At 41.2% G+C, this 57,103-nt stretch overlaps 1 protein-coding gene across 2 annotated transcripts; it reads left to right on the top strand.

The window, feature by feature from the left end:
* Window positions 1-30,194: 30,194 nt before the first annotated feature.
* ITM2B (integral membrane protein 2B) lies at window positions 30,195-56,767 on the top strand. 2 transcript variants are annotated; one of them, XM_058824731.1, is made up of 6 exons: window positions 30,195-30,428; window positions 47,100-47,228; window positions 49,357-49,560; window positions 51,517-51,627; window positions 54,743-54,893; window positions 56,053-56,767. In XM_058824731.1, the coding sequence occupies exons 1-6, from the start codon at window positions 30,330-30,332 to the stop codon at window positions 56,139-56,141; spliced, it is 783 nt and encodes a 260-aa protein (XP_058680714.1). In that variant the 5' UTR covers window positions 30,195-30,329; the 3' UTR covers window positions 56,142-56,767. The 2 variants fall into 2 exon arrangements, with proteins under 2 accessions (XP_058680714.1, XP_058680713.1); XM_058824730.1 differs by having other exon boundaries at window positions 49,354-49,560.
* The last annotated feature ends 336 nt before the right edge of the window (window positions 56,768-57,103 follow it).

Here is a 57,103-nt window from a genome sequence, read left to right as displayed (position 1 = left end):
TGATATCTCCAGTGAGGGAGACTCCACAACCTCTCTAGGCAATCTGTTCTAGCACATGGTCACCTACACAGTAAAGAAGTTCTTCCTCATGTTCAGGTGGAACTTCCTGTGCATCAGTTCCTGCCCGTTGCCTCTTGTCCTATTGCTTGACACCAGTGAGAAGCACCAGGCTCCGTCCTGGCATGTCTCCTTAAAACATTTATACATCTGGTGTTTTACTGACAATCAAAGAAGGTTAAGTGCCTGCTAGGGAAAGCACAACAAAAACCTGAGCTTTAAATCAGACCAAGGCCAGGATTTTACCTGGGCTGCCTGTCCCATACATGACCAGAGACAACACTGCCTGTGCACACCTGCGTGTCCATGAAGGCAGCTCGGTGTCCATCATGAACCTCTGCACACAATGGTCGGGGCAGGTAATAGGCACAAATCCTGCCCAAACCCCTAAAAGAAGTTGAAATAATTAAAAAGTACTGCTGTGTTGTGGGGTTTTCTAATTATAGCTGCTCTATATGGGCTGGTCAAATGGGCTGCTCGATCTGGGTGGAGTCGCAGTGAAGCCAGTGGAATTTTTTTTATATTAATGAAATTTTCAGTAATGTGGAAAGACCCTGAGAGGGCAGGGTGGAGGGAAGGTGAAGGAGCACAGAGTGAGAGCTAATCTGGGGCCAGGGTTTATTATCCGGGCAAGCACTGCCACAGAACAATAGGGAGCCCCAGCAGACACCGTGTCCTTCTGCTGTCAGCAGGCAGCTGCCTGTAAACAGCAATTTTCTTCTCCCTTGATTAGAGAAAGGCCTGAAAGGCCTACATGAACAATACTACCCTACATGAACAATAACATCTCTGACTGCTCTGGTATTTACTCTGATTATCTGTTACCTTCTGCAATAAGTGTGTTCCTGAGAAATTTACATTTATTTAAAGAAGAAAAAAAAGGCAAGAAACTCATTAGTCAGTAATTCTTTGGATTGTGATTTAAATAAGCAATTCAACATTACAAGATTTGTGATAAAGCAATGAGATTTGGCAACTCTGAGAAAAAAACTTTGCCAACAGGAGTTATTTAAAATTCCTTCGCAATGCCCAACAACCCTCAACATTCTGATTGTAAATCGTTTGGGAATTCTGTTTAAACTGCATAGCAGATAAAATCTCATCAAATAGTTCTGCCTTTTAAATAAGTTTTGCTTGCTTTTTTTTCCCCCTCCTCTATTTCCTTGCTTTTGTTCAGGGAAAGATGTAATCAGTGATGGTGTCTGCTTGTGCATCCAGTTCACTGATTTGTTAATGTCTGTATGGGTGCATAAATAGAAATAGCGACATCAAAAACAAAGCAGTCCTTCCGCTAAATCATTTTCTTCCTCATACTCATTTTGACATCTGAATTATTTAGACTTGAAGCACTTGTGCTATATTTCAGGGCAATAATGCTGCTTTCACTTGAGTTAAAAGCTTGCAGCATTAACAGGACTCCCAAAGTTGACAGGTGTGAATATCTGTTATAGGTGATTTCTGTAGCCTGATCTTTCATTCTCCTTGTGCCTGGGAGCTTGTTCCCTCCCTTTCTCTTCACAGCAGCACTACTCCCATCCAACTAGGCCAATGCCACCCATCTTTCCCTGGAGTAGCTACCTTTCTCTCCCTACTTCTCAAATTTCTGTCCCTCTTCCAGGCAACATGGACAACTGTCTGCTTTCTGCTGCCCAGTGCTTTCCTTCTCCTTGCCCTGGCCATGCAGCCGTGGCTGGGGAGTGCAGTGGAATAGGCAGGGACTTTGTTGTGCTCGTGACTCTGTGTGGGAGCACAGGGTGAGACCAGTGGTATCAGGGAATGCCTGCCTGTGCCAAGACACAGAAAGTCATTCAGAATATGCCAGAGGGGTCATCTCCTTCAGGACAAAGGGAAAGGCTGGGTGAAATGGGCTTGTGCCCCAAACTTGTCCCTTGGGGCTGATTAAGACTGAGTGAATAATTTGCTGAATAGACTTCTGAAATATTTGCCTTTAAAAACAACAGAGCCTCTGTTCCCCCAGTGTTGGTTCCTCTGTTACCTCAGTTCTTCAGTGCTTTTCTCCCACTTTCCCCTGGGTAAACTTCTTTCATAGTTGTGTTGGTTTTGTGCCAGACCTGCTTCTTTAAAGATCACACCCTGCCTGAATAACTCAGTATTGTTCCCAAATTTTTCCAGTAGTCTGAGAAAATTTTAGTTTGTGTGGCCATACATGGATCTTTGCACAGTGAGTATATTAGACATTTCAGAGCTCTTTCATTTCAGATTGTCTATTCAATGGCATACTGAATATATTGTTAGCAACCTGCTTGCACAAGCAAAAATAGCTTATTTTATCTTGTTTGGTTGAGTCTTTTCTCTTCCAGAATGGGCCTTGAAGTGATGATCTGCAGAGCAAACTGATTCCTCTAGACAGGTCTAGGAGCAGCTGATCTGATCTAATAATTCACCAAGGGCAAGAAGCTGAGATGTTGCTAACTTCTCATGTCCCAAGTGCAGATTTTCACCCACCCTTAGCTCCTCCTTGGTGTTTGCCATATGGTCCATGAGCCACTTCAACTCAATAACCAGACTGAAGAATATTTAATTTGGGAGAGGGTGTTAATTTCCTTCTGTTTTAGAGAGTGAACTCTAACCTTATCATATGGAGCCATGCCTTCAGAGCGTGGCTGTAGTTACAACTAATTTCATGGGACTATGGGCTACTGCTGAAAAGTGATGTTTTCCCCTTCTCTTATTCATAATTCAGTGCAATTCAGACCTAGGATTCCTCTAGTGCAAAGCCTTTTCTTCCAACACAATACTGTGATTTCTTAACTCCAGAAATTCCTTCCTTTTTTTTTTTTTTCATGAACTAGAGGATCACTTTAGAAGATGGAAGCTGAGCTGTAGAGAATCTCACCTAAGAAGCCCAAACCAGGTCTGTGCTTCAGTTAAAATCTGTTTTTTACTGGGCTACAGTGTTTTTCAGCTATCTTCTAATTTATACTTTCCAGACACTAGACATCAAGTGTTCAGTTGGCAACAGCTGGGTTTACCACACCTTAAAATAATAGGGAAAAATACTGACTACAGAAGATACATAACTCCTGATGGCTCTCAGGACCATGTGTAATAAAGCAAAAAATTGCAATCACTACAAATAAAAGGGCAGGAGGATAAGCAAGGAGAGCAAGAAGGAAAAAGGACAGAACAAATACTCATTCCCACTTCCCCTAAATAATGTAAAAATAAAATCTTTTCTGTCAAATATGAACTAAAATAGAAATCAAACATCTCAAGCACTGTTTGGAAGGATTTCACAGCTGTACTTTGGTCTGGGAAGATGAGAATAATCGTTCCTCATTTGTCAAGATGTCTTTACACCATTAATATTTTGAAATGTGTCTGATAAATCATCCATTTCTTATTTCTATTTAAAAAGAAATCTATGTTTTTCTGCTCACTTATGTTGGATAGCAATTTTAGACCAATAAGACAGGAAATTACAAAGGTGGCTTTGCTTAACTGGTGTAATTTTAGAATAGGTCATAGATGAGATAAAAATAGATAATACTATGAGCCAAAACTTATTTTTTTGGGGGGGAGGAGTGTGAAACACTAGTACATATGGCCAAAACCAGAGTTTGGTATGCCATTCCAGACTGTTTCATCACAGAATTAGCTCTGCTTTGAGCTATATTAAACTTGAGTTACACTGATTTCTTCTGGTGTAAATTTGGGCACAGAGCCCCTCAAGACAGGAAGTCACCCAGGCAGAAAGCAGTCCTTGCTTTCAGTCTGCTGGAGGGCTGTGGGGACCAGTGCTGCCTATGAAGTAGGAGGTGTTGAGTGGGAAAGAGAACCAAAATTGGCCCTGGATAGTGACGGGAGGGAAAATAAAGAAAGAAAGAAAGGAAAAAGAATGTCCTTTGAAAAGCAAAAGCTTGTTTGACAGCTTGGCCACTAGGGATATTTACAATCCTGCCAAGTCTTCCCAGGAATAAAGGAAAATTTTGAGGCAATTAAATATGAGATTTTTTCCTCACCAAGCTAAAAGTTAATGCTGACTACTTCATGAAATAAAACATCCAATTAGAGATAATGAGACTCCTGGGGTAACCCCCAACACATAGTAATTTTGAGCCTTCATTAAGTTAAACTTGTTTATTTGGAAAAAAAAAATCTCATTTTCCTGGTGGCTCTTGCTGTAAACTGTTTACCAAAAACTACTGGGACACCCACGCAAGCTTCTGTAGAAGCCAGGCTGAAATTTAGAGTTATTTACTTCCCCTCACAAAAAATCCAAGGGCAATGATGACAGCTGCAGTCCCTGCTCTCCCACATGCTGAATTCCAGCTAGGCTGATAGGAGTTGTAATTTACTTAGAATGAATCTCTTCCCACATCTCCCTCATCCTTTTATTGTGCCCCATTGCCTGCTAAAGATAAAGCTGTCATCTCTTCACATTTAGACTAGGTCACCTGTCTTTTAACTGGGTGAGTTCATCTTCTAATCTCCAAGATGCTACTCAGATTTTCACCTGCTTAAGGCAACTTCCACACAGTTTTCAAATACCTGCAGCTGACATCAGCATCAGCTTCTGTCCTGAGATTCATAAAGAGCAGAACACCCACCAGAAATAGACGTACCTGGCTTAAATTAGTTGTGAGGACTGAGTTCTAGGGTAAAGATAAAATGGAAGATTTATTTAGAAACTTACATGAGCAAAAAATAAAAAAGTGGTTTCTCTCCAATCAGTTGGAGATGGACAGAGGTAAAACTCCTCATGAAAGAAAAGTCTTGGGATAACTGAGGAAAGTTTTTACTGGCAGCTGAGAAAACAGTATGATGCACTATTCCAAAAGCAATTACAGAATTACTTATGCTCAGCAGCCAAATAAGATCCCACGGGACATTCTGAAATCTAACAAACTACTAACAGTGCTGGTTCCATGTGAATTGAGGGGAGAATTCATAGCTATTAAGCCTGGGAAAGAATACAATCAGTAGTGGTCTGTCCTTTGTGAAACAGGCCTTGCATGGATCTCTACTTCAGGGCTCTGCCATTTATTTGGATATTAACATATCATATTAACATTAGCAGAAGGAAATTCTGCTGCCATTTAAGTGCTGGCAGAGTTACTGTGTCTGTAGATGAGTTGTTTAAGGGTAGGTGGTAAGCCAAGTGAAGAGTTGTTTCTGAAGTTTTGTTCATCCACCAGCACAGATACTTAAAGCCCATTGAAAAGACATTCCTCATGAGTAACTCATGTGGATGCTTTCAGGTGGAGCTCTTTAGAGAGCTGCCTTATCTGCTTCCAAAAGGGATGAAGCCACTCAACAGCCTTGTCATTGAAGAACCAGAGACAATGTCTCAGAGGCCAGGTTGGGTGGGGCCCCTGAGCCACCTGATCCAGTTGAGCATATCCCTGCCCATAGCAGGGGGTTGGAACTGGATGGTCTCTAAGGTCCTCACCAACCCAAACTATTCTGATTTCTAAGGTGATTTCTATGTTAAATTCACACCAAAGTCCCCTCTAGTGGGAAAACCTTAACTACAGTTCATATCATGTCTCCTTTTTATATCATGTCTCCTTCTAACTCAAACTGCAACATAGTACTGACATGAGATCATCAAAAGTGACGCAGTCTTACCATGCCACCTTATGCTAGATAGGTGGCAGTCAGTGAAAGTAATCTGACAAGAGTTCATGATTTAGATAAAAGTATCCCTGATATCCAGGGTATTTTGAAATTATTCTGGGATTTTTACCTGTTTAATATAAACTTCTTGTCCTAGAACTTGTTTCTTGGGCCTTGTAAAGGCACAGAACCTTGCCCAGCTCCACGCTGCCTGTCAAAATTTCATATGTTATGCAAATGACAATTGGCATTGCTTCGTTGAAAGCCGCTCTGTAGGCATGAACTTGAGCACATAAGGCATATATGCTAAAAGCACATTGGAATGCAGAATATGAAAAGCAACCAGTACAATCTGTCGCATCTTTACAGACCTCACAAAGTGTCCTGACAGGAGAATAATTTACATGTTTTCATTTCTCTCAACCTCACCAAATTCGTTTCATACTGCCTGCCTCGCCCTGCCCCATCCCAGGAAGAGCTGTGTAGTCACTACAGGAGAAGGGAATGTGTCCAGGTTGGGATTGCACGTATTTCTTGTCCCCAGGTGCTTCGTAAATGACACTTAGGTTATCTGGTAATAAAGGTGGCAATGAAAAGAATGCCACAGGAGTGAGTTATAATCATTTGCAGGTAGTGTGGCAAGGAGTTCACCTCAGGGAACCCTCTTACTCAGTCACTCGCTTCTTCCCCCACAGTATCCCTTGTGCTTCTAATTCTCACTTGTCTCTGATTTTGTTCTGGTTACTCAGGGCCTGAGTCATACACCCTGAAATAACAGTCACCCTCATTTCCAAATTCGAGGCTCAAAGACACATGAACAATTATGGTACTTCAAGAAATCAAGGCCCAATTTTGCTAAGGGTTGACCTTGTGAAGTGCTGGGGGTTCTTTCCCTCAGTTCAATAGCATGGCTCTCCCTATGTTTAACTTTGGGCTTTGGGCTTGTTGCTTGCAATTAAAAACATATTTAAGTTGTTTGGTACATTATGGCCTGAGTATACAGAACCTGGCAGATTCTTCTGTCTTGCAGGACAGAGTACCCGAGAACGCATTTGTGCTAGGAATGCTCAAATACATTTCTTCTAGATGCTGATAACTCTGCCAAGTGCTTCTGCCTTCCAAGCTGTGACATTTTGTCCTTTAAAACACAGTGTAGTTCTACTGTTCTTTGAGTATTTTCACAAGAATGGAAGTGCATTCAGCATGGATGCAGGCAGGATGTTTATAGAATTGTAGGCAGTTGTATGCGCTATTTGGGTTGCTTCTGGTATGACCATTCCCCTAGCACTGTAGGGTGTCCTTCTGCAGTCACCCAACAGCTCCAACTCCCCCCCTGGCCAGTGTAGGTGACAAGTTATTGTGGAGAGGGCGCTGTGCTGTGCTTTTCCTCACAGGACTAGCTGTACCTTTCTGTTACATGCCAGCAAAATCAAGCAATCTCACAGGGTAAACACCAGAACGCAGGAGTGCCTCTGCAGCAGTCCCATGTCCGAACATATATCTGGTATGTCAGGGTGAGCCTTGGGTGCGCACCAGTCTGTCCTTCTGCCTCACCCACTTCTTCGCACCTTTGATTCCTGGGAAATATACTCAGGCCAGAAGACAACCATGACACATTCCTCCAGACCCCCAAGCAAAGAACATAATGTTAGTGTTCCAGACATGCATTCTGCATGTAGTCACATGTCTTGTGTTGGTTTAGTTATGTTAGGTCTTCTTTCTCTGTTAACTCACAGTACCTGTCTTTATATATTGTATAAATATCTATAATACAAGTTTTAAAATGTATTTTTTCAGGAAACGTATTTCATAAACAGGCTTGCTTTTGTGTCTGTGAAAAGGCTATCCTATCTCTATGAGATTTCTACTTCTCTCAGGCTATCAGATGCCTCCAAAATTGTCCCTTTCCTATGAGAGACCCACACAAAGCTCCTGGCTTGTGAATTCACATGTACTATTGGTTCTGTCGTCTTCCTAGACAAAAAGTTGCCTCTCTCTCACCAAAACAGACAATCCAGGTACTAAAGTGCAGTCTCAAAACAAAAGACCATACCAGACTCTGCAGAGATAAAATCCTAAATCCATAATCCTCCATCCAAAATCCTCCCTTCTCACCAAGTTCCTCTTCCTCACCTGAACACAGGTGCTGAGAAAAAAAAAAGACATGACAAATTAAATTGTGCTTACAGAACTTTATTATACATTAAATAATGCTACAGAACTTTGTGAACAAGAGAAGGACTCAATGCAGATTTTTAAGATTGTTCATGCAAGGAAATGATATTGAAATTCTGTTCCAACACAAGCAGCTAGAAAAGGTTTCAGAGTTTGATAAATTCTGCCATTAAAACTTAGAAATCTTAAACTTTAAATTTCTCACAGAGACTGTAGTTTTGTCCTTTTTAAACTATGATTTTAGTGTCTCTTTGTTGCAGTCCTTATTACAGTGTTTGCTGTTAATCTCATGTGCCTGATTACCTCAAGGCTTGTTTCTGTGAATAAAAAATGCTATGGTTTGTTTCAACATCTGAACACCAGCAGTAGGTTAGCTGGAGAAGCCATGCAATGTCCCTAGTTTCAGACTGACCTCTGGCAATCCTATCTCCTGCTGGAACAACCTCACGAGTTCCCTTCCAGACACTTGATTTTCCAGAAGTTACAGTATGTTGGAAGGGAATCTAACTCTCAGTCACACCCCATTTCCTCTATCTTTTGAATAGATGACAAGCTTCCATTAAGAGAAGGAGAATTGAAACAAGTCCTTTCCAATTTGAAATTTCACACATGTAGGAAAAATATGCTAACTAAAGTTTTCTGAAAATAAAATGGAAAGTGATGCGGAAGCTGAAGTAACTGCACGTGCTATATTCAAAGCCAGACTGTGAATGGATTTCTTGAAATACCAAATTTTAACTGTAGAAAAGCTGTCAGAATGCATCACATATGAACATAGAAAGACATTACAGTCTGTAGACAGATGAATATCTGTGATGAGAAAAACAACCCAACTGGCATGCAGAGAAATGCTTGAAGCTTCCTTTGTTATGACTACAGAAAAAATACACATCCATTTTCCTAGAATAACATAGCATTCATTCTCTCTCCTGCTTGGAGCTGTTGGGCGTTTGCAGCATGTTATTAACAACTGTACAAATGCCCTGTGCTTTAAAAAATCAAATAATTTAGTAAGTAAGGAGAATTAATACCTTGCCTATAGCCCTGCCGCTGGAATTGTGTGTTTTGCTTTAAGGAGTCAATAGATTAAAAAACTGTAATCTATGCTGAAAGCAAGGACTGGTACCAAAGACCTCCATTTCTCAGGGGAGCACCTCTATAATTAAGATACAAAGTTTGGCTTCCTATTATTGCTTGTGCTTTTCCTGGCTTTGCGATTCTTCATTGTTTTGGGGTTTTTTTCCTAGAAGTCTCTGCTGAGGTGGGGATGGTCATGCACCTTAGCCTCCTGGCTCTGGCTTAAGAGGTCTCCTTTCGGGAAAGGAACTGCAGGGTTGAGGAAAACCCTCCTTTTTCTTTGACTGGGTTATTGGGTCTGACTGAGATAGCGTTCATGTTTTCCTCAGCAGCCCTCACAGTGCTGTGCTTTGCATTGTAGCTGGGCAGGTGTTGATACCTCACCAGTGTTTTGGCCACTGCTGAGCTGCGCTCTCCCTCTAACGTTCCTTCCCCGATCAAGGGGCTGGGAGTGGGAAAGATCCTGGGAGGGGACACAACCAGGCCAGCTGACCCAAATTAACCAAAGGGATATTCCATACCACAGAGCAGCAACTCAGGTAAAAAGGCTAAGGGAGAGAGGAAGAAGTGGGTCCGTTTATTGCTTCAGAATGTTTGCCTTCCAGAAAAACCACTCTATGTGCTGAAGCAAAAACTTTCACTTGTTTCGTTTTCCTTTGCTTGAGTAAATTGCCTTATCTCAACCTATGAGATGTTTTCCATCTTTTTCTCTCATTTGTCTCAGTAGGAAGGGGAGTGATAGAGCAGTTTCACAGGTGCCTGCCACCCAGCCAAGACCTAAACACTACATCATTATATTTCCTTTCCTATCTATTCCTTTACCTTCATATCTTGATGTCTTATTTGATTTCCTTTCCTTTCCTTTTTTTCATGAAAGGAAATGAAATCTTAAGGTTTCAGTGAAAATCATGTAATGAAGTTTCCACTCATTTCAATGCACTTCCTTTCTTTCAATACCTTTTAATTAGTTTTGCTTCCTTTTTTTCCATTCTTGAAATCAGAGAAGAAAGTGAAACAAACAAAAAAGAAAGGTTATATGATGAAATTAAAATCAAGTGTAAAAAAGAAGAAACTGAGTGAATACAACGGATGGGTTGGGAATGAAATGAGGGGTAGTGAAAAGGACAGAACCTTGCCAAAATCATACACATTGAACTCTTGAAATCAGAGAACAAATTGAAATTAAGAGACTGGAGAAGAAATTGACGAAATGAAATGCTAAAAAAAAATTCTGAAAGTGAAAACTTCTAAAGCAAAGGAGATGACATTAACTGTGATGAAATGGTCCCAAACTTGCTGAATTGATCCTCATTGAAGTCATGAGACGTTATTTCCCTTCATGAATGAATGAAGAATTTCATGTCATGAAGGGAAATGAAATCTTGAAATCAGAGAATGAAGTGAAACGGAAATACAGGGAAGGAAATACAATGACATGAAATGAAATTGGAAAACATGAAAATTCTGAATGGAAATGAAATCTTGAGGTTTCTTTGACAATCACTTATTGAAGTTTCAGATTAATTCATCTTCCTTTCTCTTCAGTTTCATTTTGTTGTTTTGACTTTACTTCAGAATTTTCAATGTTTGACATTTCATTTAATGTCATTTGTATTGGTTTTGCATGGCAGAGTTTTTGGTATTGAGGGGCCACATTGGTGGCTTTTGTGAGAAGTTGCTAGAAGCTCTAACCATGTCCTGAAGATCCAATCCCTGCTGTCTCCAAAGATGGACTGGTGTTCAAATCTGGGCCAATTAGAAATGGGGATAACATCTCTGTGATAACATATTTAAGAAGAAATCTAAACAAAGGTCGTTGCACAGTTTTGGTTGTGACTAGAGAAGAGTGGAATAAGAACACGTGAGAGGACAACTCTGCAGGCACCAGCATCAGTGAGGGAGCGGCAGGACGTGCTCCAGGAGCCAGTGGAGATTCTCCTGCAGCCCCTGGTGCAGCCCATGGTGAGGCAGCTGCACCCCTGTAGCCCCTGGAGGGTCCATGGGGGGATACAGAGATGCACCTACAGCCTGTGGAGGAGCCCACCCCGGAGCAGGTGGCTGCCTGGGAGGAGGCTGTGGTCCAGTGGGAGACCTGGTGGAGAGAGACACCCCAGCTCCATGCTGTAGCAGCCTGTCCTTGGGGGACTGCACCCCCTGGAAGAGAGACCCATGCCACAGCAGGTTGAGGGGGACTGGTGCATGCAGGAAGGACTCACATTGCAGCAGATCACAGGGAGCTGCTGCTGGTGAGATGGAGTCATGTCAGAGAAGTTCACGGAGAAATGGCTCCTGTGGGAGGGACCCCACAATGCAGCAGGGAACAACTCTGCCTGAGAGGTGAGAGAAAAACCACAGGTGATGAACTGACCAAACCCCCATTCCCTATCTCCCTGCACAGTTGGTGGGAAAGAGAGAGGGACTGGGGCAGCTAAGGTGTTTTGTACCTGTCATTATCCTGCTCTGATTTTATTAGTAACAAATTTACCTTATACTTCTAAGTCAAGCCTGTCTATAGCCTGTTTACCTTATATCTCTAAGTCAAGCCCATTTTGCCTTTGATGGGTGACATCTCATGGTCCTTATCTCAACTAATGAACCCTTGGCTAAATTTTCTCCCCTCTATCCAGCTGCAGAGGGCAGTAAGTGAGCAGCATCCAGCCAGTGTCAACCCACAAAAACTGGATATTTAAGCCATTGCCTATTTTTCATTGGAGGCCACTTTTCAGCAGGGCACATTTATTTCCCAGGGCAGAGCTAGTTACCTAAAACTAGAAACAAATGAAATGAAGGAGAGATCAAAAAATGTTCCAATGTTACACACAGAGAATTCTAAATATGAGAAGAAGAATCTCAGCTCTTCACTGCCTTGTCTTTCCCTCTAGCTGGTTTTAAAAGATGCTGCTCTCTCACATTCAGAGGTTTTGTTGGTAGACAAAGGATGCATCACTACCTAACTTCCTCAGTTCCTGGAAGGGGAGAGAGACCTAAATCACTCTCATGGACTAAGGTCTTTGAGATTAAAGATATTTTATCTTTAGTCCTTTGAGATCTTCCCTGTTTGTTCTTAGTGCCTAAGTTTTAAAACTCACCTAAGTTTTAAAACATGCATGTTAAAACACTAACAGACTGTTAAAAATACAGAGTAGCTTTCTTGCTTTGTTTACATCATCAGCTAAATATTTGTACCCCATCCCTTTAATGAGATGGACTTGTACAGTGGTCTGATTCAGAAAACTGATTCCCAAGGGAAAAACTCTCAGGACAGGTTTAGATTTTAGTTAGGTCAGCTCCCTGAACATAGTTTGTCTTCTGGTTCTACTGGCACCAGTGCTATGGAAAACATAAGACCAAAACATGTAGGAAAAGAAGAAATGTGTGAGTAAGGAGGGAGGGGAATCAGGCAGCAGTAGCCCAAATTTAGAGCAGCTTCTGCTGTGCTGGAATCATCCTCCAAAGTACAGTTTGGCCTGTTATCTGCCCAGTGGGTTGCCATCATCCATACCTCCTGTAAAATAAATCTGTTTGAAATGCACACTGAGTCCCAAAATAAATTAGTTATCACCCACTGTAGGGTTTTGGAATTAAAAAAAAAAAAAAAAAAAAAGGACTTGGCAATGAGCAAGGCCCAAAGGTGGGGGTTCATGTGATGCTGAATGCAATGTAACAGGTTGTTGCTGCTGGAAGGGGGCTGCTCCTCTTTTTTTGTCCTTTATTCCCTCCCACACAGGCACATGCCATTAACACTTGCCTTGCGCCAATGCCAGCGTTTGTCCAGCACTCAGTTTTAAGAGTGGGTCAGTTTACCTCACTATTCACATCAGAAAACAAAGCCAGCAAAAAAGTGAGTGATCTCCTGAGCTCAGGAGCTGAGTCAGCTTTCTTGGTCACCTGGCATGTTTGGCCGAGTTCCACACCCAGCAATTCCACGGAAGGTGCAGGAGGCTCTGATGGGAGCAGAAGGGTGAGGGGGAAGATGGGAATAGGATCACAGCCTGTTGGCAGCACCAAGCTGCTAGATTGGTCCAGTTTCCTGCCCATTTGCAGCCCAGATCTTTTTGGGCTCTGCTATCCAAAACATATTATTAAATACATGCAAGTCCTATGTCAGAGCCTTGCCAGACTTTTCCTGCTATGCAGTCTGGGCCAGCTGAGTTTGCAGATCCTTGTGGATTCAAGAACCAGCCATCTCCTTGGCTCTTGCTGGCAGCCTGGGCAAGTCATGGAACAATGCTGCAATGTGCTTCCCCTCCAGGAAATTCTGCTTACTAAGGGAGCAATCTAATTATGTGCTTGAAACTTCTGGAGAAGTATCACCAGCCCTTGGAAGGGAGCAGCAGGAATCCAAATGCTAGGCAACAATAGTAGGAAATGCTGCACTGAAGCCTGCATTCAGTAGGGAAGAGTGTCACTTAAATGATAAAATACCTACTTGAGAACTTCCTCTCTTTGAGCAGCAGTCTGGTGATTCCTTTGTTAAGAGGACTTGACATTTTGTTCACTGTCAGGTCACAGGTTTTAGAGGCAGCTGTCATAAGGGACCAGCCTCTCTGTGCTGGGATTTATAAACCAAGAGATTCACAGATCTGTTTCATAGGTCACAGCTCTGGCCTTTTCCTGTTCCCCAAACCACAGTGATTTCAGTTGGCCAATAGTCAAGCAGAGGGGAGAGGTCTTTCTCCCCTGAGGAGCAGCAGTTTGAGTAATTATAATCTACAAAGTCATACACAGTCTTTTGAGAGAAAAACAACTAACTCTGTCCCTGAACCCCAGACAGCCAGTTAATAGTATTCACTCAGAGCAGCTGAGACCCACTGGGAATTTGTGGAAGCTGTGGTGGAGACATAGGAACCTTTCCTCTCCTCCCACACATGAGCTTTCCAACATCCTTCACAGCGAAGGCGATTCTCTTCAGTGAAAATTCCTGTGTGCAGTACATACACCGAGTTCCTACCAGCAGCATCTGTTGCTGAGCTATTGTGGAGTATGTAACGGAGCCATAGGAAGCTGAGACCCAAGATCATTCCTCACAGAATCATTCGATTTATGCTGCCAAGACTTTGAAAGAGTATGTGTGCGCTTTCTGACAGAATTTGGAAGGTGCAGGTATTTCAGTAACATGGCCAGGGATTTCTAAAGAGGACGTGTCCTGAATTTCTTGGCAGGGGTGAAAGAAGCAGGTCTGAGTCACCGATGGTGCAGGAGAGCTTCCCTATTTTCATTTGTGAGGGTGGTTTTATTTTCTTCTTCCCACACTTATGCCGCAGTGTGCATGGTCTTTTACACCCTGTTTCAGGATCTAGATGTGCAAAGGAAGATGATTTGTTGTGGCTGCATACAGTGCCTGGTGTGGAGCCTACTTTCTGAGAGCACACTTGCCTTAGGCTTGCAGCATGAGTCTTCAGATATGCTTAACATTAAAATGTGGTTATCTTGGTTTCTAGCCCAGCTGAACTTTGACAATTAAGAAAGACATTGTGCAGCAAAATCCGACTGCTGTGTTTATTTCTTTTTAGCCCGTATGGAAATTATGATGATGCAGTCTCGCTCTGAGCATATGTGTGCTCTTGTGTGTTTGTCTGTCCTCTCTCTGCAAATGACTTCTGGCCACTCTGGGCCCAGCTTTATTCAGAAACAGCAGTTTCAAACATAGTGGGTCCATAGATCTATCAGGAAAACAGTTGAAGATAGCAGAGGGAAAGCCTGCTGCCTTATATGGAAGAAAAGTATACCATCAACCCAAGCCATATCTACACAGCAGAGCCATATTATAGATCCCAACCTCATAAAGAGTTTTAATCAGAGGTCACACCATTATCAGATGGTGGAAGATCCACCATAGATGAAAATTAGTTGGAAACCTAGTTTCAATTGCTGCATGGCATATGGAAATACTTGATTACTTAGGTGAGTAAAAAATAAATACTAATTTTGTCTTCCACTCTTTCCTGCTCTGTTGCTTTGCTTCTTTTGCTGCAGGCCTGTAATCTAGAACCAGATCCTGTGTGACGGAAGTGGAGGTTGATAACTATGCATACAAGGTTTATTTTAAGAGAGTGTTCATGAAGCTTATAAATTTGAACAAGGAATATTTTACTTCCCATTGTCTTGTACATCTCACCTTTTATGCTGTATTGGCTAGGTCTGAGCAAGTCACTGCATGTGTGGTATGTCCTTTGCCAAAACTATAAAATATATTATCCACATATTATTTCCTATAGGTGAATCCAAAGGCTCTGTTGGAGAAAAACACAATAAAACTCTGCTAGCTTTGAAATTCTGATAGGATTCTAACTACTTTCAACTATTCATACATCTCCTGTCTTGTGGTGAGGGCCCTGCCTTCCCCAAATCAAATCATTTACAGTACCAATTTTCTGAATCACGACATAGTGAAGAACTAACAGAAGTGTGATATAGATTTCAGTTGCCAAGAGAAATAAATTGAACATTGTAAAGTGTGTTCACAGTGGGTTTTACTGTCTCTGTCTTGACCACAGTGTGTCAAATCCTGAAGTATTCAAGTAACTCTGGGCATATAAATAGCCACCAAATCTTCAGAGGTCTGTGGCTTCACAGAATAAATGCATATGATAATTCCTAATCATATTGTAGTTTTACATCAATAGTACAACATACTAGATCTATGATTTCATCAGTATGAGTTATTCTGATGACTTCAGCACATTTATTCATGTTATTAGCTAAATGCACTGCTCTCCCTGTAGTGGTGAAGGAGATAGTAAATGTCCCTTGGAACTAGAATTTGAGCATCCAGACTATTAAGCTGGAAGAGGGATCCCAGCAAGAGCTGCTGTGAGAAGGCTCTCCTGACACTTGTGCCAGGATGTGCAGCCCTTCCCCAGGCAGCCCCTGGATGCTGTGTGGCAATCAGTCATGGACCATTCCGTTTGCATGCAGCCACTCTGTTTGGGGAGATAAGAGACTTTAACACAATGGCTAGGCACAGTGGCCCTCAGAGGGGTCATAAGCATATTTAATTTGCTAGCATAGGCATAGCCTTAACATCCTTCAATTGATAAAATGGATACAGCTAATGTAAATTAGTGAGTATAGAAAGAAGCTCTTTTTAAGCCTGGTTATTTGCTACCCTCGCTTATCCATTTTGTTCTTTGAAAGATGATTTTAACATCAGCTCTTTCTTCACCTTTGAGGCCCAGCCATCAGCATTTCCCATTTCTACAGCTCACCCTCAAATTAAGGGAGACTCCTTATGCTCCCCTAAGCAGCAGTGGTGTCAGCAAGTACTGCAGAAGCAATGCAGAGCCAGAAAGAGAGTTCTCATCTTTGGCAGATTTAAAAGCCTGTCATCCTTCAGTGCAGGAACAAGCCTCTGTAAGTGAGGATTATCTCAGAATGCATTTTACATTAAAATTCAAACACTGTCATAGGAGGAATATGCTTTTCTTCTTTTCTTTTTTTTCTTTTCTGAAAGGAAAACATTCTAGTGCATATTTTGATTGCTGCTCATTCTGCTTCTGATAAAAATCTGTGGAGGAAGACTCAAAATAACAAAATACTGTTTAAATGGGGCAAAACTTGAGTAATTTAGAAGTGAAAAGATGCTTTCTATTAGTCAAGGATGTATTAACAACCATTTTAAACATGTTAAAACCTGTTGTTTAGTCCTCAATTATTTTTCACTCCCTTTTCTTGTTGCTTTTGTTATGTTGTCAAAGCCTGACTCATTTTGTTATATTGTCTCAGTCCTGACGGAGGACTAGGGTCCTCATTGGGCTCATACATGGAACTTATGGTTAATGAGTTTATCTTTCTTTCAAAATGTTTGCTCAACTATGGTTATTACTCAAATCATGCAAAACTATGACTATATACTTAGGATTATCCTGGACAGATGGTCTTGAATCAGTTCACTGTGTTTTGTTGTTTTAATAAATTACATGTTTTAATTACCTAAAATGTCATACAGAGGTTTCCCTATCAATTTTCCATAGGCTTCCTCAGCCTTTTTAATTGTGACAGCAGCCATTTCACATTCAGACATTCAGAATATATATATTAACAGCACTTTTCATGAATAATTTTTAGCTACATGCAATTCAAGTGCTAATAGACAAATAATTATTCTCCTGGTGCACTTATCTGATTATGGAAAAAAAGCTGACTTGGGCAGCATTCCTTGCTTTGCTGTACAATATTATTACTGTTTTAGAGTGGAAGGCAGTAAGAAACACAGTTTAATTTTTGAAATCTGATATCAGGCAACTTGTGCCTTCCAGGTGTGTCTAAAACTGTGGGACCAGAGGCATCAGTTGCCAAAATGTATCCTGGCCACATTTTAAATACATATGAGGATGAGGTTCGGATGTACAATTTTCTCCCCCTTTCTGCATCCTGGTTTTCACTGGAAAAAAAATTCAGGTGTATGGAAAAAGAAGGCTCTACAGTGTGCTCCAGTTGGTCTCCATCTGAACAGGCACAGGATCACAGCGGCAGCAAGGACAGTGATGGGGAAGGACAGAGGAGGGACACACTCTGAAACCCTGCACATTGCCTCTTACGAGTGACAGTAAAGACATACCCAGAGTGAAAAACTTCCATTGGCACTGGGGTCTAGATAGAGGAATTTGCTGGCAAGTATGGGACTAGGGAATTTTTCTGTTTTTATTCAGGGTTATGGTCTTACTCCAGCATCATTCTTTGCCTCATTGCAGTTTGATTGCTGCTACAGAACCGCCCTGGATACTGTGATACTACATATTTATATTACAGTTGCAAAATAATACTCTGTGTAATTTCAACTTTCATTTTTAGAAAGAACCTTGTGATAGATATTAAATGTGAGAAACCAACAAATTTCCTTCCTATGATCAGTTCATCTGTAACCTCTCCCTACAGCCACATTTTCACTGTACCTGATACTCACCTATAGATTACCTTTTTTTCAGATTGCATTTTCATTATTAATCTTCCTGTCTGAGAAATATTTCAGTTTCTCTGCAGCAGACTGGCATTTTTTTCTGGGATCTTTCAAGGGAAGCTAATTTACATGAGGAAATTGCTTCAAGGTGATCTGTCTGGGACAGTCATAAAGTCTGCATACTCTGCATTTGTTTTGTAGACATATTTTGTACTTTAATTCATCACCTCTGGCTTACAAGTGTGTCACCTCCATGACCAGTCTTTGCCTTTTTCCTTGAAAGTGGGCAATAAATTTGTGATTGCCAATTGTGGCATCCAAGAAAACTGAGAGGGAAAAGCCTGTGCAAACAACAGCTGGAGACTAAAGGGGACTGCCATGGGCCAAGGCTGGCTTACAGCTCTGAAGGAAGAAGTGCTAAGGGACAAAACCAGATCCCTTCTTTGCCTGCAGATACTGCAAAATGACTGCTCAGAATGTCCTTTCCTGAACAAGGTCAGTCTTTTACTAAGTAGAAAACCTGTTTATTATCTGCCATGTCCCAGGCTGGACATGCAAAATACTTCATTTACCTCAGCATCAATTCAAGGGGCACCATGCAAAACTTGAAGTGGATTGAACAAAAGCAGTTGCAGCAAGGAATTTACTGACACATCCTACTGAGACATCCTACTTTGTTGACTGACACTCAGATCCAGACCTACATATGTGCCTGGTCACAAGACAGGCAAAACTGCATTTCTGCAAAAGTCCACTTCTCCCTTCCCATCCAGCCTTCCTTTCAGGCAGAGATTTAAAAAATAGGATTTCATAAAAGTGGGGAGTAGCATGTGCTTGAAATGCTGCCACGTTTCCACTCAGTCTATGGCATGTCTCTCAATACACAGTAGATGTATTCTTTCTTCTCTTTCCTCTTTCCTCTCTCTTCCCTCTATCCAATGACTTTTTTGATCATTTGGACAGATTAGGCCAACAAACAGGCAGTTCAAGTGTTCTATACAGCCATGTCATTTGCACTGAATCTGCTAATGCTGTAGCTCAGTTAAAGATCCCCAAACTTCATTCCCCCACATCTCTCTCACAGGAAGGGTTTCTCCATAAACATCAGTTAGCTTATCATTTTACACTGTCCCTCAAGTACTTCATTACATTCCTCAGAACTATGCTTTTTGGAGAAGAGCTGACAACAGTGACAAGCTGCCATGCAGGTCTGTTGGGATCCCTGAGTTGTTATCCTGTCTTGATTTGTCTGTTTTGGTCTGTTGTCTTTGATTTTAAACTTAACTGCTGGGTCTCAAGAGGTGGAGACCGTGTGTCCTATGTCTGTACAGCACACAGCACTTCGGTGCCCTGGGTCCATTGTTTCAAGTTTCCAAAAATGGATGCACTGATTGATGCTAATTGCTCTTCTCCATTTCTAATGGTTTATCATATTTTGTGTAATCCTACTCTCCCTGCCTGAGTATGAAATTATACTCAGAGCAGCAAAATCAGCAGGGATGGAGAACAAGAAACTATTTCCTTCTCTTCTCATTAATTTTTGGGAATAGAGTGTGTTTCCTCAAGGGCTCCTACTTTGATGCCCTAGGTCTCTGAAACTGCTATACCCACATTGTAACGGACTACTCAAACATACCACTCTCAAGGGTTTCTGCTGCTTCACCCCAAAATGGGCAGCCTCTGTCTGTAGCTCATACTGGCAGTAGCTCATACAGCCAGGTCTGCCTTTCCTGTACCTTTCCCAAACACCAGCTAGACAGCTTGAGATGATACTGAGAGCATAGTCTTGCTCCAGTGCTGGTGCCTCCTGAGGCAGACATGAACCTGTCAGATGAAGTCAGCTACAACCACAGTGTTAAAAAAAGTTCCTGTGCTGCTATTTGATAGCAGCTTTGTGGTGAGAGAAAGCTGTCTGAAGCTGTGCAGTTCTGGATGTATTTTAGTAAGAATGCAAGTATATACCCAAACTGAAAGTGTCAGATTAGAAAAATATGCAAACTGTTATGTAACAATAATGCAAAAGAATCTTGGAAAGATACTAATGCCTCTGTGTTTCCAGAGAGAGAAAAATGGGACATACGTGGGGAATGGGTGGACAGGCCATATGTGCGGGGTCACAGTTTTGTGGAGAAATTGCTCCCTGTAAACTGTCTCTTCAGCACCTGTTCATTCTGTTGTTGCATGAAGGCACTCCCAAAGTGCTGGACAGACTGAACACAACTTGCCATTACTCATTAAAAAATTGCTGCCCAGGCCATGAGGATGTGCTGCTCTAGCAGAGCATATCCTTGGTCACCCTGCTCCAAAGTGACACGTGGCTCCCCGGAGGAGATGGACAGCCAGGAGGCAAGTATGCATTTGTGGTGGCTGTAAAAGTGCCAAGGGTTAACATTCTCACATGCGAGCCTGCCTGGCAACTCTTTCCACCCCAGTGGCTGAAGAGTCCTTTGAGGACAGCAGGTTCCTGTCTCCAGTCTCCTTAAGGCGATGTGGGGGAATTTGTGCAAAGGGACTCCAGAGGAACCGATTCCTGAACACCCAGCTTAACTTGAATCCTCATTTGTCTTGCCTCACTCTGTGAATCTTTTTCCCTTTTAAAGTCACCTTTCTTACTGTATACAAAACACTCCCCTGTATGACACCTTCTGTTTCAGGGTTCCCTCAAGCCTCTGTTTCATACCCAAGGCACCATGTGGTCAATATTTTACTACTCAGTGGCTCAGTGTCCTTCACCTGGTCCCCACGGAAAAGATACTGTAAACACTCCCACCCTGAAACACGCACACCAGTGTACCCCAATTTTTCTGCCATTATCTCAATTCTTTTCACATGCCAAATGCTCTCTGCCCATATAATTTTCCCTTGCCACCAATCCTCCTATTAGTGCAAGGATTTTTGTCTTCCTCTCCTTTGTCCCACTCTTAGGTTAGTTGACCCCAATTTCCTTATACTAAGGACTTTATGCCCTTTCTATCTGTACTATGGACTAGATGCTGTTTTTTTTCTTTATAATTCAGGCTCCCCCCACTCCCTTCCCTCCCTAGTTCCATGGCTGGATTCACACTCATTCCCCCACTACTATGATGAGATTTTATTTCTGGGAGAGAAATTATTCAGAGTGTGGATGTGTCCCAGCTGTGTGGATAGAACAAACAAAGAGGATGGATGGGCACTGTTATCTAGGAAGGTATTAATGGATTTTTGGTTCACTATACGTTTAGAAAAATGCCTGGGACTGTGGTTCTGATAAACATAAGGAAAAGGTCTTCCTTCCTCTTAATTTTTTGCTCCTCCTTCATTATTAAATATTTACTAAAAGCAAGAGAGTTCTGCCCACTTGTGCCAGGGACACACCTTGAAACTTCAGAAATTAGTGGAAACTGTTCAGAAGTTGTTGCTTTAGAGAAGACACACATACCTCACTGACTTAAGTGTAGTGCTTTCAACACAGCCTGTGACTTGGACAAAGCAGAGGAGAAAACACAGTCTAGCAAATATGATAATGTGACTTATTCAAAGATGTTTTCACACTGAAAGACATCTCTTTAGGTCCCCTAAACTAAAACAAGCTGATAGCCCCCATACACACTGAGAAAAGAATGATATACCAAAACATGCCTACACAATTTTTTTATAACATACTTATCACCTTCTTCTTAATTTGGGTTTAAAACTAGCATGAAAATTGCCTTAATCTCCACACTCCCAGTCTCATTAAACTGTCTATTCCTCTTGGTCTTTTTTCTCTGTATATTTATTTTTGGCTCTTCTGTCATTCCTGGTTCATATTTAGTTGTGTTTGTTCTTATTTTTCAAACATGAGACCTGCTTCTATTGTCTTTACTCAGGCAGTTATTTACTGAAAACAAATGGTAATCTTACTGGGGAAAAGGCAATGGAAATGACCCATGGTTTTCATAGTAGGATTGTTGTGGCTTCTCTGACAAGCTGCATGATGGTAGGAATATTCACCAATACAAGTAGTCTCAGCTTTCACCACAAAGAACTGCTTAAATATTATGTTTCTATTACTAATCTATTTAAAGAATGTATTGTTCATAAAATATACTACTTTTAACCTATTTTTAAATGCTTTCTATTCAGAAGGGGCAGTATTATTTAGGAATATGATTCTTGTGCTATGCATCATTGAAGACTGAAGAAAAACAAACTGAATTGCTAGCGAGGTACATATGTTTTTACAGATTTTACATATTTTTGTGTAAAAACTTTGATGATGTCTTCTTGTCAATCATTTGAGTGATGCAATTTCTGCAAAAAACTGTATTCTTCATTGTTTTTTCCAGAAATGGCCAGATGTTTCTTGGTATATACATTTTATTAATTCTGAAAGGGGGTTGTAAACTCCTTTTTTAGCAGAGTGAAGATGGATGATTTACCTCTAAGGCAGTCAAGACTCATAATTGCACATCTTCACTTAATGGGAATATTGCTCTTGACTTCAATAACTACAGAACAAAGTCATAGGCAGGAACACTGATTTTTTTTGGGGTGTCTAAGCCTCCCCAGAGGACATAGTTTAGAATTCTTAGATTGAGACACCAGTTTTCTCTTTGAATCTTGATTTTTCCTTGCAAATTACTATTACCTTTATCTTTCCTGCACAATTTATCTCCCCAGGGCAGAGTCTGAGTCACCCTACATAGGTTGGTAGTCACCTCACCACAGCTTGTTCACCCTGTGCTGGTGCCATCAGTGCTGTGTTATGGCAGATAGAGGAGATTTTCCTGAGAAACTAAGAAATATCTCTTTCATTTCTTTCAGTTCTCATCCTTGTAATCATATCATTACCCCGCTAATCAGTCTCAAAAATATAAAGGAAACTTGATTTGTTAGCTCTACAGTTTTAAATAATCCTGAAAAGTGTTGGACAGAGATTGCATGTTATTTAATTTTTGTCTCTATAATAAGGCAAACATTGAGGCTTTCTGGGGAGTAAACATATTTTCTCAAATCCATTCAGGATTTGAGAAGGTGGTCTCTTATGAAATTTTCCTGAAGGAAATTTTAAAACAGGTTTAAATTATTGACAGATATCTCTCTTCGGCCCAGGGACAACACTTAACAAGCAGTATGCTGCAGCCTATTCCAAATCCTGGTGTCATTATAACCCATGGTTTTAAATTTTCTCTTCTCTTCTCTTCTCTTCTCTTCTCTTCTCTTCTCTTCTCTTCTCTTCTCTTCTCTTCTCTTCTCTTCTCTTCTCGTCCTTTTTTTTTGCTCTTCTTGAAATTGTGAGCAGTACTGAAAAGTCTGGGCTGCATGATGTGAATGAGTCGTAGTCTGGAGATATATGCTTATGGCTCTGCTTTACTAGAATTAAAGTATCATAAAGGAAACCTCCCTCATGCTGAGCATTCCTGGGGAAATCTTTCCTTGGTCATATTAAGCCAAGTGACCTTATGAAACTTACAATTGCTTTAAAAATATATATAAAATGGAGTGGGGTATTGTACAAGTTCAGAAACTCAGTAGAAAGTCTTAAAACTTAAAACATCTTGCACTAAAAAGTCTTAAAACATCTTAAAAACTTATCTCAAATGCAGAAGTAAAGACACCTCTGATTATTGCCATGGGACAAGTGATGGATCCCATCCTCTGTTAACTCTTGCAGTTTCTCATAATTCATGTTGCTGCTCATTCTGTCTTGCCAGAAGAAATAAAAACAAAACCCCCAAAGTGCTGTACACAGAGACCCCAGCATCAGGGCCATTTTTGCACACACACACACACACACACACACACACGCGCACACACACACACACGCCCCCATCAGCTTCATTGCCAGACTGAGGATGTCAGTTGCAATGAGGTTTTGTATCACATCCAAAGTGAAGTGACTGTTGCCTGCCAAGAGCCCTTCCACTGCTCCTTCCACTCCCACCAGCCACCTCTGGCTGCTTCCGTGGAGGCAACTCCAGGGATGGTGCAGCTGAGCAGTGAGAGCTCATCCAGCAATAATAATAATAAATTAGTAATAAAAAATAGTAATAAAAAAGCAGCATCTTGCTCTTGGATCCAGTTTATCTCTGATCACATCAGGGCCTAACTCATAGGAAGCAATGGGGCTGTCACTGTAGCAGACAGATGCTGTTGACCAAAATTTGGCATAACATGAAATTTCTCCTGAGGATACCAGGTGATGTTTTAAGCAGGCATATCTGGGTGCAGCCTATGACTCCTGCTATTTGGGAAGGTTTGTCTGAGATGTGGCAGAGCAGCCAGCAGAGAAATCAACCCTCTGACACAAGTAATGGTTTACTGTTCTCTGAGCAGCACCCAGAGCCAACCACATCAAAACCTGTTTAAACAGGACAGAGTTGTTCATGCTTTGCTGCATGAACAATTTATGCAGCTTTGCAGAAGTTTATCCTAAAAACCACCAGTTGCAAGGTAGAATTAGTATTACATCATCAGGCTGGAAAAGTCAGTTCTTCCCTTCTTTGCAGAATGCTGGCAAACACAGAAGAATTTGAAAATCATCAAGGCCAACAAAAGCTGGGGGGAATAAAAAAACCCAACCCAAACCAAAAAAAGAACAACAAAACCCCAAAACCAATTTTTAAAAGACCTTGGCTAATAGAAATTTTGACAAAATTGCTAAATGAGAATTTTTTTCCAACCCCACACCACTGACATTCCACCCCCCTGCTTACTTTAAATGAATAGCAAGGATGCTATCAGAATGGTTTGTACTACAGGAGTGCCCAAGGCGAGTTAGCTGGTGTCAAAAAGGACTGTGTGCATGCTCACACTTCCACAGGGTCTATGAAAAGACAACCACAGGTCCAGAAAAGCCAGGGGAACATAGTGATACACAGCAAATGTGGAGAAAGGGATGAATGCAAGAGTGCAGAGCAATGATAGGATCAGGTCAAGTCAAGGAGTAGTCAGGTGAGCAGCCTATCACTTCATCTCAGCAGGGCTGTCATTTCACCTGCACATCCGTGCACAGGAGGCTGTATCCTGACTCCTGGGACGGCACAGGAACAGTAGCAGCAGGGTCTCACAGTGTGTGAGTCCATCCAGCACACTTGGGGCTTCAGGTGTAGCTTCATGTTCTCCCCTGTAAAGCCACTGTTTGCCTAAGGGAGAGCAATGCTACATTGCATTAAATGCAAGCCTGTGAGATCCTGGTGATCTGGCTGAGAAGTATAAGACAAGGGCAACTTTACAAATCTGTGGTGACCCAGCTGCCACAGATGTGGCTCTCCTGCTGGGCTGTGAACACATAGTTTTAGCAGTGTTGTGGGCTTTGATGGACAGAACAGCTTCTTCCTTGCATGGGTGAGCCAAGGTCAAAGAAAAGAAAGGTTTGCACCAGTAGTGCAGTGTGGGACCTGCCACAAGAACTAACAGCCAATGTGGACAGGGCCACGTGCCAGCCAGGGAAAGCCTGGAAGGCCAAGTGAGGAAGTTTGCATTTGATGCAGCAGAAAAGGAGACAAAAAGACAGGTACAAAAAAATCCCCGAGGCTTAAATAGAAATTTGAGACTATGACATTGTCTTCTAGGACATACTGTAATGGACCAAGCTGGATTTGTCTTTCATTTCCTAAAGCTGCTGTCCTAGGGTAAATTAGTGATGTGCGCCCAACAGTTCTGGAAGTCTTGGGTGCTAATGGACAAAGCAAAAAGAAGCAATAGGATCAGCTCAATAAAGCCTAAAAGACAAAAGATATTTGTAGCATACATTTAATGTATTAAAAAGGGAGAAATAGCATTGCTGGTAAGAAGGAAGCAACTGCTAGAATACTAGAGGACAAGGGCTTGCACACAATTTTAATTTCTGTGAACAGAAATGAGAGAAGGAAAAGAGCTTAAGGGAAGAGAAAGTGAAGCCTTCAAAGTTATTTCATGACCTTAGTTTCCCTGAGAATGTTTTCTTTCTGTGTCTGATTTAGATTATAATGTCCCTAGGGCAGCAGTGGTCTTTAATTTGAGTCCTCTTCAGTACTGGCCAAATCATGATGCTTAATGAGCAAATAAAGTGTTGATAAATTCATAGAAAGGTTTCTTGTCTGCAGTCTGGCATTTAATAGATGACACCAGTAAAGACTGGCAGGATCAGCTTCAAGGGAAGAGCATGAGAGCCCTTCCACTGCCTTCAAACAAGGGAGGTTCTGGTTCATGTTGCAAACAATTCTTTGAAATTAAGAGCATGCAATTGGGTACTGTACACACAGGGACATTTCTGCATATTGCATATGGCAATTTCACACCAGACAAACTGCAGACACAGTCAGGCAAGCTGCTGCATCTTGGTGGACCCCAGGGCTCCACGTGGGTGCAGAAGCTGGCCATGCAAAGCAGCTTGCTGGATTAAGGCATAATTCATTGCTGTGGTACAGCTTACTCACTCTAAAGGGCTTTATTCACAGCAGGGATGATTGAGGTGCCGGGAGGCACAAGCCAAGTTGAAATAGATTTGTCAGGCTTATTTCATGCTTTGTTGTGGTGGCTGCATTTTAGATAGATTGTGAAAATTATGTTATTTCTAAGGTTCAGATTAGAGTATTGCCTAGAGATTAATAAAAATTGGAGATTTGGTTGTAAATGTCGGGTCCAAAATTCTGTGAAAACACCAACAGTCTGCAATCCCAGTCATCTGCAAAGATTTGGGATGGCAAAGATTTGTGCAGCATTTGGTTTGCCAACTTCAGCAGGCTCTGGCATATTTAGAAGAATATAGAGGCTGAGTAACAGACTTGCTCATGTGGCTTTTGGTATGTTCTCTTTCTTATCCTATTCTGTTTAAAATAGTGCCATCTTTTCCTTTCTGCTTTAGCTTTCGTGAATTTAGATTGTTCTTTTTGTTTTGAGTTGTTAAAGAAAAGGTAGACTTGTAGGTGGTAGCAGATTTACCTTGTGACAAAGCTAAAAAAATGCTGCCATACCCCCATCTAACAAAAACAATCTGGAAAAGAATTCCCATACCAATACATTAAGAAATGAAAAAGAAAAATCAAAACTCTAATTTTGCTGATAAAAATGGCATTCCTATTTTGTAATTGGAATTATACAACTAAAACTAGTAGTCTTACCTATGTTCTAATATATCTAAGATTAAGTACAAGTTCTTGTGAATTAATTCAGGGATTGCACAAAAGGAACACTGTGACAGCAGGATTGTTATGGGCCATTTGGGTAAGTATCTGGTAGATGAGACTTCTCTCAGATGAAGCTGAGGGGGCTGTGCAGAGAAGATGGGGAGGTGGAAGGGAGAAGAAGGCAGACAGGAAGAGCCAGCCACGGTGTGAAAAGCCTTGAAACAGTGCAAATGGATTTGAACTTCTGGCTAAGAAAGAAATCTGAATAAATGTCTGTCACAGGACCAACTTCTGCTTGTTCTCATCCCTCCCCCAAGAAATGAGAATGATATGCATATTTAGACAGAGATAGATAAATGAATATATATAGAGAGAGACATAAAATTGGGAAGAGTGGTTGAGGGAAAAGTAAGACACACCATACCACAATGCTATGCAGTTAACATGAAACAATTAAAAATACCATGACATGATATGGAACTTTCCATTTTCAGTTGCATTTAAAAGCTTTATGAAAGAAACTTTAAATTAAACAACTACATTCTCTTCACCTCAAAACAGTGTTCTTTGTTGGCAGACAATATCAATATTTAACACCACTCCCCCTACCTCCCCAGTTTTACATGCTTGTATCTACAGATGTCTAATACAGGCATTAGGAATTAATAACCCTGGTGTAAGAGATAGCAAGTAGGCTGATTTTGAATTGTAGATGGCTAAGCAGAGGTACTGCTTGAAGCATTGTGACATTTTAGGAGGGACATCAGAAAGAGAAAGCAGCTTCCAGTCCTGATAGATGTAATAGCCATTTTCCACTCAGGGTAAACAAGAAATCAATGAGTTCCCTCCCTTTTAGTGTCAGCTGAAACAATGGAAAGCATGTGCCCAAGGACACAGCCAGATCTAAACGGTGTCATCTGTTCCTGGGAGGGGTCCTCATATCTGATACATGAGTGAGGTAGGGGAAGGAAATAAAGACTTGTATGTGAAAGGAAAGGGGCAGAAACATGAGAGAGAATGAGACAGTCATCTGGATATAAACCTACTTGTCTGAGAAAAAACAAAACTGTAGTTTTGAGAGATGTGATGGGCTGATTTACTGCTTGGATCTATTGCCCTTTCTTCCTCGTTCTTAGTCTCACAGGTCTGCTGTTCATGCTGGTGCTGGTCCTTGTATCTCTCTGAAGTGATGGAACTCACCAACTCAGCAGAAAACTCCTGCAGAAAAACGTAGGTATGTATGGGTCGTGCATCCAGCAAAGGCACTGGGAGGAACTGCTGGTGAAAGGAGGGATGTATGAAGAGTGACATGAGGTAGATGATGAAGGACAAAAGAAAGAAGAGTTGAGGCAAGACTTCCATTTGGAGGAATGGAGCCATCCTACAGCTCAGCTGCCCATGAAACCACAGCCTGAAAGCACATAGAAGTGTAGTACAGTCAGGAAGTAAGCTGGGAGGTTCTCCTCATGCTTTATCCTTACTTTGGTCTCTAATAGAAATAATCCTAATATCCTAAATTCTCACTAATAAAAAGGTCAGAATTGGCAACATATAAAGGTGCTGCTCTAATCCAGCTGCAGTCAGCCGCCATGGTTTGTAAACATGATTCAAGAGGCAGACAGAGTATATTTGATGTGGAAATATAAGAGTGTATGCTGCCTGGGGAAAGAGTTAGATGTACTTTGACACAGATAATAAGATGCCATGCCTTAGCCTTGGCTGTCTTTTGCATACCCATCTCCCTGTGAGGAATATCTGAAGATGTCATTAAGGAGAACAAAGCAAAGCAAAACTCTGAACTACAGCCTTTGCATGCTAAATATTGTCCTGAATACACAGTGCGCCTGCACAGATTCCCTTTGAAATGGGAGCAGAGGTGTCACCTGGTGCTTTTCTCTAGTCTGGGAGTGAGAAAATAAAGTCCCACTTGTAAGAAAAAAATTAAAAATCCATAGTAGTAACTTGGGAGACTGTAGCTTATGATAGCTTTATTAAAGTACTTTATCGTCCTCATGAAGAATGCTCAAATACTTTTAATGAAAGTTCCTACTAAAGTAAAACCTCCAGGGTCATACCAAATATGGTCAGAAATTGCCTAGGGAAATCTCTGTATTTTGTCTTCCTTAGAGTCCATGACGTTTTCTACTTCAGTGAAGGATCTGCAAATATTTCAGTCAACCTCTGTTGAATCTTAAGGTAGTTAGATTGAATTCATGTAATATCTGGGCAATTTACAGACTTGGGTGCAAGCTGTGCCATCAGCTGTTTTATCTTTAGAGCATATAAAATTACTGTGATTTGCTTGGTGAATTTTATATCTTCATTAGAAAAAAAAATCCTTAAATTATCTGTAGATCTTTAAATAGGATGAAGCAGGTTAAGTTAGCTTTTCTGTTAGTTATTCTAGGTGAACAGTTTTAAAGGATGCTGATGATGAGGTACAAAGCGTAAGGACAATTCAGTCCTGGTGCCATCTAATGCTCTAGGGAGAAAGACCAGATATTGACTAAGTCAGCAGCAGAGCACCCACTGAATTGAAGGACAGCATTTTGCTTGCCTGGTGTCTCACTGAGAGTGACAGAAGCACTACACTGCCAAGCTCTAACCAGGAAATCAATTCTACCCAAATGAGTCACCAAAATTAACCTCTTGGAGCATATTCCCAGTGCAAAGTCCAATATATGCATCACTGAGTTTTACTGGAGAGCACCCTACTGGGATGGTGTGCCGAGTTCACTGAGTTCTTACCCCACTGCACCGGAGAGGAAGGGGGAAAGTCACAGCTCCACTTTCCCCGGTGCTCCTCTCATCCTTCCATCCCCAAGGGTTTAAAAACTGGTGGATTTCACCTGAACGCTGCCTATGAAGGATTTTGGGGATTTTCTTCACGAACATAAGGCCCAAACATTTTCTTTTCGCAAAGCACCCCAAATTAAAATGGCAACCAGGGAAATGCTGGCACTGCACGGGGCGAGCCGAACCGCTTGTGCCAGCCGTGCCCCCGGGAAGCGCAGCGCCAGCAGCGCCTCAGCCCGGGCTCCTCCATGCGCAGGAGCCGAGCCCCGGGCGGGGGGACACGGACCCCCGAGGGTCTCTGCCCTGAGGACGGGGCCACACCGCCCGGGACACGGCCAGGCTCCCACCGAGCCGCGGCCCCTCGGCTACCGAGCCCAGAGGGGGGACCGTCCCGCCGGGAACCCCCACCCGGCCGGAGCCCCCCACTCGCCGCGCCGGGGCAGGCAAGGGGCGGAGGGCGAGGCCCTGCTGCCACCACCTCCCCTCTTTCCGCCCGCCCTGTCAGGCACCGCCTCCTCCTCCTCCTCCTCAGCCGCCTGACAAGGGGACGGGGGCGGCAGCCGCGGCGAGGCAGCAGCAGGGGGTGGCAAGGTAGGGGACAGCCCGCGAAGCTCCGCCGTTGCGGGCTGCTTCTCGTCCTCGTTCTGCTGCGTGCGGGCTGCTGAGGACCGACCATGGTGAAGGTGTCGTTCAACTCCGCGTTGGCGCAGAAGGAGGCGGCGAAGAAGGAGGAGGAGAACAGCCAGGTGCTGATCCTGCCGCCGGACGCCAAGGTGAGGGCGGCGGGGGGACCGACCCTCCGGGGCCCGGCGGTGCAGGGCGCTCCGCTCTGCTCCGCTCCGCGCGGAGCCCGGGGAGGGGAGCGCGGCGGGGACGCTGCCGAGCTTTGTACGGCCCTTGCCCGCGGCGATGGCCCCCGGGCGGGCCGGGGGAAGGCTGCGCAGCGGTGCGCCCCGCCGCCCCATCGGCTCACGCTTCTAAAATGGCTGACAGGGCGAGCTCCTTGGCTCCGCTTCTGCCGACTCCGGGGATCTCTGTGCTGGTTCCGTTTTTCTGTTTGTTTGGTTGGGGGTTTTTGTTGGGGTTTTGTTTTGGAGGGTTTTTTTGTTAGCCGCTGCAGCGCGTGCACCGCGGCCACCCCGGCTTTCGGGGCCGGCTGCGCTCCCGCAGCGCCCTGGCTGTGTCGGGCCGGCGGTGGGAGCTGCTGTGTGGGGAGAGGGCGGGTCGTGCCCGCCGTTCCCTCCGCTGCCGTTCCCTCCGGCCGGCTACTGGCGAGCTCCCGGACCCCGGATGCTGCGGGGCAAGGGAGAGCTCGGAGGGTGAAGTTGGGGGTTCGGCCGCGCTTTGCCGCAGCAGCGTGTTCGCAGAGCCTGGTGGTTGTGTGGTGCGGAGAACTTCGCCTCGGAACTTAAATAAAGGAACAAAGAGCTGCCTGCCCCCGCCCCAAAACAGCACCCAAACTCCGGGCGCTGCTGTCGCCTCCCCTCTGCGAACAGCAACGGAGAAAAAACAGCAGCGGCTTTTTAAGTTTTTTGCATAGAATATAAAGGTTTTTGGTTGCAATTTCTATGCTCCCGTAATCAAAACCAGTTTTTAATTCGGAGTAGTGTAATTTGCTCTAAGCTCTTTCAGAAGGGAACGAAAACTTGAAAAATGGCCAACACATAAACAACAGTGTCTTGCTGTTTTCGTTTGCTTTCACAGTCTCTGGTTCATCGGGCCTCTGAGTTACCAGATTGGCTCTTCAAAAGTGATAGTGTTTATTAATTTCCTAAATCTTTGTGGTGAATTTCTGCATAGGAAGACAGTATCTGTTCAATTTGTGAAGTCCTGCCCTGGTGCAGGTTTTGCCGTGATTTTGATGGGGCCAGGTTCCTCACCTGCAGAATCCGCTGTCATTTCACAGCTGAGGAGAACCAGAAAAGTGCTTCTGGTGACATCTCCCTGATACAGCAAGTGGTTAAATGTCACATTTCCGCTGAGCATACTGCGCTTTCAGATAAAACTGACCAGTGTTTAAGTCTCTAGAGCAGTGTGCCACAACAGATGAGACAGTTTTGTTGCTCAGATTGCCTGCAATTATATGAAACCCATTGGGTGCTGGTATTCCCAGAGGAGTGCTATTCTCTAGGAAGTAGTGGCTTCCCTGAGCCCACATGAAGCTGTAGAATGCCTTCCTAACCCCAGATTTGGTGGTCAGTGTGACACCAAGCACATAAGCAAGACACAAGCTCAAGCTACATGTTCCAGAAAATGGGTTTTTCTTATTACCTCGGAATCCAGACCTGCCCTGGATGATGTTTGTTTCCAGATAGCCTACCAAATTGGGCTTGTTTTTCTGCTACTAAACAAACAAAATACATCTGGCTAATTGTACACTGGGGGAACAAATCCTTCCGACCCTGTCCAGATACTGACAGAAGCATGTCATTTGGCTATGATTTCCTTAATGTGGAGCTGCAAATTCTAGCAGCTGAGGATGACATACAGGATCTGCCTTAACTTTGGTTTCCTTGCCTAGAAATGAGACTTGTAAACACTTATTAACCAGGTCAAAAGGCAGTCTGGTCTCACAGTAGCTACTTAAAAGTTCTTGCACTGCTGTCAGGGGATGAACATGCCTGAACAAAGCTTGAAACACTCTCAAAATAGCTTGCTGGGAGGGGATGCTCAGTACAGATGAAAATTCCAAAAACAAACGAGCGCTCTTGAGGGATGAGTCTTTGACATTCTCCTTGACACATTTCTATCTTTTGTCTGCAGATCTGCAGACCTGCACCTAACAGTGTGCAAAATTCTCGAGTAAGCTTTTTTTTGGGCTTTTGTGTTTTAAAGCATCAATAAAAGCAGATCTGGTACAGTAGCGTTGTCTGTAGTTTTTGTAGAACAGGCCGTGCAATCCATGCAGGATTAACAGTAGTGAAACAAGCACTGCCATGTAGCTCTGGAGGTATTGTGATTCTTCAAGTCTGGGAGCTTATTCTCAGATCTTTGGGCGGGGGGGGGGGGCGGGTGGAAAGGAACTGAGGGCCCTTGTAAAACTTGATACGTTTGAGGTAAGTGCAAGATCCACTCTTTGAACTTCGCCTTCTCAAATACAAGTGCATTAGAAACAGATCTTCCCCCACCCATCCACAACTTCAGCTGCCTATGCAGCTCTTTGGAGGAAAGGGGAGAAAATAAACCACATCTGACAAATGCATTATTCACATCACGTCGCTGCTGGAAAACCCTTCGCTTCAAGTGAGGTTTGGAGGCAGTGTGGGAATGTATATTGAAAGAAAGAATTCTGGTAGACTGAAAAAGGTCACATTTCCAAAACAGCATATATGGGAAGTTTGTTTTCCCTTCTCCTACATTGTTTCTCTAGGAAAATAATTAGATCTGGATCACAAGTGTAAACATGAAAAATATTGCAACATTTTATGAAGCTTTCTTTTATGAACAAAGTCCCGGAAGGCATTCTGGACTGAAGTAAAGAGAAAACCCTAAGAAGAGACTCAACAGAATTGCACTATCACAATTTTATTACCAAGAACTTAAAAATACTTGAGCCAGAGATACTAGTAAACTAGTTGAGATTAATGAATAAAGCCAAATGCTTTGAAATGTCAAGAAAATAAAAATTCACAGGATGAGCTTTTGGGCTAATTCTTTGACAGTCTCATTCTGCAGCTTTTCCCAGCACAGTGCCTTGAAGACTGCTGCTCTGCCATTGCAGGATTACTCTCAAATACATAATCTTCCAAGGACTTAGCAAAGAGCATTTGCAGCTAAAATATGCTGATGACACAGCATAGAAATACTCTGATTTTCCCAGAAATTGCCCAATAACTTCTGATGCAGATACTAATTGGAAATTAATCAGGGAAGGTAAGACAGGAAGAGGCAAGAAGAGTAGGGGATGTGTCACGGAAACAATGTCTTCAAAAAAGGATTTTGCAGAAGGCAGTGGTCTTATGCTTTGGAGTATGTTGTTACTTAAAAAGGACTTGAAAAATCTAGAGTGCTAATCCTGTCTCTGCATAAATCACTGCTCAGGATTATGGCATGTAGTGAAAGTGTCTCCATAATTACTGTAGGCAGCCATTACAACTCTGTTTTTGTTGTTGGGGTGGTACTTCTATGCCATAATTCTCAGCCAAAATACAGCATACTCCCAGTGAAGGGTCTTAGGCCACATTTCATTTTCCATTTTGCTCATTGTCTCTATAATAGGGTGTTTTATGACCCAGTTTCCAACAAGCAAACAATGTGCGGTCTTTTAACGTTTCTCCCTACAATAGATCTCTGGAGAGCCAAAGATGGTTCTGAGCACAGCTGAAGTCTTCAGACATTTTATAAAGGCCTTTCAGTAGATTAGGCCTTCCCAAAAATCTTTGTGCCCTCAGTGACTTGGGCTGTTGCTCCCTTCTGCCAGGTTCAGTGGCAACCTTTTCAAACTATTTTTCTCTTTTTGGGGTGCTCAACATGGTGCATATTTACCACATCCAGCTCTGTGCACAGAAGCTGTGGATTCACACATGTATTGTGGCTGACCATTGGGTAACTGCATATGCAGAGAGTTCAGTGTGAAAGTGTAAATGTTAAGAATTTTAAAAGCAGCAGCTTTCTGCATTTTTTCCTTATAAGAATGTTATTACTGTGACCTTTAAAATTAACCTTCTTTTTTTCACTTTAGCTTAATCATTCACTTAACTTTAGCTAAAGCATACTAAAATAGACAGTTTTTAAACACAGAATGAAGGGATCCACCTATGAAGTACTGATGAGCAACAACTAGTGAACGTGATTTTACTGTGCAGAAAAACCATCAGATTTTGTGTAATTGGTGTTAAATATATATATATATGCAAAAGTTACTGTATCCACTAAAAAATAGTCATAATAGCTGTTTTGTTATTATTTTGCTGTTAGGAAAGCAGGTTTTCCCTCTTTATGGAACATCCCTGTAGCTGGGTCGTTTAGGATTGTCTTGTTTGGTTTTCATTTCTTTTTTTTCTTTCAGGAGTTTCCATATTCCCATTATAGGCTTTCTCCAGCCAAATTTCTATAGGCCTTACACCAGATGCCATTGGGGAAAGAGCAGTCTTTGTATTTTCCTCTATTTTCTGTGATGCAACTAGGTCATTAAACCAACCAGCTTCTGCTATCTGTCAGAGCATGTGGAGATTAAGACATGATTATTTAAAAGAGGCCCAGAAGTAAAAAATCCTAATAGAGCAAATTCTCTCCCTCTTCTCCCAGATGTTGCTAAAATTTTAATGAAAATCCACCAAACTATAGATGAAAACCCTTCAGTTTCAGACACAAAGAGTACCCAGGGCTTGTTCTGTTATTTTATTTGACTTAATGGGTACCCAAAAAGATAAATTAGGGTAAATGGAGTTTTATTGAACAAAATTTGTGTTGTTAATGAGGGACTTCTCCTAAGAAAAGAAGCCTTGTGGCTGATACCTTTCCCTGCATTTTTTTTACATTATGAATTTGTGCTACTGGTTAAGTAGAGCAGCTTCCTGAACATAAGGTAACTGTGGTCTTGAGACTTTTGGCTCCTAAAGCTGTTCCTTAAAGGCTTGCCAGCAATTGAGACAGTACTAGAAAACCAAGATCTCTAAAAGTTTGTGGCGCTCTTTTGACAACCTCTTGCTATTTTTAAGTGAGTTTAGGGATTTGGAATTACAAAATCCAAAATGTGGTCTGGAGGAGGTGGTGTCAACCCCCAGCAATGGGCACGAACCTGTGGGACAGAGGAGCTCTGTCAGTTCTCTGTATCTCACTTCCTTTTCTGTCTCTCATAACCTCCCGACCTGAATAACAAGCACAGGGCTTTGGTTGAGAAATAGAACCATTTCCCAGAAGAATTATATTTAATGTTTCAAACAGGATGTATTCTGCCAGACCTTTGTGATAACTGCTTTGTCAGTTGTTTGTATCATTCACGTTTTTGGCTGACCGAGCAAGAGAGCTGATGGCTGCACCATACAGCTCGTGTGAACTCAGTGCAGGGATGACTACAGAGACAATGGGAATGCTTTCTGCCGTTCTAAATAGTTTCTCTTCAGTTTCCCAAACTTTCACTTGGCTGAAACCCCTTGCCCTGAAAATGTATTCGGAGAAGTTGTTTTCCCCTTAATATCATCGTATGGAAGAGTCTGTAATTAGATGATGCTTTATTTAGTGCAGTATCTAGAAAAACTATCCTGCCCTGTAATGTATCTTTACAGTAAATGTCAGAAGTACTTCTATTATGTTCACTCCTGTCTTTCTGTGCTGCAATACTCTTTTTGATAAGCCTCAAGAAACTAGTTTAGATATTAACATTGTGTAGCAGTATGAAGAATACCAATTAAACAGAGGCTGTTGAAATGAAGGTTCTGTTCAATGGGAAAGGTCAAGTTAAATTAGTTAATTTCTGAAGATGTGGATCAAAATGAGAAGCTGAGCTTCCCTGTGAAAATCATTTGAAAGAAAATTTTCTTGAAATCAGCAGTATTTTCAAGGGAAATGGTTTTGACTCATTCCATTATAATGAATATTTAATCCAACATGTGAACATGTATTTCAAGGAAAGTTTAATTTTAAAATGTAATGTGTATCTATGTTTTTCTTCTGTTAAGTATTTTAATGAAGTGTTTGCAGCTGCAAATGTAACCTAACAGATGTGGTTTTATAGACTAATTTCTATTTTCAAATCTATTTTCTTTGTTATTTATCTAGGTTTTTCCCCTGATTTTTTCTTTTTCTTATCAGCATTTTAGTAAATATTGATGCTAATAGTCTTTGGGGTGGGGGGTATGTAAGAATGGTAAGCATACTTGCCTCCAGTAATGTTTTCAGGTAACTGTTCTGCAGTTGTGGTTTTGGAATATTTGTCAGCTTTATATGTATTTTCTAGCCAGTAGCCGGTAGCTACAGGCATCAGATAGCTCTTCATAAAAAGAAAATAGCCCTCTCTGTGACCCTCAGGAAATACCTTCAAACACAAACACTGCCTTTTAGAGTCCTAGTAATTTTAAATATTCTTTATTCTGTACTTCTAAAAACATTATGACATTTTAAAAATGTAACTGCAGCTGTAATAAGTGATTATATGTTTTGTTGCTTATTGCACAGATTCCTTTTTCTTTTCCCTATTTTTTCTCCCCTTTCTCCCCTTGTGCTGTGATTGACAAAGGTTAGCATTATCTGCTTTTAGTCTCCTGATCTGTATGAATAATACAACATTCATTTTCTTACTATTTATGTACTGCTTTTTATCCTCAGTGGAAATTACTTTGAATCTACAGATGAAAAGCATGCTAATTTATAAAATTCGGGTATCTGTCCTAATTTTATAGATGTGGTAAACCAAAGGAATGAGATAATTAATAAGATTGAGCTCTGCAATGAAGTCAGAAATGGTTTTGGTGGCAGACATCATGTGATCTAGGTAGGGTTTGGACCACAAGGGACTTACAGAAAAGGACTAGGTCCTTCCTGTGTGATCCATGTGTCATCTGCAAGCAAGGGTCCTCTGTGCAACAGCTGTACAAAATTCATCATGACAAAATGCCAAAGTCATATTTGCCCAACAGTTAGTATAGAGATCCTGCAAAAAAAATAATTTGGTATCTTGTTTGGCTTTTCCATGTAGTGTCAGTGTGTGTGTCTACACAAATATTTTTCTAAAATTTTTAAAGTTAAAGATATATTATTAAGTATGCAATACATATAATTTCATATATATATAAACACATAAAAATAAAACCCACAGGCATTTTAAGAGTAGAGTTCCTTGAATGCAAGTCCTTGGTTAATTTGTGGTTGTCTTTACTCCAGTGTTCAGCAAACTCCTGCTTTGATGGCAGCTTTCTGCTCTTTTGTGGGTACAATGAGATGGTGGAATGACTGTGGAAAAAGAGGAGGCTGGAGAGATCATAACTGGGAGGGGTCAGTGATCTCTGGGGTGTATCTCACATAGTTGCTGAATCACTAAGGCCTGTTTATTTATTTATTTATTTATTTTAAAGGATAAAGCCTACACAGAAATAGAAAAGCCTTGAACTCACACATTTGAAAATGCAGCAGCCTTTGCAAGGTTGTGAGGCCAGACACGACTCGGAGGCTGCTGCACAGTGCAGTGAGCAGTTTTGGGAAGCTCTTGGTGAGGTGTTTGAACGCTGGCCAGGTCTGGGATCCTGCAGGGGGTGGTGCTGCCAGGTGCTGGGCGCTGGAGTGTGTGCTCCACTTCAGACTTGGAATAGTGTAATTGCACTGAAGCTCTTCAGTTTGTTACAACAGTTTTGTCTAGAAAGAGAGCATAATTAAACGTACCCTTCCAAGGTCAGCTCTCCTGTGCTGATACTCATAACTGCCACAATTAAATGCTATTTTGTATTTGCATATAGAATGGTTTCCACTCAGAGAACTGTGCTTGCTGTTCAGGTACTATGCATTCTAATTCACTAATACATGTATTAGCAGAGTGTATGTGTTTGAGGACAGGGCTGCCATTCACAAAGCCTCAACAGACTACAGTAATGGGCTGAACAAAATCTCATGAGTTTCAGAAATAGCAAATGCCAAGTCCTGTACCTGGAACAGACTCGTCCCAACCATCAGGATATACTGGGCACCACCTGGCTGGGAAGCTGCTCTGCTTGAAAAAGACCCACGGCTCCTGGTGGACATTCAGCTGCATGCTAGTCGCTGGCATCACAGAAGGCTGAGAGCTCTCTGATCCCAAAAAAGACAGCAACAAACTGGTGTGAGTCCAGCAGGGCCACCACAATAGTCAGAGGCTGGAGGTTACGCCCTGTGAGGAGCGGCCAAGGGAGTGGGGCTTGTTCAACCCAGAGATGAAACTGCTGCAAGGAGGACTTAACAGCAGCCTCCCAGTGCCTGGGGAGGTGACTGAAAATACAGTGGTCATAAAGTTAAAAAAGAGAGCTTCTGACTGATAAAAGCAAAATATTTTTCAGTCTTGAGGAGAACTGAATGCTGCTGAGGAAATTACCTGGAGAAGCTTTGAAGTGTCAGTCTTAGCGGTTTTCAAACCTTGACTGGTCAAGAGCCCTGAGCAACCTAGACAGGCTTCAGAGTCTACCCTCCTTTGAAGCAGGACTGCAGACCTCACAAGAGCGTTTTGTGATGCTGGATTCTGCTTTTGAGAGAAACTGAGACACAGCCTTTGTAACTTGCTTGAGATGACATACCATCTGTGGCTGAACTGGGAATAGAGTTATTAAATTCCGAGGCTCAGTGGTGCATATGTGCATGCTAATGAGATCTCTTGGGTGAAAGAGCCAACGCCACTTGGGAAAATAGCCTTGAGAGAAATCTAGGTTAAATTCACATAGCGTTCCATCATACTGATGGCTGAGAATCAGGCAGTCATAGAAAAAAAGAAATTTCAGATGTAAGAATTGAGCAGGGTAAGGGAGAAACAGGGACTGGAACAATCAAGGTCAAAGAGATAATTTAGTATTGATCCATTTAAAGTGGAATAGGAACATTCTAAGTTCCTGTTTTCAAACACTGATCTCATTCAGGATAAAGATGAAAGAAATACTTCATTAAAGTTATAGATTGATTTAGTGTAGTTTTTGTGGGTATGGTGGAATGTAAGTCAGTTGTAGGTCAAAAAGTGCAGATAGGTAAAGGGTTTATTTTGGTAATGTTTGAAAATGAGGCATTTTTCAAAATTGGACAGTTTAATGAAAGGCCATGTTCAGTATTCTGTAACTATAAAGGGTGTGGTGATTTTGTTTTCTGAAAGCAAATCCATTCTGAAGAATGTCCCATATGACTTCTTCGGCTTGAGGGTTTTTGTTTAAAAAATTAATCCCTCTTGCCAGATACCTGTGCAAGCTTTCCACCTGCATGTTTTGGTCTATCACTTGCAAACTTGCACCAGAACACTTCTCTTTCCTTTAAATATGTGAGAAAACTTAAGTGTGGAATGCAGAACAAATTTCTGTCATTCCAGTTTATGAAAATACATAGAAAAATTCAGCAACATTAATATATTTTCTTAATAAACCTGATTTTCACACTGAGACATTTAGAGGCAAGACATTTTCCAAATGTTGTAGGTTTTGTTGAAGTTTTTATGGCAGAGAGTGGGGAGAAGGCAAAAGAATCATAAAACTCCAAAGCGAAGTAAAGGATGTGTGGAGCTTTATTACTTGTCTAGCACAGACCCAGCACTCCTGGAAGTCTGATTTATTTTTTTTTTTCCTTAAATGAAGCAAGTGGTTAGAGTTTGTTAATCCTCATCCTCTATAGTATTAGTGTTACTTAAAAACTGTAGATGTGTATCACAGAATGGCTGGCATTGGAGGTCATCTGGGCCAACTCCCCTGCTCTAGCAGCTGGTTGCTTGGTACCACCTCCTGCCAGCTTCCGAGTATCTCCAAGGATGGAAGACTTCACAGTCTCCCTGGGAAAGCTGTGCCAGTGTTTGGGGTCATGCAGTAAAAGAAGTGTTTCAGTAGGAGTACAAGATGATGTTAAGGTCCTGTGGTGCTGATAGCTGTACAGAAGGTGACCCAGGAGGGCAGTCCTTGCCCTGACTGCAGTGAAAGCACAGGCCAAGAGGCACAGGAGTGCTGTGCTGGTTGATGTGGCAGACCAAAGTCCTGTGGCCATAGCCCAGCTGCTCTTCACCAGAGCGTGGTGATGAGTGGTTTATCTTGGTGCAACGGTGAAGGGAGGAAATGGAGATAAGGTGTGCCCAGTTACTCTGTGTGTGGCAGATACCAGAGAGCTCTGCTTTGGGTGGGGAAAGATGCAGGGAACATAGACATGGGATAAGTGCTCAGAGAAGGAAGCTGGTAGAGCTTGAAATTGGACAGAGAAGAGGAACAATCTGGGGAACACAGTTTGAAGAAAACATCAGATACAGTGTGTGGTTAGTTATACACGTGCTGTAGACAGCCTGGGATGAGGATATAGCCGAAAGTGCAGGTGAATCACCTGAAAAGAAGTCTTTACCTGGTCTAAAAATACAACTTCCAGGCCATTTAAGTACCCTGTCACTTTCTAGTTCATGTAAGACCAAAGCTAACAACTACTTATCTTAATACTTCTCCAAAATTTAACCAAAACAGCAATTTGAATAGTTACAGGCTTTTTCCTTCCTTACCCATCCTCTTTAATTGTTGACTGCCATCAGGGTTTGCAGTCTCTTATCTCAGAAATGAAGGCAGTGTTTAGGTAAATCAGGATTACTCATGTTGGTTGGGAGTTGCTGGATTACTCTTCAGTACATGCTGCTTTTGTGGTCTCTCACATAGCTATGAATGAACTGCTGATTTCTGTCCTTAACCTTGACTTTACAGTTGTAATTTTCCTTTACTTCTTGCAGAAAATTTGAACTCTTCATGTTCTAACATATTTCTGAGTTTTATTTCTTGCTCCCCTACTCTTGCCTGTTTCCCAGCTTTTGTTCTCTCTTCACCTCTGTCTCTCCCAATACATGCAGCTGCAGCTACCTTCCTGCCCACCAGCTCTCATTTGCCTTTTAAGATGATCTTGAGCTGGCTGTTTATACTGATGTTTTTATTCTGTTATAGTTACAATGTTTGAACAATGAAATGAGTCATTTGACTGACACTGAATGTTTTAATAAAACTCCCCCATTATTTCATCAAAGATAACTTTCAACCAATTAAAACAACCTTGGACTTTGAACTTGTAAAGCTCCTGGAATTTAATTTCTTCTTACTTCTGGATTTCCTAGTGTTGTCTAAAAGATTTTGTATTTACAATACTATTTCAAAGACCATATACAGATAGGAGAAATAGAAGAAGAGGTTAATAGTACCAACAGCCTAATGGATAACTCTAATTGATTTATCCCCTTGGTTATTCAGGCTATGTGACTACAGTGAACAGCAGCACAACTAATGTCATGTTTTCATGTTGTTCTTTAGGCAGAGAGCCTTTGGTCAGATGGACAAATCCCTGTCTGTCATGACAGAAGAACTGGCACTGCTGGCACTGAGGGGTTGCCATGTTCAGATACCAACTGCATATAAACAGCCACAGCTTGTTTGCTGGACAAGGGAGAAATCTCTCAAGCATCTATTGTATTTAGAATGTTTTTTCCCAGCTAGCAAGTTGAAAGATGATTGTACTTAAAATTTAAATTTAATTTTGTTAGTAAGCATAGAATTGCTGTTTTAGAGGCAGATCAGTATGATCGCCTTCCAGATTCGCAGCATCTGCCAAGTGAGGAGTCTTGCAAAAGCCTGCCTTAATTTCCCATCTGCAACAAGTAATAAATACAATACCAGGCTTGGAGCAGTCTTCAGGCAGGAATACCATCGAAGGAATGCAGAGCTCTTTCTAAATTAAGTTCATTTTAAATTAACTTTCTTTTGTGAGGATTTTCTACAGACGTTGTATTTACAAGTCAGAGCAGGCGAGCCCGACCAACAGAATTCAGTTTGTACAGCCATTGGTCAGTATTTTATTTAAAGACTTTTTAGCTTCTCTCATTAAAAACACTTCTAGGGAGTGTCATTAACTTCCCTTCTTCCCACTCCACTAATTACAGCTGCAGTTGGTCAATATTTGCCTTCAGGAAACTCAGTCTGTCCCACAGTGTTCTGTCCATCCATGTGAGCTAAGTGGCACACAGAGGACCTCGGAGGAAAAACTGTTCTGAATAACTTCCAGCCAGTTTTACCCACATTAACTGTAAGCTTTTATATATGTGTTTGTGTATATGTAATAGATGTTATTCTCACATGCATAATTATGGACATTTTGTGTATTATGCTGCAGACATTTTTAGTAGTGTTTGTAATACTCAGTAATGCTCTGCATCTGGTTTCTCTGTGGATCAAAGACTGTTCATTCCAAAAGACATTTCCCCCTCCCATAATTATTTTTATTGCTATCTTAATCTATTTTTAAATTTGGGACATTATCTTTTGCATAGCTGTCCAGCAGTCATACAGTATTGTGGACTTCTCACAGCATGTTGTTCATCATATCTGGTTTAGATAGATGTGTCCTTAATTTCTGCAAAAAAACAAGGTCTAATAATCTTCTCACTCATTTTAATATGAGCTAGACATATGCCTTGTAAGTTTATAGAATGCTTTACTTTTATAATGTTAAAGCAATTATATTCCACTATGTACAAAAAGCCACAAGGGGAAAATCTAAGTAATTATCAAGTCTAATTATACACATTTGTGGCTCAGCATTGGAGCGTCTTAGAATACATTTGTGATATTACCCCAAACTTGCATTTGGCCATTCTAAAATACAGCATATATTAAAGAAAAAAAAAAGTAGCATTAAAATTGAACTGAAAAGAGCAAGAGAAAATACGGCCACTAGCCATTAATAACTGCTAGTGTTTGCAGGTTTATGGGGTTATTAACTTTTTCTTTTTTTAATTTACTAGTATTTTCTTTTTTTAATTAACTAGCAGAACAGTTAATGCTAATTGTCATAAAGATGTTCTTGTGCACATCTCTCTGTAGTTGAGAGTGTTCTGATAAATAGTTTGTGGTAGCATTCCCATCTGAGAAGTGTTTCATGGTTTTAGTAAGAAGGCAGAGAGCAGTTTTCCATTCACTGCTGTGGTCACCAATAAAGGGACCTGTTCTGAAAACTGCACTCAACTTGTCACTTGTTTGTGAGAAGACTCTAGATTTGAGTATTGCTAGTCTCAAATAATAGAGAATTTAATACTTCTTTTCTATCTGAAAGGAAATTGTTACTGCAGAGCTTAAAGCTTTTCAGGTTGGGAAATCCTGAACCATTTAATTTCAACACTGTAGGATTTAGTGTACAAGTGGCAGAGAGATGCTTCTGTTTCATGTCTTATCCATGGGAAACAGGCTAATCAAATGTTTTCCAATTAGAACAATCAGCTCATCAAGGGAAACAAGCCAGTTTTGGGCCTGCATCCAGTTCCTCTTAAGGCATTTTGCATCAGAGATGAATTTTGTGGCATCACCTTAAGGCTGAGGATTCACAAGGGAGCTGAAAGTACATGGGGCAGGGATGAAGCAGAAGAGAGGAAAGAAGGGGACCAGGACAGTAATTATTTATTACTGCTCACAGAAGTAGAGAGGCATATTTTTAGAGGTCAGTCTTCACCTCAAGTACATGATGCTTTATTTTGTGAGCTACCTCTGGCAGTGGAAAGCTGGCCTAGAGAAAAATTAGTCATTGAGGCTGCAGTCTCATGTTGTGCTCTGGCTTCAGAAGTCAGCGCTGCTGCCGGGGAACAAAGTGCAGTTGTAACCATGTGGGGAGAAGCGCTAATTCAGCACTGTCCCTCTTAGTGGGGATCTGCTTTCACTTAATGGGTTTTTTTGCAGAACATGAGTCACCTGGAAGGAGAGTGAGCATCCATTGCACTTCCTTCTTTTGCAGTGCAGAGGGTCAGATTTTTATAGCAAGGGACAAATTATTCTTTTGGGTCAATACAGCCCAAACAAAGCTGTTATGGCAGCAGTGCAAAAGCTCAGGGAGCTTAGCCATGGGTCAGCTACCTATGTAATTTGGCTTCAGTAAATTATTTATAATATTTTAATTTAAGCTGGTTTTAAACTGCTTAATAATGTACTGAATTTTCAGGCTAGGAAGTCAATTCTTTGTCCTCTTTCAGTAGCATAAAATATTTTCAGTGTTGTCAGTTTCAGGTTCTACCTGTGCTGAAGTGCTGTGCTTTCATTCATTCTCCTAAGCAGGAGCCTAAACTGGGCTTGAACTCTTGCTGTGAATTTAGTGGGCTGTTTTTGGCAGGCTGAGGACAAATCAATGATAGGCAACTACAAATACAAAATAGCTTAACATGCCACCACAAGGGACACCTTCAGAAATAATAATGATAGCCTTTAGCTTGTGGTAAAGGATAAAAGAGTTGTATTAAACCCATTGCTTACATCTCATGTATCAAAGGAAAATTATTTAAGGTAGAATACTGATAAACTTGTCTTTCAGGTTCCTCCTAGCATGGTTAAAGAGTAAAAGTTACTTTCTTTTTTTCTGATTATTTTGGCTGCTTGGGGAAAATTGATCTGACATTAACTCCTATTTCCAGGTAGGTGTTCATACTCTGTGTGCCTTCCTCACCATTTCCCAGGTGCATGTTTTCTTTGTCTTTCTGGACTTACGAAATAATGGAAAAAAAAATGGAAGAGGCGGTTATTCCATTAATGGATAATTCTGGTTGAAGTTAAAAAGGTGTGGGGGATGAAAGCAGGTCTAGGAAAGACTAAAGATACTGTTTATATTCTTCAGTAAGAAATATTTTGATATTGTATTCCAAAGGCAGTTTGCTATCCCTTTTTCTGGCATTAACTTGGAATGGTTTGAGTACAGCTGTTACAAAAAGTTTCAATCCGGTGTCCTATATGCTTTGAAATATCTAGGGAAATAGTTACCTAATGATACAGGGCAACATAAAAATAAAAATCCTTGGTTTACCTGGTTTAGATTTATAATTGAGATGATTTATAGAAGAATCCACAGTGACTCAACGTGACCTGAGAGTTAATTAGATTAGTATGGGTATTATATCCTATTCTCAGTCTTTGCAAAGAGCCAGGTTAAAAATCAGCCATCCAGTAATCCTGTAATTTTTTACACTGAATTCCTTAAATAATTGGTATTCTAAAAGTGTTAAAAAGTTGTTTCTTGTCTTTACATTGTGTATTTTCAGTCCACAGCAAATGTTATTTTGCTGATTTCACTTTGCCTTGTGATGCATCCCAGAAGTGTTGGTTTGAAGGGGCCTCTGGAAGTCATCTGCTGCAGCCTCCCTTTAGAAACAGGATGGTTGCCAAAGCAAGATTAGCCATGGCTTTCTCTAGTTGAGTATTGAAAACCTCCAAAGATGGAGATTTCACAATCTGATTTACTGTGGTATTTAACAAGGTAAAGTAAAACAAAATGTGTGAAATATCTTCAGTTTGACTCTAAATATTACTGAATCAGATTTTGGCAGCTTTTGCCTGGGAAAGAAGCTGCATTGCCACTTCTGTATGAAAGGTAATTGCAGTGTACTGTAAAGGTGGGTTTCGTATCACTTAATTTTAGCTGCATATGAATTAGGTACCTACTTTGTTAACCAAGGAATTTCCCTCTGTAAGCAATGAAAAGAATTAAGTCCCTCCAAAATGCTACTTACCCTTCTCTGGAACAGCTGAGTCATTTCCAGGAAGTGCCACTTTCTCCCACATTTACAGGGAGGATCCCCTTTCCATTTGGTGTCAGACTTGCTTCAGCCAGATAAGGGGAATTCCTTCCTAACTGGGCCAAGGCAGCTGGGTACTGTACCTGAACCTTTGTTCAAGTGGGGTATCATCTTAATTAGCAAATGCAGCAAAAAGACCCAGCACATCAGGCAGAGCACTGACTAACAACTTTGCCTGTCAAAGCCTTCTCAAGCAGTTCTGTCCTACTCTTCCTCAGTTTTCTGGGTGGTTTTTTGTTCATTCAGTCATAATGATTTTGCACCGTCGTCCTTCTACATTATTGTTTTGTGGTTGCAAAGGGGTAATGAGTTTCTTTGTGTTTATTTGAATTCAGATGTTTTCCCAGGATTATCCTGGCTTAGAACAGGGTAGCTCAAAGTTGGATTTTTTTATTTTATCAATATATTAATATTATTGTTATCGTTATAGTTATCGTTGTTATTATTTTCTTTTTTTACTTTGTATATGAGTTACGCAAACACTTAGGGGAGAAGAGAGCATTGTAATGTGGCTGATAGAGGAAAGATTTTGCAAGCAGCAGTTTATTGCTTAGGATGCCTGTGGGGACTGCATGGTTATGCAAACTAGTGCCCTAAAGGGGAAACATCCTGTCATTCCTTCACTATTACACGAACAGCAGATAGAGCAGAAAGCTTCCTTAACAACAACTTACAAAGCATCTTTATATTTTTTTCATTCCCACCGTGGCTATTCTGCCAGCCAAGTTGTGGTAAGGGTTGTTTTGTTCTGATGGAACAACATAGGAAAGGATATATTTTGCTGCTCTTACTACCTTTGATATTTTGTTGGTTCTTTGGGTTCACTTACATTGCACATACTAAGGTAAAACAGAATCTGACCTTTCTGAGTTGACTTCCTTGCTCTGCTGTTGTTGCATTGAGGTTGCCTGAGAATGAATATTTTTCTGTCTGCAACCTGGGAAGTGGCTCACTGTTTATTATTTGGTATTTCAGGAGATTTTGTTACATTTTTCTCTTAAGTCTCCTGATCTAGTCAGTGATAATGGCATTAAAAGTACAAGTTTTACTAAAGCTCAACTTAAACAGACTTGTTTTAAATTTTACCAAATAAGCTAAGTTTCTAAACACTTGTGCTAATGTGCATACAGGCTTTTCTGGTGGGTGCAATGATTGTATTTGCTGAGCCTGAAGTATGTACTCTTTTACCTGCCTGGGAACAGTGTGTTGAAGGTCCCTCTCTGGTGCCTTGCAGGACCCTGAGGATGCTGTGCCTGTTGGACAGAGAAGGGCCTGGTGCTGGTGCATGTGCTTTGGACTGGCCTTTATGCTGGCTGGTGTGTTCCTGGGTGGTGCCTATCTGTACAAATATTTTGCATTCCAGGTAAGTCACATACTCATTATGAGAGGGCTGTTTTTCGCTGTGGGAAGAGGAGCAACAGACTGTTCTTTCTATGTTAACATTTAGAAGAGGAGGAACAGACTAAACCAAAGGAAGTAAACTATTTTTTCTTTCCAAAATTTCATATTTTCTAAAGGCTAGAGTTTTACCTTCTCTAAAGTTACCTATCAGCAGAGGAGGGCAGAAGTGAAGCTGGCAAATAGAAGAGAGCAACAGTTTTGAAAACCTCACTTTGCAGAGAAAAGATTGTATCTAAATAGGACTTGGGTTTAGGAGCCCCAGTGGTGTCCCAGATTTTTATCTACTCTCTTTTCTCTTTTGCAGTGCCAAATACTGGAGGTGGATTAACTCCTTCAAAGCCTCCTTGTTTGATCCCAGGTTTCCTAACACATGAGGCACTGCTAATGTGCAGGAAAGGAGCTGCTTGTGAGAGCACCGTGGCGACTCTCTCCTTCCCTAGCCTCCACGTGGATAAGAAATATGGGCCCTGCAGGGGACTTGGGAAAAGCACAGTCACTGTGGTTTAAACATGCCCTGTCAAGTCTAATCCACACTGACAAGATTAGACCTCTAACAAAATGTATTTTCAGTCTTTTAACAAATAGCACTGCTGCAAGAGGAGCTCTGTGAAGGCAGCAGTGCCAGGGAAATGGAGCATTTACCTGAAACATGGGAGATCTGAGTTAAATACTGTCTCCCTTGGGGGGAGTTGTCACTGGGCAGTACTGGATGTGCTAGGCTTTTGCCCAAATGGTGGGAGCACGCCCTGCCTGCTTCAGAAACTGCTGGGTTTGCAAGATCACAGAGCCAGAAAGGGAGAGGGTAAGCAAAACATGACTCTCTCTAGCCCACTGGTTAGAGCACCTAATTATAAGGTAAAAAATCACGTTCTTATCCCTGATAGCAGGACTGTTGCTTTCCCCCCATTTTAGTAGCTGCTAATGTGGAAAGCCAAGTCATTAAACTTCAGAAATTCTAGCTGAACTTGCAGTTTAGAGTCTATTTGGCTATCACATTAACCAAATTTACAGGGGATAAGTAAGTGTTGCAAACGATGATGCTTAAACAGCACAGCTAATCGGGGTGGGTGTATTAACGAGCTGAGGAGCTGAAGGCCGGCTGCATTTCTAATGCACATTTCACCCGTGCTTAGCACTGGACGCTCCACCTTTCACCTGCCAGTGAGGTGAAACTGAAAGTGCCATTGAATTGAACCTGTGCTGCTGGTTAGGAGTCAGATCTGCGTTAAAGGAAACATTCAGGAACTGAGCTGACATTGCGCTGAAGACACATTTTCAATGAAAAATTTTAAATTGATGGCATGTGCATATGCAGAGTTCCATATTTCTAAAACTATTTGGTGTGTAAATTTGGTACATGGCTTCCTCTGACTCAGAACTGTATTTTACACGTAACTTAGGTAGCCTGCCACCTGTTCTCTGGCAGAAGGACACAAATTAGTTATTCCAATTTCTCTTTTTACTTTTTTACCTCTTAAAACTGTTCAAAAGGTATTTTAGAAATTGACTGTCCAGACTCTTGAAGTCTAGTAAAACTAAGCAACTTCACAGAATAATTGAGTTTGGAGGGGAAGTCTTGATGTCATCTAGTCCAACACACTGCTGCAAGCAAGACCAAATTTAGACTTGCTTTTTGAAGGTGATTTGGATGACCAGTTTTAATGCTTTTATTTGTAATTTTGACTTTTAATAATTTAACTGTTTAGATTTGACTTAAAATGTAATAATTTTACAGTGAGATAACAACAACATCAACAACAAAAACAACAACAACAACAATAATAATAATACACATGCATATAGATATAGGAACTTCATGGTCTTTCTAAAAATACATGGAAGACTGGATTTTAAGAATCTTCTTTATGGGATCCTTGAATTTAAACAAAGAACTCCCTCTGTGTTGAGTGTAATTGAGGTTTTAGCCATGGTCCTGTTGTTGATAGCAACTGGCTGCTGCTTTGGTGTATGAATCAAATTAAAGGCAAAAAAATTAATTTAGTCTGACAAGTTTTTCTTCAGAGAATATTACTTTTAAACTTCTACGTTACTGATATTTTTGTTGTTGGGTTGTTTACTGTTTTTAGCAGGGTGGCGTGTATTTCTGTGGAATAAAGTACATTGAAGATGGCTTAAGTTTACCTGAGCCTGGGGCAGAGGCTCAGACTGCTCGCTACCACACAATTGAGCAAAATATTCAGATCCTGGAGGAGGAAGATGTTGAGTTTATCAGTGTGCCAGTCCCTGAATTTGCTGATAGCGATCCTGCTGATATCGTCCATGACTTCCATCGGGTAAGAAATATGTCTGAAGAAGTTGATTGAAAGCATTTAAAGCTTGAAAAATGTTCCCCCTCAGTCATCCTGATAAATGTACTCATTTATTTTGGTGGGGGGAAGCAGAGGGGTGGAGGAGGCAGCAGAAATGTTTTGATCAGCAGCAGGCTGCAAGCAGTTATTAACTGGGCATAAAGTACAGCACGATAGAGTCATCATCAGCTGGTGTGTAAGCCACCTTTTACAAACACACTTCTGTTTCTAGAAAGGGAAAAACCTTGGATCTGTTTGCTCTCCTTAGTATGAGAAATGGAAAAGAATATTGTTCTTGCTCTGCTCAGTCCACTGAGCCAGAATTTGACCAGCTGCTGTGGTGCCAAGGGAAATTTGGAAAGGGCTGAGGTAGCTTTGACATTACTTGGAGGGGCTGATTGCATCTGATGTCACTGGGTGTGTTCTCCTGGAGGTGCTCTCCTAGCATGGCTCAAACCCCCAAAGCAGCAGCAGAAGGACCATGGAAAACAGCTCATTTTCCAGATGCCACGGGAAGCCAAAGTTTAATTTCTTTGTGCACCACCGGCTACTATGATTCCTAGAGACACTGAACTAAGGTTTCAAAGCTATCTTCCTTTTTTGGAGAAATAACCTTGATTGATAGGAATCATGGCAATAAATTTCTGTTAAGGCAGTTGACAGGGCTACAGCTCTCAGTGTTAAGAGCAGCTGCAGAACAATTAGAAGCCTTCCTCTTCTGTATCAGCATGGTTGGAGCGGTCTGATGGCAATGAAATGTTGTACAGCTGGTTTTCAGGAAGCTAAATCTCTGTGAACATTTGAAGACTTCACTGAACAGCTTTTTTTAAGCTAAGATGAAAAAGAATAGGGAAGTGTCCTATTTTTTTATGCAAACTTTGGAGTTTAAAGTGCTATCTCTCAAATATTCATAGCCAGATTTGGAGGAAAACATTGCTTGCTCAAGCTATGTAATTCAAATAGTATTTCAGAATATATTTAGGGACCTTCTGTTAAGAGTTAGAATAAAGACTCTAAAGAGGGAAAACTAGAAAATGAAAAAAGAAAGCAGCATCTAAGAAGCAAGGAAGAACAATATAATATTAAAAATTTACTTTTGGAAGTAATAAGTTCAAGGCTTTGCTCTAAAGGTCAGTGCAAGGGTCATTTGCCATAGATATAGCACTTGCTCCATGTAATGAGATTAGCTGCACTGATGATTGCTGTCCTGGCATTATTTTGACTGCTGGCCTCCTGGTGCTCAGTATTTTATATACATACACAGCCTCAGAGCTTTCAGCAGCTAGAGATAACATCTTCTTTAGCAAGAACAGGTGCAGTAAAACACAGCTCAGTGAACAGAGCTGCAGGATTCATCAGGGTAATTCCCTGAGCTTTTTATCAAATAGTGGCAAATACTGCAGTTCAGGTACTGTATAAAGATAATAATTCAACTATGAATAATCATTAACCTTGCAAATCAGTCATATTTTTGAACCTAAAACTACTTTTGTTGCATTATCTGTAGCAATTTTTTTTCTTTCTGTGTTTTGTTCTTACAGCAGCGTTTCCTCTTTAGACTATAACAAAATATAAAAGCATGAAGATTAGAGCCAGGTTTTTGTCCTGTTGTTCCACAATGAAGGCACTAAGCATAAATGAACACTGTTCTTGTTTCCATAACAGCTCAGGTACACCTTTGTAGTTTCCTTTCATGGTGCATTTGAGCTCCTCATCACCTGCTGCCTTGCCCAGATCCCTGTTGAAAATATAAACTCTCATCAAGGCTGCCCTTTGGTTGTACTTTTACTTGCCCTTAGATTGGAGTTTGTTGGACAGACTTTACAGTGAACAAAAGAATAATTTGAAGAACAGTACAAGGCAATAGCAGTTCAGCAACATCTGTTTGACAGTTTTCTGATCTTCTTGGTTTTTTGATTAAAATAAATGTTTTCTCAATAGAGACTCACTGCCTATCTTGACCTTAGCCTGGATAAGTGCTATGTGATTCCTCTGAACACTTCAGTTGTTATGCCACCAAAAAATTTCCTGGAGCTGCTCATCAATATCAAGGTATGATTAAATCATAAGTAATTTGTTCTTAAGACAGGAACAAGTATAAGTTTTTTTGGTTTTTTTCCCTTCTGCAGAACTCTGACATTCACAAAAGGCACATGATCACTAGAGGTCTTTGCAAAGAGAAAAAAGTCTGTAACCTACTTAGACAATGATCTACAATCATGAAGGAATCATTAATTCAGAGGAAGGCAAAAAAATCTGATTTTCTTTAGTGCTACAAATTTGGCTGACAAAACCATGTAAAAGTGATGTAGCTGGACTCTTTGATAGTAGTCTGTGTTTTTTAATTTGTAATCCATTGTGACTGAGGTTTCTGTAAAGCATGTGTGCACTGGACTAAGACTGGTTAGCTGAAAGGCATGGAGTAGATAAGCCTGGGAAATGCTTTTTACAGGGGCATTGTTTAAAGCCTGGGGTTGGCCCCCACTTCGATCCAGGGCTTGAGGGTGCTGCACACGAGATGTGTTGGATCTGCTGTGCACTGCACATAATGTGTGCTTTCCATTGCTGATTTAGGTAGTATTTGCCTTGGGTTCTGGCCTTCTGGTTTCTTCACAGAACAGCAAAACAGCCCAGTGGGGAAGAGAGGTGATGAAATGTCGCTAAGATTTGCGGAGAATGTTTTAATATTCTACTGGGCTTTTGTAACTTTAGAACAGTTACATCATATTTGGGTTTGCATCTTTCAAAAAAGGCTTTGGAATTAGGACTCCAGGAAGCATTTTAGCCATTTCTGAGTGGTTTGTATGTATAAATAAATTTCATGTGAAAATTTACCACAAGTAAGTCCTTTGATGCTTTTTTGCTTCCTATTTTGAGACTGGCTATTTAACCACATTTTCATTTCCTGTACATAAGGATGATGTGGTGTCTGTAAAACTCAGTGACCCCATTTTTTTAACTTTGTCTGTGCTGTTTTCTTTCCATTTTTAGATCACACAAATTCCACTATTAAAATCTGTTAATTTCCTACTTTGTCATTAGTACAGAATCAAATATGCTTGGTTTACAAGTAAGAGGATAACCAGGCATCACACATTTAACTGAAAATCCGTGCAAAAGCAAACAATTTTGATCATTGTCCCCAACAGTGGATGCCCTAATTTTATGAGACATCTGCTTAATTCTCATTGTATTAACAAATGCTGTGGGCATTTGATGTCACAGAAAATCAGGCTAAATGTTTGTAACTGGAATTTGGAAAACTATGCTGCAGATACATAAAGTGAGCAAATACTGACCTGCAGTCACACTGGTTACACCAGCAAAAAAATGTATGAAATGAGTGTGTTAGTTTCTTTAAAATGAGCTCTGAATACATGCAGAGGGCATTTTATGTACATGGTGGAGTTCTGGGCTGTTCTGGTGTTTAAGAAACACCATAATTTTAGCCTAAAGTTCCACATTTCTGCATATTGATACAGTTTGCTTCAGTGTGCAGACATGAAGGGCCTCCTTTGTTTCTTGGGGAAACAAAACTGAAACCCAGATATATTTGCTCATCCACCTTGTTCCTGCTGCTGAGACAACTGGCTAATTTTAACTGTACACAGTGCACAGGATGTCTCAAAAATGATGATATTTGTGGCTATGCTGGATCCCAGTGCTGGGTAATTGCCCCTGCAGCAACTGGGCAGAGGAGATTCCTAGGAGCACTGAGTTTCCTCTCCTCCTGTCCCACCCAGGGAGAGCTGAGAAGGCTGGGTCTGGGGTGGCTGGGAGGTCCTGTGGTTTGGAGGGCATGAGCCCAGGAGTGCCCTTGCAGGCTGGTCCCCAAGGCCTCAGCACTGCTGCCCACCCTGCCAGTGCTGGGTGCTGTGCTCTGGCACTCTCTCAGCACTCCTTCCTGAGAGTCGAGAGACTAGGAGTTAAGATGCAGTGATTTGCAGAGATTTAATTACAAAATAATGAGCGGGATAATTTGGGAGAGTGATGTTTGCTAAGCTGTTACTTAGAGAAAAAAAACTTGCCGTTGTTTTCCTCACAATATATAGTGAAGAAAATATTCATAGTTTATTCATTCATGCAAAATTTAAAGTGAATTTTATGCAGTCCTTTCTTTACTGGGAATAATAGCATTTAATCAGCTTCTCAACATGTCACTGGAGCTGAAAAGATGATCTTGTTTCACAGCGGAAATTTCAAGTTGTTTATTGTCACTAAAAATACAGAGATCTTTCACAACAGAATCTGAATTTGTTTTCACAATAGCTGATCATTTTATTTTTAAAAGCAAGGACACCCTCTTTACACTGCTATAAATTAGAACCACTCTTAACAAGATTTCTTAGTATTTTTAAAAATGGATGATTATTTAATAGCAGTGTTAGAAAACTGGCTGGCAGCTAAGTCTGCATCTTCAGCCATGTACAGTGAGGTGTGCACAGAGCCAGATTCCTCCATCATTTCCTCTGTGGAAGAGTAATACTGGAGGGTCTAGAGAGGGCTTGGAAAGCCTTTGTATGTCATTGTGGCTCTCCCCTTTTTCACTGTATTGTCTTGGAACACCTGATGTCCCACTTTGGCTTCACCATAATAACTCACATAACTTACAAGTCACCATAATGACTTACAGGGATAGAGGGTCTCATGTTGGCTTTGGTTTGAGAACAGTGACCCATACTGTGAATAAGTCCAAGGCTTTCCAACCCCATGGACTGCAGCTGGACTGTACTGCAGCTGGCCTGCTTCATCAGCAGGAGTATCTCCATGTGGATCAGGGTTCTGCCAGCTCCTGCTTGGGAGTTGTTCCCATTTAGGTCTAGTGGGCTGTTACTAATTAAGTGAAAACTTTGGATGATAATTTCAGAACTGGCCTGTGACAGTGGGTACAGCTAGAAAAAAAAAACCTGCTGAAGGCTGATGTTACTGTAGCAGGACCTGCAGTGGATGTTAGCATCAATGGAAGTTCTGTGACCTTTTTGCATGTAATTGTTACATGTTTCTGTACTGTAGTGAAGTTTACACATTTAGAATGAAAGTAAATGGATAATACATATTTTTAAATAATTCAAAGATACGTTGAAGAAAAACACTGGAAAGCATTTCTTGTGTACTCGGACCACAAAGAGATGGTTTTTGACAGAGCTGTTACCATTTTGTTCAACAGGCTGGAACATACTTGCCTCAGTCCTATTTGATTCATGAGCAGATGATTGTTACTGATCGCATTGAAAACGTGGATCAGCTGGGATTCTTTATTTACCGCCTCTGCCGTGGCAAGGAAACCTACAAGCTACAGCGCAAGGAAGCCATGAAAGGTAAACCCTCCTCCCATGGTCTGCTGCGTTAACAAAGGCTTCAGTGATGCCTGAGTGTGTTCAGAGAAGGCTCTAATGAAAGCAAGGCTTGCTTATTGCACTGACCAGCTCTGTGGGCCTCAGTGTGTCTGATATTTTCTTGTGTAGGTGTGCAAATAAGTCATGCCATGGTGCAAAAGTGCTCAAGGCCCCAGTGACCTAGGAGTGCCAAAATGTGTCTGTGTGTGTGTGTGTGGGTGTGTGCATGGGTGTGTTTTCTGGAGCTCAGGCTTTCATTGATGCTATTCTTCAGTCTTGAGCCCTAAACCACACACCCTACCTCAAAACAAAGAAAAATCTTTCATACAGGAGAAGCTTTAGCTTTGTAGTCCACATGCAGAATTGCAGCTTCTTTTTGTCATTAAAGCCATCTATACATTGTTACGTGTCTTCCTATTTGTGTCAGTGAAATGTCAATAAGAGCTTGTCTTCGCAGGAAAATTATAGTGCTTGGTACTTTTTTAATGGAAAAATGGCTGAAAAACATTATTTGGAAAAGTCTTGAAGAGCTGTTAAATACTGCCTTAAAATTTGCATTCAGATGGTACTTGGATTTGCTTTTTGGTGGTTTGGTTTTTTTGCTTTTAGGTTGTTTGATTTCTTGTTGTGTAATCTGCACATGGTGTGCAAGTGCACACCAAAGCAGTTTAATTGCTTCTGTCATATTGTGAGACCTGACTGCTTGGGAAAACAAAGAGAAGAAATACAATTTATAAAAGCAATTTAGATTGATGTTTGAAAATGAAAAGGTTTTAATAGCAAAATCCAATTAAAAATTTAGTATGTTTATCCTGTAGTAATAAATGCATTTTTACAGATGTACAGAAAGGGAGATTGGGAACTGATCTGAGTTGAAAACTAGCCAGTGGGGGGTTTTGGCAGGTTGGTTTTCACTAAACCAGTACTGGGATTTGGTTCACCACACTTTCAGGATCATTCCTGCTAATTGATTTTCTACATCTGAATGTGTGCCTCTGTGTGTTTTGTTGGAGGGGAGGGTTGGAGAGGGGTAGTTCTGATTTCTTGTGGCATCTTATCATAGCAAACATAAAACTTCTGCCTCTCATGTACCTCAGCCCTTCATCTCTTGACACTCTGTTGTTCTTTCCCAATACAACAGGAATTCAGAAGCGTGAAGCCATCAACTGCCGAAAGATTCGACACTTTGAGAACAAGTTTGCTATGGAAACACTCATCTGTGAACAGTAATGAGGAATAGTACTGTTACAGGAGGTTTAAAAAGTACAGTATGACCCCACCCTTTGTATTGTGTGCAGTGATTATTTTTTAAAATCTTTTTTTTTGTAAGTAGTGGACAGGGCTTTCTTGCTGAACATACGTTCCATACTTCTCATCTCATGATACATGTAAAATCAGTACGTTTCAGTTTTCTCCTTATTTTCAGGTGTGGTGTTCTTCTTATATTTGAATAGGAATTGTATAAAGACTTAGTCGCTAGTGCATTTCATGTGAATCTCAAATACTAGGAAGAAGAAGAAGAAATCTTTGAAATATTCACCAGTTTTTAAATAAGTAAAATTGAAAAAAATTATTAATGTACAAATGGACTGCAAGAGCTACTTCTAACTGTAATATTACCTGCTATATAGTTTGTTACAGCATATAGACAAACCTGTATTTGACTCTCCTAACCAAGTGCAATTTGTTTTGTTCTTAAAATATTGTCATATTTACCTTTTTGAGATTGATTTCTGAGTAGATGTTTTAAAATGGCATTTGCTGTAACAATCTTCTAGAAAATTAAGAAGTAACTTATGTTACTAACTTGTATATAATCCATGTATGTGCAATGGACAATAAACCTTATAAACCTGTTTGTCTAAAAGTCTTGTGTTTTCTTCTGGATTCCAGTTTACTACTGGATTATTTTTAAGAAGAGGGAACTACAGTTAAAATTAATGCATTTTACTTGAAGTGGTGTTTCTAAAGATAGAATACATGGCTGAGAAATGAAATATGAACAGAAAAACCTGCTTTTCTGTCCCTTTTCAATTAAAGGCAATACTGTGCTGCTTACTGAAACTCTAAATGGGCATTTCCACAATACATATGATCAGAGTGGAGACCCAAAGGTGAACTAACATGTTAATGTCTGAAATCCCTGTCCTTCACATTTGTCAAATGATGGGCATCATCCAACATATGCCATG

This window comes from Ammospiza caudacuta, chromosome 2 (genome assembly GCF_027887145.1).
Source record: "Ammospiza caudacuta isolate bAmmCau1 chromosome 2, bAmmCau1.pri, whole genome shotgun sequence".
Lineage (NCBI taxonomy): Eukaryota > Metazoa > Chordata > Aves > Passeriformes > Passerellidae > Ammospiza > Ammospiza caudacuta.
Note: the sequence above shows the minus strand (reverse complement) of the source record. Positions and strands in the feature narration are given on the sequence as shown.

Excerpts from the sequence above, each read along its gene's own strand:
- ITM2B (XM_058824730.1), top strand. The coding sequence starts at position 30,330 with ATGGTGAAGGTGTCGTTCAACTCCGCGTTGGCGCAGAAGGAGGCGGCG. Across the intron at positions 47,229-49,353 it reads ACAAATATTTTGCATTCCAG|CAGGGTGGCGTGTATTTCTG; the intron begins GTAAGTCACATA and ends TACTGTTTTTAG. Across the intron at positions 51,628-54,742 it reads AGCTGCTCATCAATATCAAG|GCTGGAACATACTTGCCTCA; the intron begins GTATGATTAAAT and ends TTTGTTCAACAG.